This window comes from Rattus rattus, chromosome 14 (genome assembly GCF_011064425.1).
Source record: "Rattus rattus isolate New Zealand chromosome 14, Rrattus_CSIRO_v1, whole genome shotgun sequence".
Taxonomy (NCBI): Eukaryota; Metazoa; Chordata; class Mammalia; order Rodentia; family Muridae; genus Rattus; species Rattus rattus.
The window spans coordinates 46,175,117-46,247,205 of NC_046167.1; the positions used below are offsets into that span (position 1 = coordinate 46,175,117).

The window sequence follows — 72,089 nt, forward strand, 5'->3', positions numbered from 1 at the left end:
ACAGAATTTGGAAATATGTCATCTTTCCAGAATGAAACATAAATATCTGGTCTTGTTCAGATAAACAGTGGTCTTCTTCCTATAAAACAGTGTTTCTCAACCTTAGGGTCATGAGGCCTCTGGGGGACAAATGAAAATTTTACAGGTATCATATAACAGATATCTGCATATCAGATATTTATATTACAATTACAGAAATTTGGAAAATTACAGTTATTAAGCAAAAATGAAAGTAATTTTATAGTTGGGGTTCACCATAGCATGAAGAACTACATTAAAGGGTCACAATAAAAGTAAGTTTCAGAACCACTGAATACATTGTGGGCATCTCCATCCTTTTCAGATGCTTCTCATCTCTTCCCTCCCTGGTGACCCAAATAAAACATAGCTGTTTCTCTTAGGCACTTAGAGGATACCTTTATTGGTTGGATGAAAAGAGCTGTGGTCTTTGATCACAGGAATCTCTTGAGTCTGCATATTAAATCACCATCTGATCCTTATCACATGTGAGATTTTCATACATGGACCTCATCAAGGTTGGGTTTAGTATGATAGTAAGTAGTACATATCAGCTTCTGTGAAATACATATGAAAGGACATGTAATAATTTCCTGAGTGAGTAACTGATATGAGTTCTTCCATTGGCCCAGAATCAAATAGTGATTTTCTACATTTCCTCTGCTTCGGAAAAGGCATACTTCCTCTGTGATTATTTATATATTAGAAAAATGCATTTGAATCTTTTCCACAAATACTAGAAGTGTGACTGTTTGAGAGTCTCTTGGTTTAGATATATGAAAATCCAGAAATTTGATAAAAGCAGCACATTTCTGAATGTATTTCTCTGACTGAGCACAGGAGAAAGGAACACTAACAATATAAGCAACAAGTAACTGATTATCATTTTGATTTTTAGGTCTATCCTACAGCAGAGATGAAGGAAGAATTTCCCAGCTGGGAACATCTTTCATTCTTAAAATCAAGTAACAAAGATTCTAAATTTTTGGCAATGTTTAATCTTTCCAAATGCATATACGATGAAACATACTACATTCTATTTTATCTTAGAACACTGAAGTGTCACATAACTAGAAAAGATTGCTAAGTCTACACTGTCTGCTTTGGAAATGTTGTTGAGTTGACCATTGCTGAGAAGTTTCTTTTAATTGTATATCTTTTGAATCCATGTGTGAGTATAGTGGGTTTCTTTTTAAAAAATAAAAGCATTCTCTTTAGAAATTTCCAAATATTAAAGGCCTCTTCATCTTTTATTCATTGAATAGAATATATATCAAGGAAAGCAGGTTGCCCCAATCAAATATATCACAAACAATAGATGTTAATTTTGCAAATAAAGTTAAAATTTACTTCAATAAAGTCACAATTTATTTCACAGAAAAGTGATGAGTCAAGTTATTAATATCAAAGGGTAAAACTTACTAATTCACATATCTGGATCAGAAATATAATTTTTTATGCTTCACGAAATTGAGAATGTCCTTAGGAAATCATAAAAATGAAAGCATAGCCAATACAATATAATTGAAATCTGATTCCACAGCCTCAAGAGGACTTAGAGGGAAGGACATAAGACTGAACATGATAAAGATACACTGAATTCATTCCTGAAATTTCCAAAGTGCTTATTTTGAAAAAAAAAATGCTTTTAGAATGTAAATATCAGTTAGGTCATTTGATCTTTGACAAAGGAGCAAAAACCATGCAGTGGAAAAAGGATAGTATTTTCAACAAATGATGCTGTTTCAACAGGAGATCAGAATGTTGAAGAATGCAAATCAATCTATCCTTATCTCCCTGTACAAGGTTCAAAACCAAGTAGATCAAGGATCTCCACATAAAACCAAATGCACTCAAACTAATAGGAGAGAAAGTAGGGAAGAGCCTCAAATACATGGGCACTGAGGAAAATTTCATGAATAGAACACCAATGGCTTATGCTCTACGATTAAGATCAAGATTCGACAAATGGAATCTCATAAAATTGCAAAGGTTCTCTAAAACAAAGGACACTGTCATTAGAACAAAACAGCAACCAACAGATGGGAAAAGATCTTTACCAATCCTACAACAGATAGAGGATTAATATCCAAAATATACAAAGAACTCACGAAGTTAGACACGCAGGGAGACAAATAACCCTATTAAAAATGGGCTACAGAGTGAAACAAAGAATTCTAAAATGAGGAATATCAAATGGCTGGGAAGTACCTGAAGAAATGTTCAAATTCTGTAGTATATTTCATCCACATTTTCCTGTTTTGGATAGTATAGACTTTTCTAGTAGGATTTGATGGATTTCTTTTTGTATCTTTTGTAATGTCTTCCTTTTCATTTCTGATTTTGTTAATTTGGATACTCTTTCTGTGCTTTCGGGTTAGGCTGGCTAAGGGTTTATCTATCTTGTCGATTTTCTCAAAGGACCAGCTCCGGGTTTTTGATTCTTTCTATTGTCCTTTTTGTTTCTACTTGGTTGATTTCTGCTATGAGTTTGATTATTTCCTGCCCTCTACTCCTCTTGGGTGTATTTGCTTTGTTTTGTTCTAGAGCTTTGAGGTATGCTCTCAAGCTGCTAGTGTATGACCTTTCCTGTTTCTTTCTGGAGCCACTCAGAGCTGTAAGTTTTCCTTTTAGCACTGCTGTCATTGTGTCCCACAATTTTGGTTATGCTGTGCCTTCATTTTTATTAAATTCTAAAACGTCTTTAATTTCTTGCTTTATTTTCTCCTTGACGAAGTTATCATTGAGTAGAGCATTGTTCTGCTTCCATTTGTATGTGGGCTTTCTGTGGTTTTTGTTGTTATTGAAGACCAGCTTTCAGTCCATGAGGATCTGAAAGAATGCATCAGATTATTTCAATTTTCTTGTGTCTGCAGAGGACTGTTTTATGACTGACTACATGGTTAAATTTGGAGAAGGTACGAGGAGGTGCTGAGAAGAAGGTGTATTTTTTAGTTTTAGGGTAAAATATTCTATAAATATCTCTTAAATCCAGTTGTTTCAAAACTTCGGTAAGTTTCCTGTGTCTCCATTTAGTTTCTGTTTCCATTAACTGTCCATTCAAGAGAGGGACGTGTTGAAGTCTCCCACTATTTTTATATGAGGTGTAATGTGTGCTTTTAGCTTTAGTAAGGATTCCTTTATGAATGTAGATACCCTTGCATACGGAACATAGATATTTAGGATTGATAGTTCATCTTGATGGATTTTTCGTTTGATGAATATGAAGTGTCCTTCCTTATCTTTTTGACAACTTTTGGTTGATAGTCAATTTTATTCAATTTTAGAATGGCTACTCCTACTTGTTTCTTGGGATCATTTGCTTGGAAAATTGTTTTCCAGCCTTTGACTCTGAGGTAGTGTCTGTCTTTTTACAGAGGTGTGTTTCCTGTATGCAGCAAAATGCCAGGTTCTCTTTATGTATCCAATATATTTGTTTATGTCTTTAAATTGGGGAATTGAATCCATTGAAGTTTAGAGATATTAGCGACCAATGGTTGTTGTTTCTTATTTTTTGTTGTTGTTGTCATTAGAGGAACTATGTTTGTGTGGCTATCTTTTTTTGGGTTGGTTGAAATTAGATTACTTTCTTGCTTTTTCTATGGTGTAGTTTCCCTCCTTTTGCTGGAGTATTCCATCAACTATCCGTTGTAGTCTCAAGTTTGTGAAAAGAGTTTGTATAAATTATGTTTTGTCATGGAATATATTGGTTTCTCTATCTATGTTAATTGAGAGTATTGCTGGATATAGAAGCATGGGCTGCCATTTGTCTTGTCTTAGGGTATGTATAACATCTGTACAGGATGTTCTGTCTTTCATAGTCGCTGGTGAGAAGTCTGGTATAATTCTGATAATTCTGCCTTTACATGATACTTGTTCTTTTTCCCTTACTGATTTTAGTATTCTTTTATTGTTTGTGAATTTGTTATTTTGATTATTATGAGAAGTGAGGAATTTTTTTTCTGGTCCAACCCTTTGGAGTTCTGTAGGCTTCTTGTATGTTTATGGGCATCTCTTTCTTTAGGTTAGGGAAGTTTTGTTCTATAATTTTTTATTTTTAATTTTAATTTTATTTTTTACTTATTTGATTTACATTCCACTTACTGTCCCCTCCCAGTCACTCCATGCCACAATCCTTCCCCCATCCCAAAACTTTTAACATTCACAGCTACTACAATAATTTTATAGAGACTAGATTCTAAGTAGTCATGTAACAGGTCAGACAAAAGTCAATTCTGTGCTATGCTGTTTGAAGTTTTATCTGCACTTGTTCTATAATTTTGTTGAAGGTATTTACTCTCACTTTAAGTTGTGAGTCTTCATTGTTTTCTATACCTATTATCCTTAGGTTTGATCTTATCATTGTGTCCTGGACTTCCTGAATTAGGAGCTTCCTGGTTAGGAGCTTTTTGCATTTTCAGTTTCTTTGATAGTTATGACAATGTTTTCTATTGTATCTTCTGCTCCTGAGATTTTCTTTTCTATCTCTTGCATTCTCTTGGTAATGCTTGCATTTGTGATTCCTGATCTTTTGCCTAGGTTTTCTGTTCCCAGGTTGTTTCCCTTTGTCATTTCTTTATTGTTTCTCTTTCCATTTTTAGATCCTACATGGTTTTGTTCAATTCCTTTATCTGTTTAGTTGTATTTTTCTATAATTCTTTTTCTGGGGGGTTTAAATACATTATTCTTTATTTCTCTTATTAGAGAATAGAAGATAAGGAATAGAAATTTCCCCAGGCTTCTATAACTGGTAATGTTCAAATTTTGTGGCTGCTTTGAAATACATGCTCTCTCTCTTTTGTGTCTTTCAGATTCTAAGGAACATAGTCAATAATGGAATATTAACAACAGAAATTCTTTTTTTTCCATTTTTACTAAATTGGAATTGTAGTTATTATTTACATTTCAAATGTTATTTCCTTTCCCGGTTTCCAGGCCAACATGCCCGTAACCCCTGCCCTTCTATACGGGTGTTCCCGTCCCCATCCTCCCCCCATTACCGCCCTCCCCCAAAGAATCACGTTCACTGGGGGTTCAGTCTTGGCAGGACCAAGGGCTTCCACTTCCACTGATGCTCTTACTAGGCTATTCATTGCTACCTATGAGGTTGGAGCCCAGGGTCAGTCCATGTATAGTATTTGGATAGTGGCTTAGTCACTGGAAGCTCTGCTTGGTTGGCATTGTTGTTCATATGGGGTATCAAGCCCCTTCAAGCTCTTTTAGTCCTTTCTAAGATTCCTTCAATGGGGGTCCCATTCACAGTTCAGTGGTTTAATTATGACATTCACTTATGTATTTGCTGTATTCTGGCTTTGTCTCTCAGGAGAGATCTACATATGGTTCCTGTTGGCCTGCACTTCTTTGCTTCATCCATCTTATCTAGTTTGGTGGCTGTTTATAAAAGGATCACATGTGGGGCAGGCTCTGAATGGTTATTACTTCTGCCTCTGTTTTAAACTTTGCCTCCCTATTCCCTTCCAAGGATATACCTGTTCCTCTTTTAAAGAAGGAGTGATGCATTCGCATTTTGGGCATCTTTCTTGAGTTTCATGACTTCTGTGCATCTAGGGTAATTCAAGCATTTGGGCTAATATCCACTTATCAGTGAGTACATACCATGTGTGTTTTTCTGTGATTGGGTTAGCTCACTCAGGAAGATATATTCCAGTTCCATCCATTTGCCTATGAATTTCATGAAATCATTGATTTTGATAGCTGAGTGATAATCCATTGTTTAGATGTACCACATTTTCTGTATCCATTCTTCTATTGAAGGGAATCTGGGTTCTTTCCAGCCTCTGACTATTATAAACAAGGCTGCTATGAGCATAGTGGAGCATGTATCTTTGTTATATGTTGGGGCATCTTTTGGGTATATGCCCAAGAGAGGTATAGTGGGGTTCTCAGGTAGTTCAATATCCTATTCTCTGAGGAACCTCCAGACTGATTTTCTAGAATGGTTGCACCAGCCTGCAATCCCACCAAAAATGGAGGGGTGTTCCTCTTTTTCACATGCTCACCAGCATTTGATGTCACCTGAGTTTTTGATCTTAGCCATTCTCACTGATGTGAGGTGAAATCTCAGGGTTGTTTTGATTTGCATTTCTCTTATGACTAAAGATTTTGAACATTTCTTTAGGTGTTTCTCAGCCATTTGGCATTCCTCAGCTGTGAATTCTTTGTTTAGTTCTGCACTCCATTTTTAATAGGGTTATTTGTCTCCCTGCAGTCTTACTTCTTGAGTTCTTTGTATATTTTGGATATAAGCCCTCTATCTGTTGTAGGATTGGTAAAGATCTTTTCCCAATCTGTTGGTTGCCGTTTTGTCCTAACAACAATGTCCTTTGCCTTACAGAAGCTTTGCAGTTTTGTGAGCTCCCATTTGTCAATTCTTGATCTTAGAGCTTAAGCCATTGGTGTTTTGTTCAGGAACTTTTCTCCAATGCCCATGTGTTCAATATTCTTCCCCACATTTTCTTCTATTAGTTTGAATGCATCTGGTTTGATCCACTTGATCCACTTGGACTTAAGTTTGTACAGGGTTATGAGAATGGATCGATCTGCATTCTTCTACATGATGACCTCTAACTGGCATCATTTGCTGAAAGTGCTATCTTTTTTCCATTGGATGGTTTCAACTCCTTTGTCAAAAATCAAGTGACCATAGGTGTGTGGGTTCATTTCTGGTCTGCAATTCTATTCCATTGATCAATCTTTCTGTCTCTGTTCCAATACCATGCAGTTTTTATCACTATTGCTCTGTAACACTGCTTGAGTTCAGGGATAGTGATTCCCCTGGAAATCCTTTTATTGCTGAGGATAGTTTTAGCTATCCTGGATTTTTTGTTATTTCAGATGAATTTGCAAATTGTTCTGTGTAAATCTCTGAAGAATTGGGTTGGTATTTTGATGGGGATTGCATTGAATCTGTAGATCGCTTTTGGTAAAATGGCCATTTTTACTATATTAATCCTGCCAATCCATGAGCATGGGAGATCTTTCCATCTTCTGAGATCTTCTTCAATGTATTTCTTCAGAGGCTTGAAGTTCTTATCATACAGATATTTCACTTGCTTGGTGAAAGTCACAGCGAGGTATTTTTTTTTATTATTATATGGGACTATTATGAAGGGTGTCTTTCCCTAATATCTTTCTCAGCTTGTTTCTCTTTTGTGTAGAGGAAGGCTACTGATTTATTTGAGTTAATTTTATAGTCAGTCACTTTGCTGAAGATGTTTATCAGGTTTAGTAGTTCTCTGGTGGAACTTTTGGAATCACTTAAATATACTATCATATCATCTGCAAATAGTGATATTTTGACTTCTTTTCCAATCTGTATCCCTTTGATCTCCATTTGTTGTCTTATTGCTCTGGCTAGAACTTCAAGAACTATATTGAATAAGTAGGGAGAGAGTGGGCAGCCTTGTCAAGTCCCTGATTTTAGTGGGATTGCTTCAAGTTTCCCTCCCTCTAGTTTAATGTTAGCTACTCGTTTGCTGTATATGGCTTTTACTATGTTTAGGTATGGGCCTTGAATTCCTATTCTTTCCAGGACTTTTATCATGAAAGGGTGTTGAATTTTGTCAAATGCTTTCTCAGCATCTAATGAAATGTTCATGTGGTTTTATCTTTCTGTTTGTGTATACAGTGGATTACATTGATGGTTTTCCATATATTAAACCATCCCTGCAGTCCTGGGATGAAGCCCACGTGGTCATGATGGATGATTGTATTGATGTGCTCTTGGAATCAGTTTGCCAGAATTTTATTGAATATTTTGGCATCGATATTTTTAAGGAAAATTGGTCTGAAGTACTCTTTCTTTGTTGGGTCTTTGTGTGGTTTAGGTATAAGAGTAATTGTGGCTTCATAGAAGGAATTCGGTAGAGCTCAATCTGTTTCAAATTTGTTGAATAGTTTGGATAGCATTGGTATGAGGTCTTCTATGAAGGTCTGATAGAAGTCTGCATTGAACCCATCTCAACCTGGTCCCTTTTGGTTGGGAGAACTTTAATGGTTGTTTGTATTTCTTTAGGAGTTATGGTGCTGTTTAAATGGTTTATCCATTCCTGATTTAACTTTGGTACCTGGTATCTGTCTAGGAAATTGTCCATTTCGTGCAGATTTTCAAGTTTTGTTGAATATATGCTTTGGTAGTAGGATCTGATGACTTTTTTAATTTCCTCTGGCTCTGTTTTATGTCACCCTTTTCATTTCTGATTTTGCTAACTTGGACACACTCTCTGTGTCCTCTCGTTAATCTGGCTAAGGGTTTATCTATCTTGTTGATTTTTACAAAGAACCAACTTTTCATTCCGTTGTTTCTTTGTATAGTCTTTCTTGTTTCTACTTGGTTGATTTCAGCTCTGCGTTTGATTATTTCCTGCCTTCTACTCCTCCTGGGTGTATTTGTTTCTTTTTGTTCTAGAGCTTTTAGTGTGCTGATATATGCTCTCTCCTATTTCTTTCTGCAGTCACCCAGAGTTACGAGTTTTCCTCTTAGTACAGCTTTCATTGTGTCCCATAAGTTTGGTTATTTTGTACCTTCATTTTCATTAAGTTCTAAGAAGTCTTTAATGTCTTTCTTTATTTCTTCCTTGACCAGGTTATCATTGAGTAGAGCATTGTTCAACTTCCATGTATATGTTGGCGTTTTTCCCTTATTTTTATTGAAGACCAGCTTTAGCCAATGTTCGTCTGATAGGATGCATGGGATTATTTCTACCTTTCTATATCTGTTGAGGCTTGTTTTATGACGAATTATATGGTCAATTTTGGAGAAAGTACCATGAGGTGGTGAGAAGAAGGTATATCCTTTTGTTTTAGCATAGAATGTTTTATAAATATCTGTTATGTCCATTTGGTTCATGACTTCTCTTAGTTTGTCTACGTCTCTGTTTAATTTCTATTTCTATGGTCTGACCATTGATGAGAGAGGAGTGTTGAAATCTCCTACTATTATTGTGTGAGGTGCAATGTGTGCTTTGAGCTTTAGTAAGGTTTCTTTTGTGTATGTAGTTGCCCTTGTATTTGGAGCATAGATATTTAGGATTGAGAGTTCATCTGGTGGATTTTTTTTCTTTGATGAATATGAAGTGTCCTTCCTTATCTTTTTTGATGACTTTTAGTTGAAAATTGATTTTATTCGATATTAGAATGGCTACTCCAGCTTGCTTCTTCAGACCATTTGCTGGGAAAGTTGTTTTCCAGCCTTTCTCTCTGAGTTAGTGTCTGTCTTTGTGTCTGAGGTGTGTTTCCTGTAGGCAGCAGAATGCAGGGTCCTCATTGCATATCCAGTTTGTTAATCTATGTCTTTTTATTGCGGAATTGAGTACATTGATGTTGAGAGAAGTCAAAGAATAGTGATTGTTGCTTCCTGTTATATTCATGTTTGGATGTGAGATTTTGTTTCTGTACTTTTCTTCTCTTTGTTTTGTTGCCGTGATTAGTTTCTTGCTTTTTCTAGGGTGTGGCTTGCCTCCTTATGTTGGGCTTTACAATTTATTATCCTTTGTAGTGCTGAATTTGTAGAAAGATATTGTGTAAATTTGGTTTTGTCATGGAATATCTCGGTTTCTCCATCTATGTTAATTGAAAGTTTTGCTGGATTTGTGTTCTCTTAGGGTCTGTATGACATTTGTCCAAGATCTTCTGGCTTTCATTTTCTCTGGTGAGAAGTCTGGTATGATTCTGGTAGGTCTGCCTTCATATATTACTTGATCATTTACCCTTACTGCTTTTAATATTCTTTCTTTGTTTTGTGCATTTGGTGTTTTGACTATTATGTGACAGGAGTTTCTTTTCTGGTCCAATCTATTTGGAGTTCTGTAGTCTTCTTGTTTGTTTATGGGAATATCTTTCTTTAGGTTAGGGAAGTTTTCTTCTATGATTTTGTTGAAGATATTTACTGGTCCTTTGAGCGGGAAGTCTTGACCTATCCTTAGGTATGATCTTCTCATTGTGTCCTGGATGTCCTGTATGATTTGGAGCAGTAGCTTTTTCTGTTTTACATTATCTTTTTTTTTTTTTTTGGTTCTTTTTTTCGGAGCTGGGGACCAAACCTAGGGCCTTGTGCTTCCTAGGCAAGTACTCTACCACTGAGCTAAATTCCCAACCCCTTACATTATCTTTTACCATTGTGTCGATGATTTCTAGGGAATCTTCTGCTCCTGAGATTCTCTCTTCTATCTCTTGTATTCTGTTGGTGGTGCTTGTATCTATGGCTCCTTGCCTTTCCCTTTGGTTTTCTATATCCAGGGTATTTTCCATGTGTTCTTTCTTGATTTCTTCTATTTCCATTTTTAATTCATTCACCTGTTTGATTATGTTTTCCTGGAATTCTTTCAGGGATTTTTTTGGTTCCTCTCTACAGGCTTCTACTTGTTGGTTTTTTTTTTATTTCCCTGTGTTTCTCTAAGTGAGTTCTTTACGTCTTTCTTGAAGTCCTCCATCATCATGATCAAATGTGATTTAAAATCAAGATCTTGCTTTTCTGGTGTATTTGGATATTCAGTGTTTGCTTTGGTGGGAGAATTAGGCTCTGATGATGCCATGTAGTCTTTGTTTCTCTTGCTTGGTTTCCTAAGCTTTCCTCTTGCCATCAGATTGTCTCTGGTGTTACTTTGTTCTGCTATTTCTGACAGTGGCTAAACCGTCCTATAGGCCTGTGTGTCAGGAGTACTGTAGACCTGTTTTCCTGTTTTCTTTCAGCCAGTTATGGGAACACAGTGTTCTGCTTTCGGGTGCGTAGTCTTTCCTGTCTACTGGTCTTCAGCTGTTCCTGTGGGCATGTGTCCTGAGTCTTCCAGGCAGGTCACTTGGAGCAGAAAAGTTGGTCTTACCTCTGGTCTCATGGCTGAAGTTGCTCCTGGGGGCCTGCTTTTGAGCTCTCTGAGGGCAGCAACAAGAAGGGCCTGCCCAGCCTTTTCCCGGGCACCTGCGCACCGGGGTCCCAGATGGTGTTAGTTGTTTTCCTCTGGAGTCAGGAATGTGGGTAGAGTGTTGTCTCTTCCTCCTTCCCAGGTATGTCTGCCCCTCTGAAGTTTTAGCCCTCCCTCCCATGGTATTTGGGTGCAGGGAGCTGTTGACCGGATCCCTTCAGATCCGGGCGGTTTCTGGACCACAGGGGACCTGCTGCTTGAGTGCCCCTATCTTCCTTTTCCTAGAGGACCTATATATACAGTTTCCTCTTGGGCCCGGGATGTTGGCAGGTGTGGGCAATATTAGTGTTCTCTCTGCTCTGCACTCTCGGGAGTGCCCACTTGTCTGGTTGGTGAGCCCTCTCTCCCAAGGGGTTTGGGAGCAAGGAGCTGTGGGCCAGGATCAGTGAGGTTCCGGCTCCAGCTAAAAACTGGAAGTGTCTGGATCCTGAGGAATTTTGCTTCTGTGTGTCCTGAGCCCACCAGGCTGGTCGCTTGTAGCAGAAAAATTGGTCTTACCTCTAGTCCCTCGGCTGAAGTTGCTCCTGGCGGGGGGTGTTTTTGAGCTCTCCATGAGGGCAGCAACCAGAAAGGCCTGCCCCACATTTTCCCGGGCACCCAGTGCACCAGGGTCCCAGATGGCCTTAGGTGTTTTCCTCTCGAGTCAGAAATGTGGGCAGAGTGTAATCTCTTCTGGCTTCCCAGGCATGTCTGCCCCTCTGAAGGTTTAGCTCTCCCTCCCATGGGATTTGGATGCAGGGAGCTGTTGACCAGATCCTTTCAGGTCCTGGTGTTGTCTGGACCTCAGGGGACCTGCTGCTTGAGTCTTTGTTCCTCTTTTAAAGAAGGAGTGAAGCATCCGCATTTTGGTCATTCTTCAGTTTCATGTGTTCTCTGCATCTAAGTTAATTCGAGCATTTGGGCTAATATCCATTTATTCATGGTATGAGTGCATACCATGTGTGTTTCTCTATGATTCAGTTACCTCACTCAGGATGATATTTTCCAGTTCCATCTATTTACCTATGAATTTCATAGTGTCATTTTTTTGATAGCTGAGTAATACTCCATTTTTATATCCATTCCTCTGTTGAAGGGCATCTTGGTTCTTTCCAGTTTCTGGCTATAATAAATAATGCTGCTATGAATATAGTAGAGCATGTGACTTTGTTATATGTTGGGGCATCTTTTGGGTATATGCCTAAGAGAGATACAGTTGAGTCCTCAGGTAGTGCAATGTCCAGTATTCTGAGGTACCTCCAGACTGATTTCCAGGTTGGTTGTATTGGTCTGGAATCCCACAGACAATGGAGGTGTGTTCCTCTTTATCCACACCCTTGCCAGCATCTGCTGTCGCCGGATTTTTTTATCTCAGCCATTCTGACTAGTATGAGGGGGAATCTTAGAATTGTTTTGATTTGCATTTCCCTTAGGACTAAAGGTGTTGAACAATTCTTTGGTGCTTCTCAGCCATTCAACATTCCTCAGCTCTGAATTATTTGTTTAACTCTGAACCCCATTTTTAATAGGTTTATGTGTCTCCCTGCAGTCTAACTTCATGTGATTTTTGTATATTTTGGATATAAGCCCTCTATCAGTTGTAGAATTGGTAAACATCTTTTCTCAATCTATTGGTTGAGGTTTTATCCTAGCAACAGTGTCCTTTGCCTTACAGAGGCTCTGTAGTTTTATGAGATCCCATTTGTCGATTCCTGATCTTAGAACATAAGCCATTGGTGTTTTGTTCAGGGAATTTTCTCAGGTGCCCATGTCTTCGAGATTCTTCCACTTTTTCTTCTGTTAGGTTGAATGCATGTGGTTTGATGGGGAGGTCCTTGATCCATTTGGACATAAGCTTTGTGCAGGGTGATAAGCATGGATCGATCTGCATTCTTCTACATGTTGACCTCCAGTTGAACCAGCACCATTTACTGAAAATGCTATCTTTTTTCCACTGGATGCTTTTGGCTCCTTTGTCAAATATCAAGTAACCATAGGGGTGTGGGTTCATTTCTGGGTCTTCAATTCTATTCCATTGGTCTATCTGTCTGTCTCTGTGCCAATACCATGCAGTTTTTATCACTATTGCTTTGTAATACTGCTTGAGTTCAGGGATAATGATTCCCCCACAATCCTTTTATTGTTGAGGACAGTTTTAGCTATCTTGGGTTTTTGTTATTCCAGATGAATTTGCCATTCATTTTGTCTAACTCTATGAAAAATTGCATTGGAATTTTGATGGGGATTGCATTGAATCTGTGGATCACTCTTGGTAAAATGGCCATTTTTATTATATTAAATATGCCAATCTGTGAGCATGGGAGATCTTTCCATCTTTGAGGTCTTCAATTTCTTTCTTCAGAGGTTTGAAGTTTTTATCATACAGATCTTTCACTGGCTTGGTTAAAGTCACAGTGAGGCATTTTATATTATTTGGGACTATTATGAAGGGTGACATTTCCCTAATTTCTTTCTCATCTTGTTTCTCTTTTGTGTAGTGGAAGGCTACTGATTTATTTGAGTAAATTTTGTAACCAGTCACTTTGCTGAAGGTGTTTATCAGGTTTAGTAGTTCTCTGGTGAAACTTTTGGGATCACATAAATATAATATCATCTGCAAATAATGATATTTTGACTTCTTCTTTGATCTTTTGTTTTCTGATTGCTGTGGCTAGAACCTCAAGAACTATATTGAATAAGTAGGGAGAGAGTGGTCAGCCTTGTCTAGTCCCTGTTTTTAGTGGGATTGGTTCAATTTCTCTCCATTTAGTTTAATGTTAGTTACTGGTTTGCTGTATATGATTTATACTAAGTTTAGGTATGGACCTTGAATTCCTATTCTTTCCAGGACTTTTATCATGAAGGGGTGTTGAATTTTGTCAAATGTTTCTCAGCATCTGATGAAATGATCATGTGGTTTTTTATCTTTCAGTTTCTTTATATAGTGGATTACGTTGATGGTTTTCCTTATATTAAACCATCTCTGTATACCTGGGATGAATCCTACTTGACCATGATGTATGTTTGTTGCGATGTGTTCTTGGATTCGGTTTGCAAGAATTTTATTGAGTATTTTTGCGTCGATATTCATAACAGAAATTGATCTGAAATTCTCTTTCTTTGTTGGGTCTTTGTGTGGTTTAGGTATAAGAGCAATTGTGGCTTCATAGAAAGAATTCGGTAGCGCTCCGTCTGTTTCATTTTTGTGGAGTAGTTTGGATATTATTGGTATGAAGTCTTCTAGGAAGGTCTGATAGAATTCTGCACTGAACCCATCTGGACCTGGGCTCTTTTTGCTTGGGAGACCTTTAATGACTGCTTCTATTTTTTTCGGACTTATGGGGTTGTTTAAATGGTTTATCTGTTCCTGATTTTACTTCAGTATCTGGTATCTGTCTAGGAAATTGTCCCTTTCCTCCAGATTTTCAAGTTTTGTTCAATATAGGCTTTTATAGTAGGATCTGATTTTTTTTGAATTTCCTCTGATTTTATTATTATGTGTCCCTTTTAATTTCTGGTTTTGTTAATTTAGACACACTCTCTGTGCCCTTGGGTTAGTCTGGCTAAAGGTTTATCTATATTGATTTTCTCAAAAAAAAACAAAACAGTTTTTGGTTCTGTTTATTCTTTGTATAGTCCTCTTTGTTGCTACCTGGTTGATTTCAGCTCTGAGTTTCATTATGTCATGCCTTCTACTCCTCATGGGTGTATTTGCTTCTTTTTCTTCTAGAGGTTTTATTTGTGGTGTCAAGCTGCTGACATATGTTCTCTCCTGTTTCTTTCTGCAAGCACTCAGATCTATGAGTTTTCATCTTAGCACAACTTTCATTGTGTCCCATAAGTTTGTTTATGTTGTATATGTTGTACCTTCATTTTCATTAAAATCTAAGAAGTCTTTCCTTTCTTTCTTTCTTTCTTTCCTTCCTTCTTTCTCTCTCTCTCTCTCTCTCTCTCTCTCTCTCTCTCTCTCTCTTTCTTTCTTTCTTTCTTTCTTCCTGGACCATGTTATCATTGACTGAAGCATTTTCAACTTCCATGTATGTGTGGCTGTTCTTGAAGACAAGCTATAGCCTGTGGTGGTCTGATAGGACGGTGGAATTATTTCTATCTTTCTGTATCTGTCAAGGTCTATTTTGTCCCTGATTATATGGTTAATTTTGGAGAAAGTACAATGAGGTGGTGAGATGAATGTATATCCTTTTGTTTTAGGATAGAATGTTCTATAAATATCTGTTAAGTCCATTTGGTTTATGACTTCTCTTAGTCTGTCTACGTCTCTGTTTAATTTCTGTTTCCATGATCTGTTCATTGATGAGAATGGGATGTTGAAATCTCCTACTATTATTGTGTGATGTGCAATGTGTGCTTTGAGCTTTAGTAAGGTTTCTTTTATCTATGTATGTACCCTTGTATCTGGAGCATAGATATTTAGGATTGAGAATTCATCTTAGTGGATTTTTCCTTTGATGAATATGAAGTGTCCTTCCTTATCTTTTTTGATGACGTTTGGTTGAAAATTGATTTTATTTGATATTAGAATGGCTACTCCAGCTTGCTTCTTCAGACCATTTGCTTTGAAATTAGTTAGTATCTGAGTTAGTATCTGTCTTTGTCTCTGAGTTGTGTTTCCTGTAGGCTGCCTAAAGCTGGGTCCTCATTACAAATCCAGTTTGTTTATCTGTGTCTTTTTAGTGGAGAATTGAGTCCATTGATTCTGAGTAATATTAAGGAATGATTGTTGCTTCCTGTTATCTTCGTATTTGGAGGCAAGATTATGTTTATATGCTTGTCTTCTCTTTGTTTTGTTGCAAAACAATTAGTTTCTTCCTTTTTCTAGGGTGTAGCTTGCCTCCTTGTGTTGGGCTTTACCATTTATTATCCTTACTACGGCTGGATTTATAGAAAGATATTGCGTAAATTTGGTTTTGTCATGGAATATCTTGGATTCTGCATCTATGTTAATTGAGAGTTTTGCTGGATATAGTAACCTGGGCTGTCATTTGTGTTCTCTTAGGGTCTGTATGACATCTCTCCAGGATCTTCTGGCTCTCATAGTCTCTAGTGAGAAGTCTGGTATGATTCTGATAGGTTTGCCTTTATATGTTACCTGATCTTTTTCCCTTACTGCTTTTAATATTCTTTCTTTGTTTTGTGCATTTGGTGTTTTGACTATTATGTGACAGGAGTTTCTTTTCTGGTCCAATCTATTTGGAGTTCTGTAGTCTTCTTGTATGTTTATGGGCATCTCTTTCTTTAGGTTAGGGACGTTTTCTTCTATGATTTTGTTGAAGCTATTTACTGGTCCTTTGAGTGGGAAGTCTTCACTTATCCTTAGGTATGATCTTCTCATTGTCTCCTGGATTTCCTGTATGTTTTGAACCAGTAGCTTTTATTTATTTATTTATTTATTTATTTATTTATTTATTTATTTATTTATTTATTTTGCTTTCAGACATGTAGTCATTCCTGTCCACTGGCTTTCAGCTGTCCCTGTGGGCGGGAACCAGAAGTGTCTGCCCCTACTTCTCCTGGGTCCCTGTGCTCAGTGGGCCCAGATGGTGCTAGGCTTTTTCCTCTAGAGTCAGTAATGTGGGCAGCGAGTAGTCTCTTCTGGTTTCCCACGTGTGTCTGCCCCTCTGAATGTCTAGCTCTACCTCCCATAGGATGTGGGTGCAGGGAAGTGTTTGACCAAGTCCGTTCAGATCTGGGTGCAGTCTGGACCTCAGGGCTCCTGCAGCTTGACTGCTCCTATCTTCCTTTGCCCAGAGGCCTTATACAGTTTCCTCTTGGGCCAGGGATATGGGTAAAGGTGGCCAGAAGTGGCAGTCTCTCCTGCCCTGTAGTCTCAGGATTGCCCACATGTCTGCGTGATCAGCTCTCTTTCCCATCAGGTTTGGAAGCAGCGAGATGTGGGCCAGGATCAGCAAGGTTCAGGTGCCAGCTAAAAACGGGAAGTGTCCAGTCCCAGAGGAATTTTGACTTTCTGTATCCTGAGTCCATCAGGCAGGTCACTTGGAGCAGAAAAGTTTGACTTACCTCCGGTCTCGGGCCTGAAGTCGCTCCACAGGTCTAGGTTTCAGCTCTCCATGAGGGCAGCAACCCGAAGGGCCTGCCCCTCCTTCTCCTGGGTCCCTGTGTTCAGGAGGCCCAGATGGTGCTAGGTGTTTTCCTCTAGCATCTGAAATGTGGGCAGAGAGTAGTCTCCTCTGGATTCCCAGGCATGTCTGCCCCTCTGAAGTTCTAGCTCTCCCTCACACGGGATTTGGGTGTAGGAAGCTTTTTGTCCAGGCTCATTCAGATCTGGGTGCAGTCTGCACCTCAGGGCTCCTGTAGCTTGACTGCCCCTATCTTCCTTTGTCCAGAAGCCCTATACAGTTTCCTCTTGGGCCAGGGATGTGGGCAAGGGTGGGCAGAAATGACCGTCTCTCCTGCCCTGCAGTCTCAGGTTTGCCCACACGTCTGAAGGATCAGCTCTCTCTCCCATGGGGTTTGGGAGCAGGAAGCTGTGGGCCGGGAACAGCGAGGTTTGGGCACCAGCTAGAACCCTCTGTAATGCTTTAAGGGATATTTTTGTTTCCTCTTTACCTGAGTTGTCCCGTATTTCTTTAAGGGAGATATTTATGACTTTCTTAAAGTCCTCTAACACCATCATGCGTTGTGATTTTTTTTTAAATCCAAATCTTGCTTTTCAGGTGTGTTAGGGTATACAGGGATTTCTGTTGTGGAAAAGCTGAGTTCTGTTGATGCCAAGAGGCCTTGGTTTCTGTTTCTGCAATTTTTGCTATTCCCTCTCACTCTCTGCATATCTCTGGGTTTAACTGTTTTTTTTTTTTCTGCATCTGACAGTGGCTTGCCCCTCCTGTAAGCCTGTATGTCAGCACTCCTGGAGACCAGCTTTCTCCCAGTGGGATCTGGATACAGAGAGCTATAATGCCAGGTCATTTCTGAGAACAGGATGAAACCAGAAGGATCCTGTTCCAGACTGCTCCTCTGTTCCTATTTTCAGAGGGCTCTAGGTGGGTTCCTCTTGGGCCAAGAACATCAGGAGAAATGGGGGTCTCGCTTGTGCTCTCAGGATTATCTGCATTTCTGAAAAGCCAGTTCTCTCCCTACAGGATTTGGGTATAGAGACCATTGAGTCTAGCTCAGCTCCACGCACAGCCCTAGATGATTATACTTAACACCATATCTACTCTGAATGACAGCTGACTATAATCTTTCCATCTAATCTAGTGAAATGGCAAGTTCAGTGGCAGAATTCTCTTTCCTTGTGCTCAAAAATGCTCAATAAGCAACCTCTTCATTCTGAAAAAGCATAGCATGGTCTCTGTTCATAAGACAGTACAGGTAGACATAGAAGCACTGCAAACAGTTTTTAAACTCTCAATCATTCCTTCCAATATGTTTTTGTTTATTTTTGAGATTATAATTATATCATTTATCCTTTAAATTCCACACTCTAAATACTTTCATGTATCATTTATTGCTCTTTTTCACATTTATTGTTTATTTTTCATCATTATTATATATACACAAAGAAAATTATTTTTATGAAACACACAAACCTGCTAATAAAATATAATGTTCTTTTTATGTAGGTTTTCAGGGCTTTATATTTGTTATTCGATAAGTAATCTGGGTATCCTTTACTGAGGAGTACTATTTTTCCATGTTCTGCATTTCTTAGTTGTCTGTAGATCTTTCCAAAAAGTGGGCAACTCCTGGTAATTTCTTCAACCCTTTAGCATGTCTACTCTTGTCTTTGTTTATTTCACATGGGGTAGTCTTGTTGGTAAGATCTTTTGCAGGTAGCTTCTGATACTACTAAAAGCACAGTCTCTCAGCAAACTCCCCAAGTCATCCTTTGTCTCTTAATATTGTTACACTTCTTATGCAATGTTCTGTGTGCCTTATGGATGGGATTCATTTAGTATGTGTATGTATTCATTGGGATTGGACCCCACATCTCTACCTATTGGCTGGTTTTAGTTTTCTGTAGTAAATTCAATATATTGCATAAAAATACTTTATTAATAATGAGAAGTACACTTAGCTTAGGTGTAACAACAAATATTTAGACTGTAATTAAAATTATTCTGGTTTATTAAAATGGAGGTGTAAGTCCTCCTATAAAATCCATCATTTCATTAGCCCTGAATAATTTGGACAGGTTTTCAGGACAGGGTACAATTTTTTTCTTATACAATAGTTTTTAAATTCAATTAGTGAACCTTTAGTTACCACCTAAATATGAGTGTCAATAAATGCCTATATACCTGACAGGCCTTGCTTTTCTTTTCTTTTCCTTTTCTTTTCTTCTTTTTTTCTTTCTTTCTTTTTTTTTTTTTGTTGTTGTATTCATAGAAATCTTACCTGGACAGTACTTTTGGTAATTTCTATCCTTTGTAAGATTGATTGGTACATTCTCATACCTTGAAGTCTAGCTCTCAGGAAAGAAAAATTGAGAACAGTTACATCTCAGATGCCAATGGGTATATATATATATATATTTGTGTATGTAAGAGTGTTTGTATGAATTAATACACATATATATTTCATATATATGAAATAACTTTAATATTAAATTGCATGATTAGTCCATTTCTGATGTAAATATAAACTTCAAAATGTAATTTTCTGAAATATATCAGTGTATTATTGAAATATCAGACATGTCAAATCCAAGTATCTGTATGAGATTTAATTTAACTTAAGCTTTTAAAATAAGTATCAGTATTTTTTATTTTATCAAAACAACTCTGAGATTCTACCTCAATTAGTCACAGTGTCTAAGATCCAAAACTCAGATGAGAACACATTCTGGTCCTCACATTCTAGAGAAAGAGGAACACTCTTCAATTGTTGTTGGGATTGCAAGCTGGTACAACCACTCTGGAAATCAGTCTGGTGGTTCATCAGAAAATTCAACATAGTACTGCCTAAGGATCCGGCTGTACCACTCCTGGGCATATACCCAAAAGCTGTGCCTACATAAAACAAGGACAGATGCTCTAGTAGTATTATAAATCAGGCTTATTTATAATAGCCAGAAGCTGGAAAGAATCCAGATTTGTCTCAGCAGAGGAATGGATACTGAAAATGTGGTACATTTGCACAATGGAGAGCTACTCAGCTATTAAATACAATGATTCCATGAAATTCATAAGTAAATGGATAGAATATGAAAACATCCTTCAGTGTGAGGTAACCCAATCACAAAAACAAAAGCAAAAACAAAAACAAAAACAAAAGCATGGTATGCACTCACTGGTAAGTGGATATTAACCCAAAATGTCTGATTGCACCATATAAAATCCACAGACCACATTATGTTCAAGATTAAGAACAATCAAAGTGAGGATGCTTCACTCCTTTTTAGAAGGGGAAACAAAAATGTACATAGGAGGAAATTGGTGACAATATTTGGAGCAGAAAAGGTCACCTAGAGACTGCCCCAAATAGAGATCTTGCCCAGATACACGGAGCCACCAAACCCAGACAATGTTGCTGATTACAGGATGTGCATGCTGTCAGGAGACTGATATAGTTGACTCCTGAGAGATTGTACCAGAGCATGACAAATACATAGGCGAACACTCACAGACAACCATTGAGCATAGAATGGAGTCCCCATTGTAATAGTTAGATAAAAGATTAAAGAACCTAAAGGGATTTGTAACCCTATAAGAACAACAATAACAACAAATCAGAGCTCCCAGGAACTAAATCACCATCCACAAAATACATATGGACAGACCTATAGCTCTAGCCACATATATAGTAATGGATGGCCTTATTTGACATGAATGTGAGGAAAAATCCTTTGTCCTGCCAAGACTTGACCACCTAGTATAGGGAAATGTCAGTATGGGGAGCTGGTAAGAGGTTTGTAAATAGGTGTGGAAGGACCCTCATAGAAGTAGGGAAAGGAAGTACATTCCAGGGGGGTTTACAGACCGGAAAACATGAAAGGGGATGGACAACATTTGAAATGTAAATATAAATGTATCCAATAAAAAAAAAACAGATACACTGATACAAATACAAGAGTAAATGGGGAAGAGCCTGAAACAAAAGGGCACAAGGGAAATTTTCCTGAAAACAACACCAATGACTTATGCTCTAAGATCAAAAAGTGACAAATGAGACCTCATAAAATTGCAAAGATTCTGTAAGGTAATGGACATTGTCATTAGGAAATAATGGCATGCAACAGATTGGGAAAGCTCTTTACCAATCCCACATCTGATAGAGGGCTACCATTCAATATATACAAAGAACTCAAGAAGTTAGTTAGAGCCAAATAACCCTATCACAAATGGGACATGGAGTTAAACAAAGAATTCTCAACCAAGGACTATCAAATGGCCAAGGGCACCTAAAGAAATGTTCATTCCTAGTCATCAGAGAACTTCAAATCCAAACAACTCTGAGATTTCACCTCACCTTAGTCAGAATGGGTAAGATCAAAAACTCAGATGAGAGCAGATGCTGATGAGGATGTGGAGAAAAAAGAACACTCTCCTATTGTTGGCGGAATTGCAAGCTGGAACAACCACTTTGAAAATCAGTCTGGAGTTTCCTCAGAAAATTGGATGAAGTACTCTCTTAGAACCCAGCAATACCACTTCTGGGCATATTCCCAAATGATGCTCCAACATATAATGAAGACACATGCTCCACTATGTTCATATCAGCCTTATTTATAATAGTCAGAAGCTGGGAAAAACCTAATGTCCTTCACCCAAGGAGTGGATACAGAAATTGTGGTACATTTACACAATGTAGCTATTCAGTTATTACACTATTCAGCTATTAAAAACACCGACTTCATGAAATTCTTAGGCAAAAGGATGGGCCTTGAAAATATCATCCTGGAGTTCTCTGTACCCAAATCCTGTGGAAGAGAGAGCTGAAATCCCAGAAGTGAGGACAGTCCCGAGAGCTCAGAGGAGACTGCCATTTCTACTCACATTCCTGACCCAACAGGAACCTGCATATTGGCCTCTGGATACAAAAGAGCAGTCGGCAGCAGGAACCTGCTGGTTTCTACCTGCACCTGGAACTGAACTGAACCAGTCCCCCAGCTCCTTATACTGAAATACCATAAGAGAGAGAGATGTGGACCCTCAGAAGTGTGGAAATTCTGAAAACTCAGAGGAGACAACTACTTTTTGCCCACATTCCAGACCTAAGAGGAATCTGCCTAGTGCCATCTGTGTCCTTTGGGCACAGGGCCCTAGGATCACTCTGGAGCATGACCCTTCGGCTTTCAGCCTACACAAAGAGCTGAAAGCCAGTTGCCAGGAAGAGTTACACACATGAGAGCAAGGTGAGACCAACTCTTCTGCACCAAGCAACTCGTCTGGAGCCTTCAGGTCACACAAACCCAGAAAGAGCCCTCTGTTCCCAGACCTGGCTGAAAGAAAACAGGTCTACATGAGTGCTGACCCACAGGCCTACAGGAGGGTCAAGCCACTGTCAGAGACAGCAAGACAAGCTAACACCAGAAACAACTTGATGTCAAGAGGCAAGGACAGAAACTTTAAGCAACAGAAACCAAGAATAACTGGCACCATCAGAGCCCAGATCTCCCATCAAGGCAAATACTGGATATCCAAACACATCATAAAAGCATGATTTGGCTGATGATGATTGAGGACTTTATGAAGGACATACATTACGCTCTTAAAGAAATACAGGACAACACAAGTAAACAAGTAGAAGCCCTTAAAGAGGAAACACAAAAATCTCTTAAAGAATTACAGGAAGTCACAAAAGGGGGAAGGAATTGAATAAACTCTTCCAGTATTTAAAAATGGAGATAGAAACAATAAAGAACGCAGAAAGGGAGAAAACCCTGGAGATAGAAAACGTAAGGAAGAGATCGGGAATCATAGATGCAAGTATCATTAACAGAATACAAGAGATAGAAGAGAGAATCTCAGATGCAGAAGATACCATAGAAAACATCGAAACAACTGTCAAAGATAATGTAAAACACAAAAAGATCCTAGCCCAAAACATCCAGGATATCCAGGATAGAAGATTGAACCTAAGGATAATAGGTATAGAAGAGAGTGGAGACTCCCAACTTAAAGGTGCAGTTAATATCTTCAACAAAATTATACAAGAAATCTTCCCTGAACTAAAGAAAAATATGCCCATATACATACAAGAAGCCTACAGAAGTCCAAACAGGTAGAAATAGAAAATAAATTAGTCCCTTCATATTATAGTCAAAACACAAAGTGAAGTAAGAATATTTAAAGCAGTAAGGGAAAATGGTCAAGAAACATATAAAGGCAGACCTATCAGAATTACAACAGACTTCTCATCAGAGATTATGAAAGCCAGAAGGTTCTGGGCAGAAGTCATACAGACCTTAAGAGAACACAAATGCCAGCACAGGAAACTGTATCCAGCAAAACTCTCAATTAACATAGATGGAGGAACCAAGATATTCCATGACAAAACCAAATTACACAATATCTTTCTACAAATCCAGCCCTACAAAGGATAATAGATTGAAAACTCCAACACAAGGAGGAAACTACACCACAAAAAAAGCAAGAAAGTAATTTCCTTGCAAGGAAACAAAAAGAACAGAGGCACACAAATATAATTCCACCTCAAGCAGCAAAAATAATAGGAAAGAACAATCACTATTCCTTAATATCTCTTAACATCAATGGACTCAATTCCCCAATAAAAAGACATAGATTAACAAACTGGATACATAACGAGGAATCCGCATTTTGCTGCATACAGGAAACACACCTCAGAGACAAAGACAGACACTACCTCAGAGTGTAAGTCTGAAGAACAAATTTCCAAGCAAATGGTTCAAATAAACAAGCTGGAGTACCCATTCTAATATCAAATAAAATCGACTTTCGACCAAAAGTTATCAGAAAAAGATAAAGAAGGTCACTTCATATTCATCAAAGGAAAACTCCACAGAGATGAATTCTCAATCCTATATATCTATGCACTAAATACAAGGGCACCTACATTCATAAAAGAATGTAGCTCAAAGCACACATTGCACCCCACACAGTAATAGTAGGGGATTTCAGTAGCCCACTCTCATCAATGGACAGATCATGGAAACAGAAAATAAACAGAGACATAGAGAAGTTATGAACCAAATGGATTTAACAGATGTGTATAGAACATTTCATCCTAAAACAAAAGAATATACCTTCTTCTCAGAACCTCATGGTACCTTCTCCAAAAATAAAGCATATAATTAGTCACAAAACAGGCCTCAAAAGATACAAGAAAAATGAAATAATCCCATGAATCCTTTCAGATTACTCCAGACTAAAGCGGGTCTTCAATAACAACAAAAATGTCACAAAACCCACATATACATGGAAGTTGAAGAACGCTCTACTCAATATCTTTGTGCCAGAAAGAAAGAAGGAAATTACAGCCTTTTTAGAATTTCTTGTTTCCAAGAAATTCACAAGCATTAATAAGCAGAAAGGAGAGATCGCAGAAACATCAATAATATAGGTTTTGGCCTTCACTGCTATGCAACCTTAAAATCTGGTGGATGCAGGGAGAGATTCAAATATACTGGATGTGACATGAAATGTTGTCAGAACCACATAAATCTAAACATGTACTCATTGTAAGATGCTCTTAAGGATGATCAAGGTGGCAGATGGGCTGGAGAAATACATATGTGGTGCATTCTTCTTCTCTACTCCATTTTGGAGTGTTTAAATTAATTGTACTTAGGGATAGTTCAATAGTATTGAACTTGTTTGTTAGACTAAAAATGTGCTCACGAAATAAACTACCTCAGATATGTCTATCTCCTTGATACAATACAGCTGATCAATACCAACAATCTCCGTCTACCTCAATATACTGTGACCTAAAATAAGCACATGTGATTGTCAAAATTCAAAATGTTACATGCATATTACTAAAGCGTGGATCCATATGATACTAAAGGGAAACAAGAGATTTTCCTCAATTTTCATATTGAGCCTGGTATTTCTAAATAATTACATTTTATTTTATGAAAAGAATTCATTACAGCTCTGAATGCACTGAGAGGGAAAAAAGCATTACAAAAGTCTGGTTCAACAATGGGAGCAGGACTTCAAAAGGTGGACACTCAACACTCGTTCTTAAAGACAACTCGGCACCTCAAGACTTTGAGATAAGTGTCAATCTTATGGATGTCACTTTTAAAGCAGCGGCACAGGTTATAAATGGCAAAAAGATGAGTGTCTTCATCAGATGACTGCAAGTCTTTGAGTCCAGACCAGGCAGGGTAGTCAAAATTTTCATTTTCTTCAACCTTAGTCTGAGTCTAAACATCAAATGGAAAGGTATTATTGATATTATCCTTCTCTCCCCCCCCTCTCTAAATGATGATGTTTTGTGTCTCTGTACATTATGCCATGTGTTCTAATTTCTTTGATTGCTTGTCCATCTGTGAGAAAACCAATTCTATGGAGCCTAGTATTTGTCCAGAAACATGACTCTCATAACATAGATTCCAACACTGTCAAAAGCTAATGGCTCAAATAAATTCTACTGTAGACAGTCATATATATATATATATATATATATATATATATATATGGAATTAAAAAGCAATGAGAAGGCAATGCCAATCCTTTCCCTTTGAGTAGTTTTGCATGCTCTCAGTACTTTCCCTGATGTGTCCTTTATACCATATTTCCTCTGATAGAGTGCCCTGATGCTTTTCTTCTTTTCAGATATATCTATATTTTGTGTACTATATTGATTCTTTCTACAAGGTGCAAGCAATACAGGAAACGATTGTCATAACATCTTCTGAGTGCCCAAAGTATCCAGGAAAGCTATAGTCATAATTACTCTGAGGCAGAGCAATTTTCTATGGTAATCAATGTTCTGTAGACTTCTTAGTAATTATTCTTTGATGTGGGTATTTTAAAATTCTTTTGCATCACCCAATTTACCAATTGCATATATAGCATCAACAAAGCCTTACCCTGTTGAATATTTTCTGAAGTCCCTCCAGAATGATAAGATTTTTGTCCTTCATATCAACAGCTTTTTTCCCCATACTAACAGAAGCTCCCGGAAGAGCAGTCACTGCAGACACCAAGTGTTTGAGAGGTTCTTTCCAGGAAACTGAAATATTGATGATTGATCTCAGAAGGTCTTCAGTCTGAGAAAATATTATTGGATACCACATTAAACTAAGTGACATAGAGCTGAATAGTTAGCCACTTGTGGTTTCTTCACAAAAGACAAACAACAGTATATTTTTATTAATAATTTATGCTAAAGGTTTCATATTATACAAATATTTTCATTCTCTATAAATGTTGTATAAATGTATATTTTCAGCTCTTGTTTTCTACTTTGCTAAATAAAACTATGTAAGTCAATAATTCTTTCAAAATGTTATTTTGTGTTTCTATACATTTTACCATGTGACCTAATTAAACCTCTCTTTGATTTCTTGCTCTTTGTGAGAAAAATAGTTCTATAGGGCTTAGTAGGTGTCCAGAAACATGACTCTCATAACTTAGATGCCAACACCATCAGAAACTAATGGCTCAAATAATTTCTACACTAGTTAGTAAAATTGATTTCTCATATTCTCGTAACTTCTATATAGAATATTAAAACATGTTCACTGAACATAATTGTTTTTCAAATTTTATTTTTCAGGTATCTGCATGATTTACACCCTTTGGCGCTAGGGAAGGTTTTTTTATTTATTGACATGTGCAGTAGAAAAAGTGTTACAGAACATTACCTTAATTCCAGACATCAGTAGAAATCAGAATGAAATTTTAATTAAATAAGTGTTAGTGAAGCTCCACATTAAAACAAAATAAAACATTTTTATTTGCTATGAGGAATCCTAGAGATTATGAAAATAAAGACCATAGAGAAGTGCAATCAGAATTTCAAAAAAAATGTTTATGGTTAGGAATGAACCAAACAGGCCAGTACTGGTCAACATGATGCTAGGAAAATTAGACAATAATGATTAAGAATGTTTACATGTAATGAAAGAAATTTAGGATAAATTCTTTCTTGACTTGCAAGAGAAAAACGTTGATTGCTCTTTGAAACCACCCTTTCTAGTGTTCTCAAAACAAACAGAAATTGCCTATTATCATTCAATATTTCTATGCTAACAGAATGCTCTATGTATTGTCTAAAAAGTCAGTTTGTACAAATGTTTACTTCCATTTCTATTTCTTCTATTTTTCTTTATATAGCAAATTATTTATGAGAGTATATTGTATACATTACTTGTATTAGTAATACACATATGATTAGAGAATACATTATGTGTGGGAAGCAAATTTACATATTAGTTTTATGAAAATCAATCTCTGATGTTTATGACGGGTAGTCAAAGGTAAGAGATAATAGATTAGATGTTTAGAGCTATGAAGACCTCATCAAAATGGAAGTCATACTGAGGAGCATGAGATATTCTGTAGAGGAGTCTCTTATAAAGTTGATTTTCAGTTAAGATATAGGAGAAGACAGACCAGTCAGTGAAGATTACACAAATAATAAACAAACAGAAGTAGTCCTGCAGAGTTTAGAAACTTAGTGAGAAAGGACACAAGTACTGCCAACAGTAGATCCTTTGGTATCATACCACAAATACAACTGGATTTGTATTTACTCTTATATGTATATAAATATATTTAAGAATGAGCATCCAGTTGAGAGAAGGGCTTCTAAGGGGACAAACAGACAGTTTGCAGGACAGTTAGAACTAGTGATAATGTGAATTGGCAGTCATCTGACTTAGTGCTAAAGTTATCAACTATATGATGTCATTACTTTCTGACATTTTCATCTATTAATGGTGATTATCATACCTCTCATGGGCTTAGTAATCATATATAGCAAAACTAGCAAAACTAGTGCATATGGAACATTATTTGTTTGGCAAAACAGAACAAAAGAGGGAGGAAATCTACTTTAATTTCATGAACTTCCTCTCGATTCTCTGGAACATGGATGGAAGCAGTGTGACACAGGGGAAGTATCCTGTCTTTTATCCAACTTCTCTTGGCAAAATTTATATCCTGAAAGAATTAAAAGTTTTGATTCATTTGAGGTTTCAGAATTGAATGGAAACATACATGACCATAAGATCATTGCATTTGATAAACAACACATTTTTATATATTAAAAAACTATGCATTATTTGACACAATGGATTGATGGAAACATAATCTCCCCACTTTTTCTTTGTCATACATATGAAAACTAATCTACTGTCCTCCCAATCTCTTCCCCCTTAACTGTTCTTTTACATTGTCCTTGATAATATTATGATTTGTAAAGAAAAAAACATAATACCCCAAAACTCTTAACTACTACATCGTTAAGTATCAGATTTCCTTGGACTTTGGCTAAATGTTGTAAAATTAATATTATTTTCCAGTTTCATAAATATCTCATTTTTATTGGAAGAAATATGATGTGCTTTTCAAAGCAGGTATTGTGCCTCTATAACTTTTATATTAATGTTACCAATGGTGTTCACACAATGTTTGTGATAAATATGCATTTCATTATTGTTGATACAGTCAACAAATTAACCATTAAATTCTAGGCATATTTTAAGGAAATATTCAGCTGTGAGTAAAGTAAGAATTCACAAAAAAATATTGATATCACTATTGAATATTGATATTTTATATTAATTATATGAAAAATGTACTTGTATAAGATATTTATTAGGAAAATATAAAATTACTTAAACTTAAGTATCAGACAACTTACAAAAATTAAGGAATTCTTAGAAATGTTATACTGCTGAAAGATTAGGAGACAAGAATAAAGAGTTTTGAAAAAACAAGTGAAGGAAACTAAAAATGGGAATGTATATTCCCTATAAATATAAGGATATATAATGGGGGTTGGGGATTTAGCTCAGCGGTGGAGCGCTTGCCTAGCAAGCGTGAGGCCCTGGGTTCGGTCCCCAGCTCCGAAAAAAATAAGGATATATAATCCATATACTCATTTTTCAATGGAAATTTCTCTGTTGTTTCCTCACTGCCAGACCCTGAACCAATGAGTTATATCTACAAGGAAGCGGTAATGTATTTTTGTCTAAATCAGCTCTTCAATTGCACTAAGACTCTTTCCTGAAAATGATAAAGCACGATTTTTAGAATTCATGAACTTAAAAAGAGAGCTATTGTATTTTATCTTTCTTTTTCACTATTTGCATGGGTTCAATTTTTTTTATTCTTTTCATTTAAGTACCGCATGGTTTTGACTTTTTCTAAATTTATTCTTTTGACATAACTATCTTCAATAAAATTCTCCTTCAATACATAAGGAATGAACATGAAAATAGAACCTAGGGATAGATTACCAAGAAATCACAGTTCCTGTGACAAAGTTAAAAACAAGCTGTTATTTTTAAAGATATAGAGAACTTCATTTAATTCTTTACAATACTTTTTGAGATTTGAATGAATCTTCACATTCTGCCCATTCTACTTTTGGTATATGATTCTTTCTATTACCTATAATGGTGAAAAGTTTGTAATTGTGTACATGATACATTCCAATTTTATTAGTGTTTGGCTATTTGAAAGACCTTTAAGATAAGAATCCAGAAGCAAGGGCATTACTTACAAATTCACGGTATACATCTGCAGCCATGATAAATGTATTATGAGACTGTTCAACCAAACGATGATATAGGTCATCAGTGGACATAATGGCAGTTGGTTTGGAGGCCACTTTTTCCCAAAGGAGCAAGCTTGACACCAGCAGCAACAGTTGCATACCTGCTGTCAGGGAGACAAACTGAAATGATCTATGCATATTGAAGACAACAATAAAAAAATGTCTTTTCTGAGGGCTATCGGCCATGTGGTTTGATTTGCTATTGTTTAATAGGTTATTTATTTTCATAACTTGGAAAATACAAAAATTAATGACATTTCTCCATTACAGAACTGGAAATGGAGGAGACCTCTCAGAGTTTGCATTTGTTGGAGCATAGCTTTTCAAGTAGTTTGTAAACACATGGAACTTTGACTAACCATGAACCAGAGACCTCAAGGCATTGTCTGAACATAGCTGATGATCTCAAGAATTTATGTTTGTTTTTCATTTTATTAAATACATTATTATTGTAATTAATTCACTTCCCTTATACATAAAATTGCTTAAGATTTGGGAATTTGATAGTTAATAGTTAATTCAGATTGATTAAGATAAAGCAAATATTTTGTTTGGTACACAAATGGATAGTAACTTCCTGTTTGTGAACTTGAAGAAACTGGAGTATTTAATCATTTAATTCATTTAATATTTGAATTATCAATGAGCCTTAATATTTTCAATAATGCAAAATGAGTTATAAATTTTGTTGTTCTGGAAGGTGTGCTTTATAGTAGAAGGTGTCAATTGCTAGTGCTCTATAGATATCAGGAACACTATCCCCCTTTGTTCTACTGTTAATAAGGACAATGTATAATAACTGAGAATTTTCTTGTTTCTACAAAACAAAGAGAAATCCCACTTGAAAGCCACTGCTCTCACAAATTATTAAGCAAGTAGAATACAGAAAGTCCTTTCATCCCTCTGTTGCTTCTTCTATAGAGGAAGTGGGATCAAATATCGGTTCTCCAATGATGCAGAGTAGATGCAAACACATGGAGCTTTGACTAACCATGAGCTCGAGAACACAAGTCATTATTTGTACATATTTGAAGCTCGAGACTATTTTACTAAACTCAAATCTCCTCCCTTAACCAGAAACATGGTAAAGTGTTTCTTTCAATAGATGAGGTAATAGTTACTGTAATCAACAGGTCTAAATCGAAATGTTTTGGAGGCACTTTGACAAACACATCACATCCTAAAGCAAATATACACTCCAAGCACATCGTGAACATGTATGCACTGTTAATGTTTACTAAGAGGTACATGGATGAATGGTAACTTACTGGAGCCTGAAAGAGTCAAAGTCAGCTGCATCTCTAAGTAGATCCAGGACAGTGTAGGTTTCCAGTCAGGAATTCTGCTTCACCTGAGCTTTGTTTTCATTCAAATTTCTGCCTCCTATATATACTACAAGACCATAACCAAGCACAAGCAGAGCTTGGGACCAGTCAATGTCTACTGATCAGCAACATACTTCCCTCATGGTTATTAGCATCCTCTTTACATTTAGCACAGTTTTACCTGAATATTTGTCACACTGAATTTCCCCCATGTGATCTGGAAAGTTCAAGTCATTCTCTCATCAGCAGGTTTATCTGGGATGATTCATTACTCATTTTCAGGTCAGCAGGGCTTTTCCCCTATACTTCACCTTAGTCCAAAACCTTATGTCTATCATGTCTTCTGCAAAATTCCTTAGTGTTTCTTGTTATAATAAATGCTTTTCAATAATTATATGAAGGTTTGTTCTCTCTATATCTACATTAGACATTTTTTCTAGACTGTTATACTGAACTCAAATCTCTCCCAATAACCACAAACACTGTAAAATGTTTCTCTCCAGAAATCAAACAGACATAAAGAGAAACTAATAGAAGTTAAGAACCAAATGGATTTAACAGATATTTATAGAACATTAAATCCTAAAACAAAAAGATATATCTTATTCTCATTACCTCATGGTACCTTCTCCAAAATTGACCATATACTCGGTCACAAAACAGGCCTCAGCTGATGCAGAAAGATAGACATAATCCCATGCATCCTATCAGATCACCACAAATTAAGGCTGGTCATCAAGAACAACAATAACGACAAAAAAGCCCACATGTATATGAAAATTGTACAATGCTCTACTCAATGACAACTTGTTCAAGTAAGAAATAAAGAAAGAAATAAAAGACTTCTTAGAATTTAATGAAAATGAAGATAAAACATACCCAAACTAATGGGACAGAATGAAAGTGGTACTAAGAGGAAAACTCATAGCTCTGAGTGTCTGCAAAAAAAAAAAAAAAAAACAGGAGAGTTGGCACCACACCTAAAAGTTCTAGTACAAAAAGAAAAAAAATAAACCCAAGAAGAGTAGAAGGTATGAAATAATCAAACACAGGGCTGAAATCAAACAAGTAGAAACAAAAGGAACTATACAGAGAATAATTTAAAAAAAACAAACAACAACAACAAAAACAAAACAAAACACAACAACAAAAACAAAGCAAAACAGGAGCTAGTTCTTTGAGAATCAACAAGATAGACAAACCTTTAGCCTGACTAACCAGAGGTCACAGAGAGTATATCCAAATTAACAAAATCAGAAATGAAAAGGGAGACATAATAACAGAATCTAAGGAAATTAAAAAAATCATCAGATCCTCCTACAAAAGCCTATATCCAACAAAGTGGATAGCATGGAGTAAATAACTATTTTCTGGACAAATACCAGGTACCAAAGTTAAATCAGGATCAGATAAACCATCTGAACAATCCCATAACTCTTAAAGACATCAACAGATTGGGAATATATCCTATATCTGATAGAGGGCTATTATCCAAAATATACAACGAACTCAAGAAGTTAGAATCCATAGAGCCAAATAACTTTGTTAGAAACAGGGTATAGTGCTTAACAAAGAATTCTCAGCTGAGAAATATCAAATGGCTGAGAAGTACATAAAGAAATGTTCAACATCCTTAGTAGTCAGAGAAATACAAATCAAAACAACCCTGAGATTCTACCTCACACCAATCAGAATGTCTAATACAAAAATTCAGGTGAGAGCAGATACTGGTCAGGATGTTTAGAAAGAGGAATACTCCTCCATTATTAGTGGGAAAGGAAGCTGGTACAACCACTCTAGAAATCTGGATTTTTTCACAGAAAATTGGATGTATTGCTACCTGAGGACCCAGCTACACCACTCCTGGGCATATACCCAAATGAAGCTCCAACATATAACAAGGATACATGCTCCACTATGTTCATAGCAGCTTTACTTATAATAGTTCAATGCTGGAAAGAACACAGATGCTCTTCAACAGAGAAATGGATACAGAAAATATGATACATCTACACAATGTTTTACTACTCAGATATCAAAAACAATGACTTCATGAAATTCATAGGCAAATGGATCAAACTAGAAAATATCATCCTGTGTGAGGTAACACAATCAAAGAAAGATACACAAGGTATGCATTCATTCATAAATGGATATTAGCCCAAAAGCTCGAATTACTCAAGATACAATCCACAGACCACATGAAGCTGAAGAAGAAGGATGACCAAAGTGGGTATGCTCCACTCCTTTTTAAAAGAGGGAATAAATATATTCATAGGAGTGGATATGGAGGTAAAGTTTGGAACAGAGTCTGAAGGAATGGCCATTCAGACCCTGCCCCACCTGGCTATACAGCCCATAGTATATAGCCACCAAAACTAGATAAGATTGATGAAGCTAAGAAGGGCATGCTGACAGGAGCCTGATACATCTGTATACTGAGAGGCACAGCCTGAGCATGTCAAATACAAAGGCAAGTATTAGCAGCAAACCATTGAACTGAAAATGAGATCCCTGGTGGAGGAAATAGAGAAATGATTGAAAGAGCTGAAGGGGCTTGAAACTCCATAAAAACAACAATGCCACCTAACCTCAGTTCCCAGGGACTAAATCACTACCCAAAGACTATACATGGGCTGACCCATGGCTCCCCTGGCACATGTAGCAAAGGGTGGACTTGTCAGGCACCAATGGAAGGAAGAGCCCTTGATCATGTCAAGGCTGGAGGCCCCTGTTAGAGGAATACTGGAAGGTGGGATGGGAGTGGTCAGGGAGGGAAATACCCTTATAGAAGATGGGAGGGAGATGGGATCGGGGCTTACGGCCAGGGAACCAGGAAAGGAAACATTATTTGAAATCTAAATATAAAAATATCCAATAAAAAGAAAACAATTAGTCACTGCAAAAATAAATAAATAAAATAATCCTTAAAACGGTAAATAAATAAATAAATAAATAAATAAATAAATATAAATTAATCATCATGACAGAGTTACCTCAATTACAAAAGAACACACATGGTATGCACTCAATGATAAGTGGATATTAGCCCCAAAGCTTGGAATACCCAAGATAAAATTCACAGACTATATGAAGCTCCACAGGATGACCAAAGTGTGGAATCTGCAGACCTTCTTAGAGGAAGATCAAAAACACTCATAGGAGGAAATAGAGAGGCAAAGTGCAGAGCAGAGACTGAACATCCTGAGACTGCCCAACATGGGAATCTCATATACAGCCGTCAAACAGAGACAATATTGTGGATGCCAAGAAATGGATGCTGACTGGAGTCTGATATAGATCTCTGATGAGAGGCTCTGTCAGAGCCTTACAAACCCAAAGGTCGATGCTCACAGCCAACCATTGAACTGAGAACAGGATCCCCAATGCAAGTGTTAGAGAAAGGACTGAAGTAGCTGAAAGGGTTTGCAACCTCATAAGGAGAACACAGTATTAACCAACCAGAACCAACCAGAGTTCCCAGGGACTAAACCACCATCCCAAGAGAACACAGGGATAGACCAATCGTTTCATCCTCACATGTAGCAGAGGATTGCCTAGTAGGGCATCAATGGGAGGAGAGGCCCTTGGCCTTGTCAAGGCTTGAAGCCCCAGTGTAGGGGAATATCAGTGCAGGGAGGTGGGAGGGAGTTGGTGGGTGGGTGAGGGAGCACCCTCATAGAAGCAGGAGGTTGGATGGGGTAGCTGGTTTCTGAAGGGAACACTGGGGAATGGGATAACATTTAAAATGTAAATAAAAAATGTACAATTAAAAATAAGAAAAAAAGGAAAAGGAACAAAATAAAACAAATAAAAACAAAAAAAAAATCAAAGACAAAAAAACCCAAAAGCCATTGTGTCATTATTTTTAAATGCTGGATAATATTCCATTATGTAGGTATACCATGTTTTCTTTATTCATTCTTCTGTTGCAGGACATCTAGGATGTTTCCCATTTCCTGCCATTATCAGTAGAACAGCAATGAATATTATTATTCAAGTGTCTTCGTGAAAGAATGAAGTAGAATACTTTCGGAATATGAGAAAGAGTGGTGTGGTGCCTTAGATAAATAGCCCACCATGTGTGCATTATTTGGAACTGTAGCTCCTTGCAGTAGGCCTGGCCTTGTTGGAGAAAGGGTCACTTTGAGTTGGGATTTAAGGATTCATTTGGTCTTTCTAGGTCCTTCGGCTCACTGTTTTTTTCTGCTGCTTGAGGATCCAGATGTAATTTCCTTACTTACCTCTTCAGCACTATGTCTGCCTGCATGCTGACATGCATCAAGGCATGATGATACTAGACTAAACCTTGGGACTGTAAGGAGGACCCTTTCCACCTCCTGTATGCAGTAGAACTCAGTGGCTTCCATAATTCATCTCTGACTTTTGATTCAGCAGTACAAGGAGTTACTCGGGCAATTGATGCTGGTTAACTAGAGCTAAGAAATTCACAGTGATTAAGAAGAGACCAGCATCACTAAGATGAAGTCTTCTGGTAATTGTTTTCTGAGAGCACAAGTAAGCTATCTTCAAGATATAGCCAAGGTTGTATCTCATTCTGTAGCTGGACTTGGAAATGTGTAAGATTCACCCAGATAGTATGACCTTTGTAAAACCAGGGAAGGTGATTGGAGAAGGTGAAGCTTCAGCTGCAACTAGTAGCCCAGGATTGAAGGGGTCATGCAAAGAAGTTGAGACTTGGCATCATTTAAAGAGCCTATGAGAGGTTATTGGTGAAGTCTTGTTGCAAGAAAACTCCAGCGAATTAAAAATGTCAGTAACGTTGCATGATCGTGAAGAACAACAGAAGCAGAAGTGAAGTGGAGTCAACCAAAGACCATAGTTCTAAAGAGAACAAACCAGGAGATGTGACCCAAGCAGTTTGAACAAAACCAGAAGATCTTGTGTGGATCCCTGACATTGGACAAGAAGTTGTAATTTTGGAGTTGCATTGAAACCCCAAGATGTTTTAGATGCTTCAGCCATGGCATACTTGCTGAGGAAAGTATCTAACATGGACTGGAACCAGCCAAAGAGAATGAGCTGGTCTGCAATAAAAAAACCAGAAAATAATTGGAGATCTGAAGAATGTTTTGGCAACAGACATAAAGATACAGTATTTAGAGTTTACCCAGCTGACTTTTGGTCTTAATTTGAGCCAGTATTTCCTGACTATGTCAATTTGAAATGGCAATTATAACCTGAAATGTTGGAGGTATGTGATCTGCTTTATGATTTTGATTTTAAAGGGTATTACAGTTAAGTTGAACATCAGAAAAAAATGAGCTTCAGACTTTTAACATTGTCATAGACAATGGAGACTTTTGAAGGTAAACTAAATCATTGAGCATTATGCCATGGCTAGTTATGGTCCATTCAGGCTCATGTGTCTGAACAGAGCAATAGTGATAAAAAGTGCAAGGTATTGGTACAGAGACAGGTGGATCAATGAAATAGATTTGAAGACCCAGAAATGAACCTACACAACTATGAACACTTGATCTTTGACAAAGGACCTAAAACCATCCAGTTAAAAAATAAGATGTCACTTTTAACATATGGTACTGTTTCACTTGGAGCTCCATGTAGAAGAATGCAAATTGATCCATTCTTATTATCTTGTAAAAATCTCAAATCAAAGTTAATCAAGGACCTCCACTTAAAAACCAGATACACTGAAACCAATAGAAGAGAAAGTGGAGAAGGGACTCAAACACACAGGCACAGGCAAAAATTTTCTGAACAGAACACCAATGGCTTATGCTCTAAGATCAAGAATCAAGAAAGGGGACCTTGTAAAATTTCAAAGATTTTGTAAGGCAAAGGACTGTGTCAGTAGGACAAAACAGCAACCAACACATTTGGAAAAGATCTTTCCCAATCCTACATCGGATAGAGGGCTAATAATTTGTATATATCCAATGTATACAAATAACTCAAGAAAGTAGACTCCAGAGAGTCAAATAACCCTATTAAAAATGGGATATAGAGCTAAACAAAGAATTCTTTACTGAGGAATGACTGAAAAGTACCTAAAGAAATGTTCAACATCCTTAGTAATCAATGAAAAGCAAATCAAAATATTCTTGTGATTCCATCTCACTCAAGTCAGAATAAGTAAGATCAAAAACTTGGGTGACAGCAGATTCTAACTAGGATGTGGAGAAAGAGTAATACTCTTCCATTGTTGATATGATTACAAGCTGGTACAACCACTCTGGTAATCAGTCTGGCAGTTCCTCAGAAAATTGAATATATAACTACCTGAAGACTCAGCAAACTATACAACTCTTGGACATGTATCTGAAATATATTCCAACATATTAAAAGAATACATGCTTCACTATGTTCATTGGAGCCTTATTTATAATAGTCAGAATCTGGAAGGAATCCAAATGTCATTCAACAGAGGAATGGATACAGAAGATGTGGTGCATTTGCTCAATGGAGTACTACTCAGCTATTGAATGAGTATTCAATGACTTCATCAAATATTTAGGCAAATGGATGGGACTACAAAATATCATTCTGAGTGAGGTAACTCAGTCACAAAAGAACACACATGGTATGTACTCTCTATAAGTAGATATTAGCCCAATAGCCCAGAATACCCAAGGTACAATATGCAGACTATATTAACCTGAAGAACAAGGAATACCAAAGTGTGCATGCCTCAGTCCTTCTTAGAAGGGGGAAGAAAATACTCACAGGAGATATGGAGAGAAAATGATAAGCATACACTGAAGGAAAGACCATCCAGTGACTGCCCCACCTGGAGATCCATCCCACATATAGTCACCATACCCTGACACTGTTGCTGATGCCGAGAAAGTGCATGCTGACAGGAGCCTGATATATCTGTCACCTGGAACGCTCTGCCAGAGCCTGAAAAATAGAGGTGGATACTCACAACCAACCATTGGACTGAGAATGGGGTTCTCAATAGGGGAGTTAGAGAAAGGACTGAAGGATCTGTTGGGGTTTGCAACCCCATAGAAAAGACATCAATATCAACCACACAGAACCCCAGAGGACTCAGGGACCAATTCACCAACAAATGATTGAACATGGAACAACCTATGGTTGCATCTGCATATGTAGCAGAGGATGACCTTGTTGGGCATCAATGGGAGGAGGTCCTTGGTCCTGTGAAGGCTATATGCCTGAGTGTAGGTGAATTCCAGGGTGGGGTGGAGGGAGGGGAGCTTTGGTCGGGCAGGGTAGCACCGTCATAGAAGCATGGGGAGGGAAATGGTCTATGGTGTTGCTGGAGGCAAACCTGGAAAGGGGATAATATTTGAAATGTAAATAAAGAAAATATTCAATAGAAGAATAAAAGACAAAAAAAAACTGCCTGCCTTCAGCAATCACACAAATAAAGGTTAGAGATTTTAAATCTTCAGTTATTTTTTTAATGAATTTTTTACTGGGTATTTTATTAATTTAAATTTCAAATGATATTCCACTTCCCAATTTTCCCTCCAAAACTCCTGTATCTGTCCCATGACTGCTTCTATGAGAGTGCTCCCACACCACCCCAACTCCTGCCTCAACACCCTACCATTTCCCTATGATGGGTCAATTCAAAAAATGGGGTACAGAATAAAGCAAAGACGCATCTCAATGTTTTTAACCCAGAAATGTTACTGTCCAAAGGAAGAACAATGACGAAAAATGGAACAGAGACTGAAGGAAGGGACAACAAGAGACTGCCCTATATGGGGATCCATCATGTCTGTAGCCACCAAACCCAACATTGTTGCCACAGTCAAGAAGTCATTTTCTGACAGAAACCTCGTGTGGTGGTTCCTGAGGAATTCCAGCCAGCAAGTGACCAATGCTAATGTGGAGGCTGGAACTCACCATCAGATAGAGCTCAGGGAACCTGGTGGGAGAGTTGGCAGAAGAACTGGAAGAAAGGAGGGGATTGTAACCCCATTAGAAGAACACAGGCTGGCCTGACCTCTCAGTTCTCCAAGAGACTAGACCGCCAACCAAGGAGTGTACGTGAAGGGATCCATGGCTCCAGATAAAAATTTAGCAGAGGATTCTCTCGAACAGAAGGGGGCCTTTGGTCCTAGGAAGTTTTGATACCCCAGCTTAAGGGGGTACTGGAGCAGTGAGGTGGGATAGTATGGGTGATTGGGGGCACACTCTCACACAGGCAAATGAGGGTGGATGTGGGCTGGGGGCTGGTGGAAGGGTAACCAGGAAGTGGGATATTGTGGAATGAGGGATTGGTGGAGGGAGTAACCTGGAAGTGGGATATTGTTTAAGATATAAATGAATGGAATAATTAATTAATAACAAAAGTAAATAATAAAAATATATCTCAATTGAGAAATCTCAAATGGCTGAGACATGCTTAAAGAAATGTTCAACATCCTTATCCTTAGTCATAAGGAAAATACAAATCAAAATGACCCTGACATTCTACCTCACACAAATCAGAATGGCTAACATCGAAAACATAGATGACATCAGATGCTGACAAAGATGTGTAGAAAGAAGAACACTCCTCCATTGCTGGTGGGACTGAAAGCTGGTACCACTCGGGAAATCATTCTGGTGGTTCCTCTGAAAACTGGAACGAGTTCTACACAGTTATATCACTCCTGGGCATATACCCAAAAGATGCACCAACATATAAGAAGGATACATGCTCCACTATGCTCATAGCAGCCTTATTTATAACAAATTTAATTGTTTTTAATGATAAAAGGGAATATATAGATTTTGCCTGAGACACTTAGGGATTTCTTCCCATGTTTTAAACCTGATACCAAGAGCTCAAGCTGAGAAGTTTGGAGACGCTGTCTTACAAAGAAGCAGCCAGCTTCCAGGAGGAAGACATTGAAAGGCAGAGAGCTTGATGGTTATTGCAGCAGATATTAAGCTCCACAGTAGAAAGAATTTAGAAAAAATGAATTAACAAATGTTTTAAAGGTATGTAAAACCCTTGGTAGGACAAATTCTCAGGATCTTTCAATATGGTCTACATGGAATTTCTGGGATTGGCTGTCTTGTATGTCAAAAATTAGAGCCGAGCCTGTGAGAGTCTTACACAGTAAATAGAATGGAATTTAATTAAAGTTAAATACAGAGATGTATTAAGATTGAGGCATTTGATCTTAAGGAATTCCATCAAAAAGAGTGGGTAGGATGCCTAACCTAAGAGTAGAAGCTTAGGCCTTGAGAATTAAAAAACGATAAAGGATCATACTACAATATGTACTCATAGAGATATTAATCTACAGTGGTAAGGAGGGTTTAAGTGTATATAGATGTATAAAATATTGAGACTTTTGATATTAAGTTAGAGGTGAAAGAGGAGGTGATGAAGAAGCACTATCTCAATGTTAATATTTATTTAGATTACTTCAATTGCTTTAAATTATTTTAATTATCAAAATGTGTGTGGTTATAAGCTTCGTGATTATATTAAAATTCCTCTGAAAGAGGTCGAGCTATACCTTTAGTGGTTTACTATATACTGGACAAAGAATATGATATTTTGGGAGAGAGACTCTGTACTTGTGTTGACAGGAAAAGAGAAAAAGCTGTGGACCCCTTACAGAGTGGCATGGTTCTGATATGATGAGGGAAGATATCCTGAGTCTTGAAAAATTCAAGAAAACCAAACAAGAGTGTTGAATCTTTGACAGTGGAACAGTCCAGTAACTGACTTAGACAAATTTTATCTCTATCAAAAACTTCAGCTAAAATGAGACAATAAATCTAGTTTGTTATGGAATCCCTGAGATTCTTGTGTCCTACTTCATATGACATGAATGAAGATTTATTAGAATTGATTATTGATAATATTAACTCATAAAACTAGTTATCTTTCACCTGCTCAAACAAGGAGCAAATTTTCATCTTTAACTGATCTGTGCACCCTGCATAATCCATACAAATATCTTAATCATACTAAAATTTTGGTTCTGAGTTTAATATGCTTACACATTATAGATTTGACATGATTCATCCTCAGAGATGCAGAACTAACCTGCTGTTCCATCCTGTCTGCTTCCTGATGCTGTTCAGAGACTTGCTGCCAGAATAGCTTCAGGAATTCCTAATGATTCTACATGATCTTGCCTTATCCAAACTTTCAGAATGAGCCAGTCAGATTTTAAGTCAAGGTCTGAGTCTTCTAAGCATACAGAGACTGGGTAACATGATAAAGCTAGATTTCTTAAGTCTAATTAATCTTCTAATTATCCTAGTTCTCCCACATCTTTAAAGAATTTCTCAATACCACTGTTTAACAGGAAGAAGCCATGAAGTGTTGTCAGCCCGATATTTTGGGTTTGGAAGTCTGGTTATGGTTATCTTACAGATTATATATATATATATATATATATATATATATGGTTATAATTTTCAACAGGGAGGCAACGGATGGGACAGATTACTGAATTTATTCTTGAACAAATCATTGTATAGCCATAATCTTAATTAGTAGAAATCTTTGCAACTGATTTAAAATTGAAGTTATAATTTATTACATTGGGACATAATTTATATATTATTACAGAATTAAGGTTTCATTAGTATAAATCTGTATATTGATAAAAATTTGAAATTAATATTGTTATTCTTTGATAGGCAGTGTGCCTATGCAACTTATTTAAGAACATAAGGCTTTGATTCAGTCATGTTATAGCTCCTATTATAAATCTTTTAGAACTGTTAAGCAACAAAAGTTAAGGTCAAGAACAGGAAAAGAGGAAAAAATCAAGCTTCCTGAGTAGGTTTATGTAGGTTGATGTAATTATGCAGCTGAATGAAGATACAGGATAAAATGAGGCCTGTCATTGGATGAGAAGGAAGGATGGGTAGAAGAAAGTTTTAGAGAGGAGACTGGAGCAAGGAGGGGCAGGGGGTGTAGATGAGAGAAAAATGAGGTGGATGTTAAGATTTCTCTCTGCGCATTTACAGGTTATTATGACTATTCTTAAAGGACGGATGAGTACAGGATTTTGTGTGTCTAGATGAGCAAACTATATCTTATTTAAGTTGGTAGTTTATATTCTTATCAATGAGCTGTAAGTTAATTTTGTGGATGTATTGTACACTGAGTAATTAGCATACAAATCAGGTTGTTAGGTTACAGTTTGTTGAGTCATGACTTCTCTAGGTTGTTGGGAGTGAGAGCAGAGTCCATGATAGGAAACTGTGCTAGGGCATAGAGTGCTTTGGCTAGCTCGGTATGGGGCCATGCTAGCACAGCCCTGCTGAACGTGATGTGTGTGTCAGGCATGGTAACAACCTGCCAAGGGGACAATGTGTGAAAGCAGCTGACAGAGAAACACCTAGGGCATGTGTGGATCCCTGAGGATCCCTGGGAACTCTTGGGAACCAGTCATTCGCATCATTATTATACTATATATTATATTATATTACATATATTTATATTATATTATTATACTGCAACATCTATTATTAGTAATTCTAGGCAAATTTGATTCTTTGCAAATAATGGCAACACGTTCTGCAAACAGTGATCATTGAGACTATAAAAATGATATTCTATCAGCTACAAAGAGAATGCCCACAGGCGTGTAGGATGTGAAGATTTGGGGTGTCTATTCTACTGTGTGGGCATTTAGCATTCCCCACTGTGTATTAGTAGGACTTCAGTCATAATACCTCTTTCATCAGGACAATTTGAAGACATTTACAAAGGCATAATCTATGTTATGGGTTACTGTCAAACTCAATTTTGAAGAAATATAACCCAAAGCTTGATGAAATGACAAATACATAGAATTTTTATCTTTATGTAGAAAGTTCAGCCTATGGGATCATTTTAATGATAGAGTCTCTTCTTTTTTGATGTGTGTGTGTGTGTGTGTGTATGTGTGTGTGTGTGTGTGTGTCATTTTATTTATTTATTTATTTTATTTTTACACTCCATATTTTCTTCCCCTCCCTGTCCACCCTTTGACTGTTCCACATCCCATACCTCCTATCCGCACCCCTCAAACCCCTGTCACCACGAGGATGTCCCCATCCCATGACATCTCTAAACTTCCTCAGGTCCCAGGCTCTGGAAAGTTAGGTGTATTTTCTTTGTCTGACTGGTAGTCCTCTGTTGCACATGTGTTGGGGGCCTCATTTCAGTTGGTGTATGCTGATCTAGTGTCTGAGAGATCTCAGAGGTCTAGGTTAATTGAGACTGGTGGTCCTCCTACAGGGTTTCCCTCCTCCTCAGCTTACTCCAGCTTTTCCCTAATTCAAACAGAGGGGTCAGTAGCTTCTGTTCATTTCTTGGGTGCACATATCTGCATCTGATTCTTATAGCTGCTTGCTGGGTCTTTTGGATGGCAGTCATGATAGGGCCATTTTTGTGAGCACCTCATAGCCTTAGTAATGATGTCACGTCTTAAGTCTCCCCTTGAGCTGGATATCACTTTAGGCCTGTCACTAGACCTTCTTTTCCTCAGACTCTTCTCCACTTCCATTCCTGCATTTCTGTCAGACAGGAAGAATTAGGGGTAAGAGATTGCCTGTGGAATAGCAACCCCATCCCTCAATTGATGCCCTATCTTTCTGGTGGAGGTTGGCTCAACAGGTTCCCTCTCCCCACCATAGGGCATTTCATTTGCTCTCTCCTCTTTGAGACCTGATTATCTCACACGTCCTAGATCTCTGGTATATTCTGGAGAGTCCTCGCAACTTCATTCCTCTTGAGGTTGCATGTTTCCATTTTTCCTTCTGACCCTCAGGAATTCAGTACCTCCCAATACCAGATCAAGTTCCCCTCTTCCCCTACCCTTATCTCCCTTTCCTCCCTTGTCCTCCCTCCCTCCGCCCTCGTGGTTACTTTCTTTTTCAGATGGTAGACTCTTCATACTGAGTGTTAGTAATCAAGACTGAGATACCCCTCATGTCAAGCATAGACATAAAGCAAAGAGAGAAACTGTGTTGTTTTTGTCACATCTGTGTTCCAACTGAAACTAGGAGATACTCAGCTAAATCATTATAAAGCCTCGAAGCACCTGGGAATGGAAGAATCATTATAAATGCTCAAGTCATGAAACCATCTGCAGAGTACTCAGAATTAACCTAAGATCTAAGTGTATGTAATAGCCCACAGACACTGAGGGAATAACAAAAAAATGAGGGGATTTGCCTAGTTCTGTCACCACAGCGCAAGGCCAATATAATTATTTATCCAAATTTTACCCTATGGAAATTTTCTTCATCACATTAGCTTAACTGGAATAATTCATATTCCAAGAACACATTGCTACTCTCCTCCCTCCAGGTGATGAGTATTGAAATCTCAGATAAATGAATCATCCCTTTGTAGTGACTTCTGTTTTTACTTATTAGGTTTTGCTGTTCCTGGTGATAAGCTTGAGGTTATGGAAGAATATTGCCTCTATTCTGAGTGTTACATTGAAGATGGCTACTGGAAGGTTTCCATGATCTATTTGACCATGCTGTTATTCTGTTTGAATATATCCTCATTAACTTGCTTCAAAATGTATAGCAATTTGTAAGCACCTTCCCTACACTGACATTCTAAAAGGAGAAATGTCAGAACTACATTAGACAGAGATTATTCTGTAGTAGGTTTGCTTTAGATAGAAATATTTACAATTCTCTTTATGGCTATATATGGTTATCTGGTCATAGACATCATCAAGAAGAGAAAAAGGAGGCAATTTCAGTATAACATGTGCATCTTAAGAATGTGTCTCTATTTGCAATAGTATTAGCTCATTTTTGTACTTTTATTCATGAGCTTTCTTATACATTTCCAAGGTCTTGCCACATTTAATATGTGAATTATCTTAACAAATGTACCACAATTTACTAGGTACCTCACAACATACTAGCTTCTTTAAAGGGGAGACTTCATGTCAATCATGGTACAGCACTACAGTGTAGTTCAGAAAACACCGTAGTGTAGAATATACTCACAGTTGGTCCATTCATTTCCCATTCTTCTTTTGCAGTCTTTAAAATTTCTAACTGTCCTAATGTTCCATTAAACCATCAAAAACTTACTGATTGCTATAAGTCTTTCATTTTCATTTCAATTTCTAATTTTCAGTAATGGATATCTAAAATAGCATATTGAAGTGGATATAATTTAAAATAATTATATATTTATTAATATGAAAATGTTTATTAATACCTTATTTTTTGATTCTTAGTTCCATAATGCTTACTTTAAAAGACCAATTCTTAGATTGTAGAGCCACCCTTATCTTTTAATAATAGTTATATTGAGAATTATATATGTATTAATATGAATGTATTGCATACATATGTATGCAATGTATTAATAGTTGCATATGTATTAATAGTTTTTCATAGAATATCCTATTAAGGTAGAAATATGTCTATAATTTTTGTTATACATGATACAACAGAAGATTAAAGATCCTCAGTGTCACAACTTGAAAAATAATCATGAGAAACATGGTGCGATCACACCAGCTGATGATCATCAATTTTTAAACTGAATACCTATCTTTCTACTATACTTTGTTCCGCACACGAATATACTGCAATTTCTAATAATCCATCTTTAGTGGAAGTTCAAAATAGCTCCCAGATTTGACATATATCTGCTCATCTCTCACAATGATGTACAGCTCAGGGTCATTTTGTGTTCATTGTTAGAATCTTTAAAGTTACTTCTCATGAAACACAATTGTATTATCACAATTTAACACTTTAAAATATATACCTGATAAACAATTGTCAAGATTTCACCTATGGCAGATTCTTGCTGCAATTTTAAAAAGCAGAGTATATTATAAATACATTGTACTCTCAATTTTCAAATTATTTTATCATTAATTTTACTAATTTTTGAGAATTTTATAAAATGTACTTGATACACCTCTGACATCTTTTAGATCAGTCTCATCCTTTTTACCAGCCTTACATTGCGTTCTCTTTTTCAATGCATATAAGGTTCAATATTTGCAGCTCATATATTGTTTGATGTGCAGCCTTCCACTGAATTATGATTGATTTACCAAAGAAAACACTATTTACCAAGGAATGGGGGAAGAATCTCCATACACATAAAAATCCTTTGCCAATAACTCCTTATGTAAGTTTGATAATTTATATTTAACTCCCCACTTCATGTTGGGATTTGGTCTGGTCTTCACTTGTGCAGGCCTCACACATTTTATCACATTCATTACAAACTCATGCACAGTAGTCAGGCTATGTTGACAGGACAACTTTATTATTTATTTATTTATTTATTTATTTATTTATTTATTTATTTATTTATTTCATACATGAACTCTGGCTATCATAGTTCATTTGGCTCCCAGTGATCTTCAGGCCTTGAGAAGACAAAATGTTATTTATTCATGAGAATTCTGCAATTTCTTACTCTTTCTACCTTAGTCAGATATATGTCTATTTGTTAATTATGACATCTTGCATATGGAAGTATTCTCAATTTGAGTTCAGAGATGACATTATTTGTAGGTAGAAAGATAAGTGAGTAAGATTTTGTTTTAAATTATTATTTAACAAAATAATACTAGTAGGTTCTTCCCCAGGGTCTATGACCAATCTAGCTACCAGATTTTTGGCAGCAAAATTATACAAGGTATGGGTTTCATCATGTAGAGTTATACTTGAACCTAATCAAATATTGGTTGATGACCAACATGATGTTTGTGCCACTATTGCATCAGAGAGTCTATCTGGCTAGGGTAGGCATTATTGGAACTTGCAATGTTCCCAGCTTGACAAGACTATCATTCCTTTTATACTCTGGTAGAGTTCACAGCATTTGCCAGGTCTATGAACTTGACAGCCAATCAGTACCAGGTTGATATCTTTATGCTGTGTTATATAATTTCTTTCATAATGAAATCTTACCATCAAATTGTAGAGAATTGCAATACCATTGTCAATAGCCTGCAATATTTTTGGCTCTTTGGTAATTTATTTGACAAAAAAATCCAAAATGTTAACCCTTTCACAGTATTGGACTTTTTATTTGTCAACTTCTGGTGCTTTGTATTGTTGCTGCTTTCATATCATATGTTACTTCCATTTTAATCACATGCATACTTTTCTACAACCCCCCCCCAAACACACACACACACACACACATGTGCTCTCCTGAGAGACAAAGAGAGAGAGAGAGAGAGAGAGAGAAAGAGAGAGAGAGAGAGAGAAACAGAGAGGATGTTAAAATCATTTTATGTTTATATTTTCTCTACATGTACATAGGTGTGTACCATGTCCATAAAGCATAGTCAGAGTCCAGCAGAGGGCATTGAATATCTTGAAACTTGAATTATAAAAATTATCAACTATCTTGCATATATAGGGACCCATAGCTAAAGGGAGAAGTTAGTCCTCATTATCATTCTGACATATCACTAATTTCCCAATATTTTTAGAAATTCATACATATATTAGGCTATGAGCACATTTCTTAAATGCCTATCCTCTTTAAATTTCTCCTTAACTCTCCTAACATCCATAAGTTCTAATTTCCTGTTTGCTTGTTTTTCAGTAACGCATCATGTACCCTTAAGTGCTGCCCAAATGTTCCCCTTTCTGTGGTGCCATCCACTACAGCACTGAAAATGCATCAGTTGTCATTTAAAAAAATGATTTCCCCCTTACCATTTACTCTCAGTTGCCAACAATACCTTAATGAGTGCTGTGATACAGAGATCACCTACCCTCTTTATAATTATATTTTGTCTGACTTGGTCTTGTACACCTTAATGGGTTACCACAGCTCTTGTGATAAAATATCCAGTTCACTTGTAATGAATTTGGTACTATTTGGTATAGCTCTATAGTTCTGATGAACCTAGCACAGATGGTATAGATATTATGTGACAATCAAGAGAAGAAGATATTATTGTATCATAAGCAGTAAGACACATACCAGTTTGGACCACCAACAAGTAAGATATTAATAAATGCAGATATGTATTGTATTGGACTCAGTGAAAACTGATGGTAAATAAGTGTTTAGCTTTTCTTTCAAACAGCAAAATTTATGATGGGTGAAGACCTTAGTAAAGAAGGGGATTGGTTAGAAAATCAGATGAAACATAAAATATGATCATAAATGTAGCAAGGAAAAAGTAAAAGGGCTACATTTCTAATTTTAAAATTAGAGTTTATATGCAGTATAAATTAAAAATACCACATCTAACCAAGTATATTAATATTCTGGTCATAGATTCATTTATTCAGTTCCTGAGCCCAAAGTAACTGAACTTTGCCATCATTTTCAGCCTACAGACTAAAGGGGACTGTCATACTTCATCCTCTGCTATTCCATACTAAAATAGGAGGACAAATTATTGTAAATGAATTATCATCTCATGTTCCTACAAATTTTTTGATGAGTGGCCTTGTTGTACTCTAGGATATTTAGGAACTAAAATAGGTCATTTAATCACTCATCATGAAGGAAACTTGAGGTGAACTACACACATTTATACATAATTTTTAATACTTTTGTTTTATGTATATGAATATTCTGCCTACATTGCATGCTTGTCAATTGAATATGTACCTGATCCCTGTGAAGGGCTGAAAGTAGAAAAAAGAATGTTCATGAAATAACAGGTGTGTGGTAAGAACCAAATGTATACCTGGTGAAATCATCAAGTGCTCCTCATAAATGGACTATTGCTCGAGGACTCACCTACATTTATTATATATTAAAAATTGCCTCTGTGTTGGAAGCTTTCAATATTATTGACCTCCACATGAAACATTCTTGACATTTGAGATTCTCTATTTTATATCTTTTCTTATGTATTCCATCCCTCTGCCTTAACTGAAAATACTGAAACAAATCATTCTTGCAAAATATTATGTCATATTTCTCAGGATGTAAGTGGGACCTCCATCATAAAATGATCATTTATATATCATGTAAGCTTAATGTATATTTGGTATCATGTCTTCTTTGTTATTCCTGCCATAGCATACCATGATTTATGTTACCCAGCTTTTGATGACAATAGTGAATATGAGGACAAAGAGAGAAAGATTCTTTTTTTCTCTCCATCTTTATTAAATTGGGTATTTCTTATTTACATTTTTTTTTTTTTTTTTTTGCACTTTTTTCCTCCATCTTTATGGGTATGTCTTATTTACATTTCAACTGTTATTCCCCTTCCCGGTTTCCAGGCCAACATCCCCCTAACCCCTCCCCCTACCCTTCTCTATGGGTGTTCCCCTCCTCATTCTCCCCCCATTGCCGCCCTACCCAAACACTCCTTTTCACTGGGGTTTGTCTTGGCAGGACTAAGGGCTTCCCCTTCCAGTGGTGCCCTTACTAGGCTATTCATTGCTACCTATGTAGTTCGATCCCAGGGTCAGTGGTCAGTCCATGTATAGTCTTTGGGTAGTGGCTTAGTCCTGAAACCTCTGGTTGGTTGGTATTGTTGTTCATATGGGGTCTCAAACCCCTTCAAGCTCTTTCATCCTTTCTCTGAATTCTTCAACGGGGGTTCCATTCTCAGTTTGATGGTTTGCTGCTGGCATTCGCCTATGTATTTGCCGTATTATGGCTATGTCTCTCAGAAGAGATCTACATCCGGTTCCTGTCAGCCTGCACTTCTTTGCTTCATCCATCTTATCTAGTTTGGTGGCTGTATATGCATGGGCCACATGTGGCGCAGGCTCTGAATGGGCCTTCCTTCAGTCTCTGTTCTAAACTTTGCTTCCCTATCCCCTCCCAAGTGTATTCTGGTGTTTCTTGATGGATACTACAGTGGTAAATACTGTTCTGGCACCACTTCATTTGATTCTTATAAATGCTGGCTTAGAGAAGAAAACTAGGGCTTTGAAAGGATACAACATTTTTGTACACCTGACATGATCTGTTTGAAAGGCACTGTAGGATCACTCTTAATCATATGCCTCAAGCTCCCAATAATATATAAAAATAATCACCCTTTAACATGTTCCTGTTTCAGCATCCTCCATGCATTTTTGCTTTGTAAGGCTTATTCAGATCCTTTCTTACTTTTTTGATCATTATCATAAGATAACAGGCATCAACTTATGAATTATAATAGATTAGAGAAGGGATTCACATGTGATCCACTTAGCAAACATACAATGGAGGATGAAAACACTATGGTAAGTCCCACTGATGTGTTATTTTTAAATAATTTTATTTTTCTTGGATGTATTTACATTTCAAATGATATTCCCTTTCCCCCCTCTCCCATATCCCCATCTCCATCCCCTGCTTCTATGAGGATGCTCCCATTCCTACACACCCACCACAATCTCAACCAGATGGCATTAGCCTACACTGGAGATACAAGTCTTCATAGGACCAAGGTCTTTTCTTTTCATGAATTCTGGACAATAGCATCCTCTGCCACATATGTGGCTGGTGTCTTGGGTCTTTCTATGTGTACTCCTTAGTTGGTGGTTTATTCCCTGGGAGCTCTAGTGGGGTTTGGTTGGTTGATATTTTAATTCTTCCTCTAGAGTTGCAAACCTCTTCTGCCCCTACAGTCTTTTCTCTAACTCCTTCATTGAGGTCCTCATGTTCTGTCCAATGGTTAGCTGCAACCATCCTCATCTATGTCAGTAGGGCTTTGGGAGAGCCTCTCAGGAGACATTCATATCTGGCTCCTTTAATCAAGCACTTTTTGGCCTCAGCAATAGTGACTGTGTTTGGTTGCTACACATGGGATGGATGACCAGGAGGAGCAGTCTCTGGATGACCTTTACTTCAGTCCCTGCTCCACTCTTTGTCCCTGTATTTCCTTCCAAGAATATTTTGCTCTCCCTTCTAAGAAGGAATGAAACATCCAAATTTTGGTTTTCCTTCTTCTTGGGCTTCATATTCACCTATGTTAATGGTGATTTTTGCTGGATATAGTAGCCTGGACTGTCATTTGTGCTGTTTTAGGGTCTGTATGACATCTTCCCAGGATTTTCTGACTTTCATCATCTCTTTTTGAGAAGTCTTGTGTGATTCTGTTAGGATCTGACATTTTTCATTTACTGCTTTTAATACCGTTTCTTTGTTTTGTACATTTGGTGTTTTGAATATTATGTGGAGGGAGGACTTTCTTTTTTTGGTTCAAACTATTTTGAGTTTAGTAGGCTTCTTGTATGTTTATGGGAATATCTTTCTTTAGGTTAGGGAAGTTTTCTTCTATAATTTTGTTGAAGGTATGTACTGGACTTTAAGTTGGAAATCTTCACTCTCTTCTATGACTATCATTCTTAGGTTTGCTCTTCTCATTGTGCTCTGGATATCCTGTATGTTTTGGACTAGGAGCTTTTGTGTTTTACACTTCTTTGATGGTTGTGTCAATGTTTTCTATGGTATCTTCTGCCCCTGAAATTCTCTCTTCTATTTCTTGTATTTTGTTGGTGATGCTTGCATCTATGACTCCTGATCTCTTTCCTAGGTTTTCTATCTCCAGGGATGTCTCTTTTTGATTTCTTTATAATTGTTTCTATTTCCATATGTAGATCCTGGATGGTTTCATGAAATTCCTTCCCCTGTTTGTGTTTTTCTGTAATTGTTTAAGAGTTTTTTGAGTTCCCTCTTTCAGGGCTTCTACTTGTTTACCTCTGTCATCTTGTATTTATTTAAGGGGATTATTTTATTTCCTTCCTAAGTACTATATCTTCATCATGAGAAATGATTTTACAATCAAATCTTGATTTTCAGGTGTTTTGGGATATCCAGTATTTGCTGTGTTGGGACAACTGGGTTCTGATCATTCCTAGTAGTCTTGGCTTCTGTTGCTTAGGTCCCTGTGCTTGCCTCTTACCATCTGGTTATGTCTAATGTTTGTTGGTCTCACTGTCTCTCACTTGAGCTTGTCTCTCTTTTGGGCCAAGGAATCTATGAGCATATGAGCCTGTGAGCCTGTGGGCCTGTGTTATTTGGGTTGAGTGTTCCTGACAGATCAACTCTCTCCCGGCACCTTTGGGGTCTAAGAGTTGTGGGACAGTCCGTGATCTGGAAGAAGTTGGTGACTGGAAGCATCCTGTTCTAGGCTGTCCTGCAGTTCCCACTCACTGTGTAATACTGGAGTGTCTCTCTTTTGACAGTCAGTGGAGAGAAAGTGGAGTCTCTCCTGTGGGCTGTGGGCTTAAGAGGAGAGTGCTCCTGGCACACCAGCTCTTTGAGGGCAGCTTTTATGCTGATATTGGTATTATAGGGAAGACCATGTCAATGTTTTTCAGATGCATATTCAAGAAAAGTGCATCTATGGTAAAGGCTAGGGGCAAAAGATCATGTTGAATTCAGGAAATGACATTAATAAATGCTTTTCTTCCATTGTAATTTTTAAATTTTTTACCTTTGTTAACTTCAGTATTTATTTACATTTCAATTGTTATTCGACTTCCTGGTTTCTGGGACAACATGCACCTAACTCCTCCCCCTCCCCTTCATATGGGTGTTCCCCTCCCCATCCTCCCCCCATTACCATCCTCCCCCCAACAATCACATTAACTAGGTGTTCAGTCTTGGCAGGGCCAAGGGCTTCCCCTTCCACAGGTACTCTTACTAGGCTATTCATTGCTACCTATGAGGTTGGAGCCCAGGGTGAGTACATGGATAGTCTTTGGGTAGTGGCTTAGTCCCTGGAAGCTCTGGTTGGTTGGCATTGTTGTTCATATGGGGTCTCAAGCCCCTTCAAGCTCTTCCAGTCCTTTCTCTGATTCGTTCAATGGGGATCCCGTTCTTAGTTCAATGGTTTGCTGCTGGCATTCACCTATGTATTTGCTGTATTCTGGCTGTGTCTCTCAGGAGAGATCTACATCTGGTCCTATCAGCCTGCACTTCTTTGCTTCATCCATCCTGTGTAATTGGGTGGATATATATGTATGGGCGACATGTGGGGCAGGCTCTGAATGGGTGTTCCTTCTGCCTCTGTTTTAATCTTTGCCTCCCTATTCCCTGCCAAGGGTATTCTTGTACCCCTTTTAAAGAAGGAGTGAGGCATTCGCATTTGGGTCGTCCTTTTTGAGTTTCATGTGTTCTGTGCATCTAGGGTAATTCAAGCATTTGGGCTAATAGCCACTTATCAATGAGGGCATACCATGTGTGTTTTTCTGTGATTGGGTTACCTCACTCAGGGTGATATCTGCCAGTTCCACCCATTTTCCTATGAATTTCATAAAGTCATTGTTTTGATAGCTGACTAATATTCCATTTTGTAGATATACAACATTTTCTGTATCCATTCCTCTGCTGAAGGGCATCTGGGTTCTTTCCAGCTTCTGGCTATTATAAATAAGGCTGCTATGAACATAGTGGAGCATGTGTCTTTGTTACATGTTGGGGCATCTTTTGGGTATATACCCAAAAGAGGTATAGCTGGGTCCTCAGGTAGTTCAATGTCCAATTTTCTGAGGAACCTACAGACTGATTTCCAGAATGTTTGTACCAGTCTGCAATCCCACCAATAATGGAGGAGTGTTCCTCTTTCTCCACATCCTCGCCAGCATTTGCTGTCACCTGAGTTTTTGATCTTAGCAGTTCTCACTGGTGTGAGGTAAAATCTCAGGGTTGTTTTGATTTGCATTTCCCTTATGACTAAAGATGTTGAACATTTCTTTATGTGCTTCTCAGCCATTCGGCATTCCTCAACTGTGAATTCTTTGTTTAGCTCTGAATTCCATGTTTTAATAGGGTTATTTGTCTCCCTGTGGTCTAACTTCTTGAGTTCTTTGTATATTTTAGATATAAGCCCTCTGTCTGTTGTAGAATTGATAAAGATCTTTTCCCAATCTGTTGGTTGCTGTTTTGTCCTAACAACAGTGTCCTTTTCTTTACAGAAGCTTTTCAGTTTTATGAGATCCCATTTGTCGATTCTTGATCTTAGAGCATAAGCCATTGGTGTTTTGTTCAGGAAATTTTCTCAAATGCCCATGTGTTTGAGAGGCTTCCCCAATTTTTCTTCTGTTAGTTTGAGTGTATATGGTTTTATGTGTAGGTCCTTGATCCACATGGACTTAAGCTTTGTCCATTGTGATTAGCATGGACCAATCTGAATTCTTCTACATATTGACCTCCAGTTGAACCAGGACCATTTCCTGAAAATGCTATCTTTTTCCCATTGGATGGTTTTGGCTCCTTTGTCAAAAACAAGTGCCCATAGGTGTGTGGGTTCATTTCTGGGTCTTCAATTCTATTCCACTGGTCTATCTGCCTGTCTCTGTACCAATACCATGCAGTTTTTATCACTATTGCTCTGTAATACTGCTTGGGTTCAGGAATAGTGATTCCCCCAGAAGTTTTTTTATTGTTGAGGATAATTTTAGCTATCCTGGGTTTTTTGTTATTCCAGATGAACTTGCAAATTGTTCTGTCTAACTCTCTGAAGAATTGAATTGGTATTTTGATGGGGATTGCACTGAATCTGTAGATTTCTTTTGGTAAAATGGCCATTTTTACTATATTAATCCTGCCAGCCCATGAGCATGGGAGATCTTTCCGTCTTCTGAGGTCTTCTTCAAATTCTTTCTTCAGAGTCTTGAAGTTCTTATTGTACAGATCTTTTCCTTGCTTGGTTGAAGTCACACCGAAGTATTTTATATTATTTGGGACTATTTTAATGGGTGTCGTTTCCCTAATATCTTTCTCAGCTTGTTTCTGTTTTGTGTAGAGGAAGGGTACTGATATATTTGAGTTAAATTAATACACAGCCACTTTGCTAAAGTTGTTTATCTGCTTTATTAGTTCTCTGTTGGAACCTCTGGGATCAGTAAAATGTACTGTCATATAATCTGAAAATAGTAATATTTTGACTTCTTCGTTTCCAATCTGTATCCCCTTGATCTCCATTTGTTGTCTGATTGCTCTGGCTATAACTTTAAGAATTATATTGAATAAGTAGGGAGAGAGTGGGCAGCCTTGTCTAGTCCCTGATTTTAGTGGGATTGCTTCAAGTTTCTCTACATTTAGTTTAATGTTAGCCACTGGTTTGCTGTATATGGCTTTTACTATGCTTAGGTATGGGCCTTGAATTCCTATTCTTTCCAGGATTTTTATCATGAAGGGGTGTTGAATTTTGTCAAATGCTTTCTCAGCATCTAATGAAATGATCATGTGGTTTTGTTCTTTCAGTTTGTTTATATAATGGATCACGTTGATGGTTTTCCATATATTAAACCATCCCTGCATGCCTGGGATGAAGCCTATTTGATCATGGTGGATGATTGTTTGGATATGCTCTTGGATTCCGTTTGCCAGAATTTTATTGAATATGTTTGCATCGATATTCTTAAGGGAAATTGGTCTGAAGTTCTCTTTCTTTGTTGGGTCTTTGTGTGGTTTAGGTATAAGAGTAATTGAGGCTTCATAGAAGGAATTCGGTAGTGCTCCATCTGTTTCAATTTTGTGGAATATGTTTTGGTATGAGGTCTTCTATGAAGGTCTGATAGAATTCTGCACTAAACTCGTCTGGACCTGGACTCTTCTTGGTTGAGAGAACTTTAATGACTGCTTCTCTTTCTTTAGGATTTATGGGGTTGTCTAAGTGGTTTATCTGTTCCTAATTTAACTTTGGTACCTGGTATCTGTCTAGGAAATTGTCCATTTCCTGCAGATTTTCAAGTTTTGTTGAATATGGGCTTTTGTAGTAGGATCTGATAATTTCTTGAATTTCCTCTGATTCTGTGGTTATGTCTCCTTTTCATTTCTGATTTTGATAAATTTGAACACACTCTCTGTGTCCTCTCGTTAGTCTGGCTAAGGGTTTATTTATCTTCTTGATTTAATAAAAGAGCCAGATTTTGCTACTGTTGATTCTTTGTATGGTCTTTTTGTTTCTACTTGGTTGATTTCAGCACTGAGTTTGAGTATTTCCTGCCTTCTACTCCTCCTGGGTGTATTTGCTTTTTTTTTGTTCTAGGGCTTTTAGGTGTGCTGTTAAGCTGCTCTCTCCTGTTTCTTTCTTTCTTCAGGCACTCAGAGCTATGAGTTTTCCTCTTAGCACAGTTTTCATTGTGTCCCATAAATTTGGGTATGTTGTACCTTCATTTTCATTAAATTCTAAGAAGTCTTTAATTTCTTTCTTTATTTCTTCCTTGACCAGGTTATCATTGAGTAGAGCATTGTTCAACTTCCATGTATATGTGGGCGTTCTTCCCTTATTGTTATTGAAGACCACCTTTAGTCCATGGTGGTCTGATAGGACCCATGGGATTATTTCTATCTTTCTGTATCTGTTGAGGCCTGTTTTATGACCAATTATATGGTCAATTTTGGAGAAAGTACCATGAGGTGGTGAGAAGAATGTATATCCTTTTGCTTTAGGATAGAATGTTCTATAATTATCTGTTAAGTCCAGTTGGTCCATGACTCTCTTAGTCTGTCTATGTCTCTGTTTAATTTCTGATTCCATGATCTGTCCATTGATGAAAGTGGGGTGTTGAAGTATCCTACTATTATTGTGTGAGGTGCAAGGTATGCTTTGAGCTTTAGGAAGGTTTCTTTCATGTATGTAGGTGCCCTTGTATTTGGAACATAGATATTGTGTTCCAAATTACACAAAGATATTGTGTAAATTTAGTTTTGTCTTGGAATATCTTGGTTTCTCCATCTATGTTAATTGAGAGTTTTGTAGGATACAGTAAGCTGGGCTGGCATTTGTGTTCTCTTAGGGTCTGTATGACATCTGTCCAGGATCTTCTGGCTTTCATAGTCTCTGTTAAGAAGTCTGGTGTGGTAGTGATAGGTCTGCTTTTATATGTTACTTGACCTTTTCCCTTACTGCTTTTAATATTCTTTCTTTATTTTGTGCATTTGGTATTTTGACTATTATGTGACAGGAGGAGTTTCTTTTCTGGTCCAATCTATTTGGAGTTCTGTAGGCTTCTTGTATGTTTATGGGCATCTCTTTCTTCAGGTTGGGAAGTTTTCTTCTATGATTTTGTTGAAGATATTTACTGGTCCTTTGAGCTGGGAGTCTTCACTCTCTTCTACACCTATTACCCTTAGGTTTGATCTTCTCATTGAGTCCTGGATTTTCTGTATGTTTTGGACCAGTACCTTTTTCCTTTTTACATTATCTTTGACGGTTGTGTTGATGATTTCTATGGAATCTTCTGGTCCTGAGATTCTTTCTTCTATCTCTTGTATTCTTTTGGTGATCTTGTCTCTATGGCTGTTTGACTCTTCCTTTGGTTTTTTATATCCAGGGCTGTTTCTCTCTGTCCTTTCTTTATTGCTTCTATTTCCATTTTTAATTCCTTCTACTGTTTGATTGTGTTTTCCTGGAATTCTTTCAGGGATTTTTGTGATTCCTCTCTATAGACTTCTACTTGTTTACTTATGTTTTCCTGCATTTCTCTAAGGGAGTTTTTCATGTCTTTCTTGAAATTCTCCAGCATCATGATCAAATATGATTTTAAATCTAGATCTTGTTTTCTGGTGTGTTTGGATATTCAGTGTTTGCTTTGGTGGGAGAATTGGGCTCCGATGATGCCATGAAGTCTTGGTTTTTGTTCCTTGGTTTCCTGGGCTTGCCTCTTGCCATCACATTGTCTCTGGTGTTACCTTGTTCTACTATTTCTGACAGTGGCTAGACTGTCCTATAGTCCTGTGTGTCAGGAGTGCTGTAGAGCTGTTTTCCTGTTTTCTTTCAGCCAGTTATGGGAACAGAGTGTTCTGCTTTAGGGCGTGTAGTCTTTTCTGTCTACTGGTCTTAAGTTGTTCCTGTGGGGCTGTGTCCTGAGTCCACCAGGCAGGTCTCTTGGAGCAGAAGAGTTGGTCTTACCTGTACTCCAGAGGGTCAAGTTGTTCGGGGAGGGGGGGCTGCTTTTGAGCTCTCTGTGAGGGCAGCAACCGGGAGGGCCTGCTCCGCCTTTTCCGGGTGCACCTGTGCACCATGGTCTCAGGTGGTGTTATGTGTTTTCCTCTGGAGTCAGAAATGTGGGCAGAATGCAGTCTCTTCTGGCTTCCCAGGTATGTCAGCCCCTCTGAAGGTTTAGCTTTACCTCCCAAGGGATATGGGTTCAGAGAAGTGTTGACTGTGTCCCTTCAGGTCTGGGCAGTGTCTGGACTGCGGGGTACCTGCCGCTCCAGTGCCCCTATCTTCCGGTTCCCAGATGCCATATAAAGTTTCCTCTTGGGCCAGGGATGTGGGCAGGGGTGGACAGTATTGGTGGTCTCTCTCACTCTGCAGTCTCAGGAGTGCCCACCTGTCTGGGTGGTGAGCTCTCTCTCCCAAGGTGTTTGGGAGCAGTGAGCTGTGAGACGGGATCAACAAAGTTGGGGCTCCAGCTAAAAATCGGAAGTGTCTGGTCCTAGAGGAATTTTGCCTTTCTGTGTCCTGAGACCACCATGCAGGTCGCTTGGAGCAGAAAAGTCGGTCTTACCTGTGGTCCCTCGGCTCAAGTTTGCTCATGGTTTGCTGCTTTTGAGCTCTCCCTGAGGGCGGCAACCAGGAGGGCTTGTGCTTCCTTTTCCGGGAGCCCCTATGCACCAGGGTCCCAGATGGCTTTAGGCGTTTTCCTCTGGAGTCAGAAATGTGGGCATTTTTAAATATTCTAAAATTATATAAAAAATCAAAGCAAATATATTAGTGAATAACTTGAATTATTTGTACATTTGTATCAGTGAGTGAAAATGATTTATGTCATTTGCAACTACCAATATTATTATGCACTTTAAATGGGTCAGGTTCCCTGAGTACCTACTGAAAGAAAATAGAAATTCCTATGAAAAACGCAAACGATTCTACAAAAAGTTATCACTTGGAATGCAGGTGACAGAACTTACAAGGGAAAGGAATTGTGATCAACTGCCCCTATGACTAGAAAAATCAGTTTAAAAAAATGTGTACTTTTCATTTCAGCAAACTATAGATTAATCACTTACATTTCCATTTTAAAATGTATATCATCCACTTAAATGTGTTATGCTGCCTCAGAAAAACACAGTAGCTATTTAGGTTCAGCCTCTTTTAGTAAAGATCACATATAGCTCACAGTGTAATGTTACTATGTAATTTAACAATTTGTGTTATTTTAATGTTAGGGAATTTTGTATTCCTATGTGTGAGAGGGAGAGACAGTGACAGAGAAAGAGCAGTGGTAGAAGAAAATACGTTTATAACAGCTACATTATACAGTTTACAAATTCTACAGTAAAAATACACAGCAGAAAAATTAGTACACAAATTTAGAAAAAGAGATAATCATACAAACACACAGGATGATTTTAGAAGACAAAAATGTTAAAAGAGGATCCAATTTTTAACAAAGCAGTATGTATAGTTATGTAATTTTGATGAAAGAATTATCATTTTGCCTAAGTTAAAAGTTAAATAGAAGCCACCTATTTAGGTATGTCAAGTATAAGCCCTTAGACTTTTATCAGGTAGTTTTAGATCTCAACTCCTGCATTTCTGAAAAATACATTCACTTTTTTAGAAGAGATTACAACTGGTCTTAAAATCTTTTAATACACAGGTTGTATATTATCTTCTTGGAAGTCACAATTCAGCATAAAATTGCACTTGAAGTAGAAGGGACTCTGTATAAAAGAAGTGACTGGAACGTGATTTAAATATCCCATGAAAAGTGCTAATACAATAACACAAACACATATACACACACATGCATGCACACACACATACACAAAAGAAAACCTACGAAAACTGGACTCATGGGAAGACAAATGTGGCAAGATTTTCACTGTGACCAATCTAGAATTTCCAACAGAAATTTTGACCAGATCAAAGGTGTGATATTTAGGAGCAGCAGAAAGGCTGTAATTGAATAATAGTTCTCCATGGAATAGAAGATAAGACAGGACTTTCCATTTATTTCCCTGCTGGAGGAGAGTGATGACTTAAATGGACAGTACATCTTTTCAAATAAACAGATTTTGACTAATATTGCCTTTCTGCCTGGACATTGCAAAGGACTCAAGGACATCTTAAAGGAATCTTTAAGAAACTGTCTACATCAGTTTTTCAAGTAGACTAGAATTCACGGCTATCTAAAACCACCAGGGAAAAAATTCAAGAGTGCAAAAATGAGGAGATCAAGAACCATAAATATGATGCAGCTAGGAGTGCCCTAGCAATAGGCACATAACTCCCCTTCATAGAGAATTCTGTATATAATTCTCTGATGTAGAACAGAACCTTGGGGGTGGATGTGCAGATGGGGTGAAATCTGCATATCTAAGTTGCAGTGTTCTGTTTGCGGTTATGGAAATTATGATAAGCTTGCATTGTTGAGAATAGGGGAGTTTTTGGGGAGGAAACTACTAGTCCAAACCAGAGTGCTTTCTTAAAACAATGTTGACAGATAAAGAACTAGAGAGCATAAGACCAAGCAAGAGGCTATTGAAAGTTGGAAGACTTGTGAACAGACAACATATTTGGCAGAACTGAATGGGCCTTGCTCCTTCTTGGCCCATAGCAGGATGCTACCTCTTACTGATTATATGTCAGTTTAAAGAGGAGCAACCTAAACAGTACAGAAGGATGTCTTTAGATTACGAACTTGAAAAAAAAGGAATGATCCCGTACGTGCTACTTAACACAGTCTGTGCTTTGGAAGAAACAACTCATATATCCTTGAGGCTTGTTCATGCTGTCTAACACCTTTGCTAATCTATGACTAATATTCATGTGAATGCAGTATCACCTTGGTGCCTTGAAGCAGGTAGCAGTAGGTCTACAGAAGTGCTGAACTTCTGTTAAGCTTCCATTTCATGAATCCAACCTCTACACATTTACTCATTTGCTGGAAAAATCTAAAATGATACTAAATTCAGGTCAAAGAATCTATGAGAGTCTAGACTATATGTGATGATATTGTCTGTGTCTTCAGATGCACCAGAAGAGAGCTTCGCATTCCATTACAGATGGTTGTAAGTGACCATGTGCTTGCTAGGAATTGAGCTCACAACTTCTGGAATAGCAGCCAGTACACTTAACCACTGCAAGGTAAACCAGACCCCAAAAGTCATGCAAATATATGCTCACTGATAAAAGCATATTCACCAAAAGAACAGAATACCCATGATACAACACATAGTCCATATGAACCTTAAAAAGAAATAAGGCCCAAGTGTGGATACTTCGACCTCACTTTGGAGGAGGACCAAAATAATTACAAGAGACAGAAGGAGGAAGGCACCTCTGTAGGAGAGGATAAAAGGATGGGGGGAAGGCAGGAATAAACATAGGAAGAGACAGGTGAGATCCCCAGAAGGATAGTAGAATGAATAGAGATATGCAGCAATAGGGAGTGGGGGGGGGAGCAGTGTGAACTTCTAGAGTGTCCCAATGACCTGGAATGTGAGAGACTCCCAGGAATCAATAGGAGTGACCTTAGGTAAAATGCACAACAATAGGGAAATGGAACCTAAAGAAACCACCTCCAGTAGAAAGACATGGCACATAGTTGAGGCATGGAGAAACCCACTCTTCTTCAAAATATTTGACAAAGAATTGTTCCAGTCTAAGGGAAATGCTGGAAAAAGAATGGAGTGGAGACTAAAGGAAAGGACATCAAATGACTTGCCCAACTTGGGATCAATCCTATGCACGAGCATCAAACCTGACACTGTTGCTGATGCCATATTGTGCTTGCATAATATATTGATGTCCTCTGAAAGTCTCTAGCAGCATCTGAATGAGACAGATGCAGACATTTATATCCAACTATTGGACTGAGGTCATAGACCCATTTTGAAGAGTTAATGGGAGGATTGAAGATACAGAAGTGTACAGCAACTCCAAAGGAAGAATGACTTTATCAACTAACTTGAAACCCTATAACCTCCCAGAGTCTAAGCAAACAACTAATGAGCATATGTGGTAGTCCATGGCCCATGGCACATATGTAGCAGAGGAAGACCATATTTGGACTGAGTGGGAGAGGATGTGCCTAAACCTATAGACACTTGATGCTCCAAAGTAGTGTGATGATAGCCGTGATGAGGTAGGGAGGTAGGTGTGTGGGAAAGCACACCCTCAGAAGCAAAGGGAAAGGGGGATGGAATGATAAACTCTGGGACAGGTATATGGGAATGTGTGTAACTTTTGGAATGTAAATAAATAAAATAATTTAACAAAAGGAGAAATGAAAAAGATTCTGTTAGATTATACACACATAACGGCGGCGCAGATCTTCCTGGTTGCTGCCGCCGCAGAGAGCTCGTGGGCAGCACCCCGCGAGCAAACTTGAGCCTTGGACCACAGGTAAGACCAACTTTTCTGCTGCAAGAGACCTGCCTGGTGAACTCGGGACACACGGGGCAGAATTCCTCTAGGACCGGGCACTTCCTGTGTTTACCAGGAGTACCAAACCCGCGGATCCCGGCCCGCACAGCTCTCTGCTCCCAGACCCCGTGGGAGAGAGACCTCACTGCCTGGTCAGGTGGGCACTCCTGAGGCTGCAGACGGAAGAGACCACCAACACTGCCCACCCCTGCCCACATCCCTGGCCCAAGAGGAAACTGTATAAGGCTTCTGGGTTCCCCTGGAGGAGGGCCCAAGAGCAGCAGGACCACTGCATCTGAGACACCGCCAGAACCTGAAGGGATCTACCGGATAAACAGTTCTCTGCACCCAAATCCCATGGGAGGGAGAGCTAAACCTTCAGAGAGGCAGACACGCCTGGGAAACCAGAAGAGACTGCACTCTGCACACATCTCTGACGCCAGAGGAAAACAGCAAATGCCATCTGGAACCCTGGTGCACGGAAGCTCCCGGAAAGGGCGGCGCAGGTCTTCCTGGTTGCTGCTGCCCCAGAGAGCTCATGGGCAGCACCCTGCGAGCGAACTTGAGCCTCAGGACCACAGGTAAGACCAACTGTTCTGCTGCAAGTGACCTGCCTGGTGAACTCAAGACACAGGCCCACAGGAACAGCTGAAGACCTGTAGAGAGGAAAAACTACACGCCTGAAAGCAGAACACTCTGTCCCCATAAATGGCTGAAAGAAAACAGGAAAACAGGTCTACAGCACTCCTGACACACAGGTTTATAGGACAGTCTAGCCACTGTCAGAAATAGCAGAACAAAGTAACACTAGAGATAATCTGATGGCGAGAGGCAAGCGCAGGAACCCAAACAACAGAAACCAAGACTACATGGCATCATCAGAGCCCAATTCTCCCATCAAAACAAACATGGAATATCCAAATACACCAGAAAAGCAAGAACTAGTTTCAAAATCATATTTGAACATGATGCTGGAGGACTTCAAGAAAGACGTGAAGAACTCCCTTAGAGAAACACAGGAAAACATTAAGAAACAAGTAGAAGCCTACAGAGAGGAATCGCAAAAATCCCTGAAAGAATTCCAGGAAAACACAATCAAACAGTTGAAGGAATTAAAAATGGAAATAGAAGCAATCAAGAAAGAACACATGGAAACAACCCTGGATATAGAATACCAAAAGAAGAGACAAGGAGCTGTAGATACAAGCTTCACCAACAGAATACAAGAGATGGAAGAGAGAATCTCAGGACCAGAAGATTCCATAGAAATCATTGACTCAACTATCAAAGATAATGTAAAGCAGAAAAAGCTACTGGTCCAAAACATACAGGAAATCCAGGACTCAATGAGAAGATCAAACCTAAGGATGATAGGTATAGAAGAGAGTGAAGACTCCCAGCTCAAAGGACCAGCAAATATCTTCAACAAAATCATAGAAGAAAACTTCCCTAACCTAAATAAAGAGATACCCATAGGCATACAAGAAGCCTACAGAACTCCAAATAGATTGAACCAGAAAAGAAACTCCTCCTGTCACATAATAGTCAAAACACCAAATGCACAAAATAAAGAATATTAAAAGCAGTAAGGGAAAAAGGTCAAGTAACATATAAAAGGCAGACCTATCAGAATCACACCAGACTTTTCGCCAGAAACTATGAAGGCCAGAAGATCCTGGACTGATGTCATACAGACCCTAAGAGAACACAAATGCCAGCCTAGGTTACTGTATCCTGCAAAACTCTCAATTAACATAGATGGAGAAACTAAGACATTCCATGACAAAACCAAATTTACACAATATCTTTCTACAAATCCAGCACTACAAAGGATAATAAATGGTAAAGCTGAACATAAGGAGGCAAGCTATACACTAGAAGAAGCAAGAAACTAATCATCTTGTCAACAAAACAAAGAGAAGAAAAACACAAACATAACCTCACATCCAAATATGAATGTAACAGGAAGCAATAATCACTATTCCTTAATATATCTCAACATCAATGGCCTCAACTCCCCAATAAAAAGACATAGATTAACAAACTGGATACGCAACAAGGACCCTGTATTCTGCTGCCTACAGGAAACACACCTCAGAGACAGAGACAGACACTACCTCAGAGTGAAAAGCTGGAAAACAACTTTCCAAGCAAATGGTCAGAAGAAGCAAGCTGGAGTAGCCATTCTAATATCAAATAAAATCAATTCTCAACTAAAAGTCATCAAAAAAGATAAGGAAGGACACTTCATATTCATCAAATGAAAAATCCACCAAGATGAACTCTCAATCCTAAATATCTATGCCCCAAATACAAGGGCACCTACATACATAAAAGAAACCTTACTAAAGCTCAAAACACACAATGTACCTCACACAATAATAGTAGGAGTTTTCAACACCCCACTCTCATCAATGGACAGATCATGGAAACAGAAATTAAACAGAGATGTAGACAGACTAAGAGAAGTCATGAGCCAAATGGACTTAACAGATATTTATAGAATATTCTATCCTAAAGCAAAAGGATATACCTTCTTCTCTGCTACTCATGGTACTTTCTCCAAAATTGACCACATAATTGGTCAAAAAACGGGCCTCGACAGGTACAGAAAGATAGAAATAATCCCATGCGTGCTATCAGACCACCACGGCCTAAAACTGGTCTTCAATAACAATAAGGGAAGAATGCCCACATATACGTGGAAATTGAACAATGCTCTACTCAATGATAACCTGGTCAAGGAAGAAATAAAGAAAGAAATTAAAAACTTTATAGAATTTAATGAACATGAAGGTACAACATACCCAAACTTATGGGACACAATGAAAGCTGTGCTAAGAGGAAAACTCATGGCGCTGAGTGCCTGCAGAAAGAAACAGGAAAGAGCATATGTCAGCAGCTTGACAGCACACCTAAAAGCTCTAGAACAAAAAGAAGCAAATACACCCAGGAGGAGTAGAAGGCAGGAAATAATCAAACTCAGAGCTGAAATCAACCAAGTAGAAACAAAAAGGACCATAGAAAGAATCAACAGAACCAAAGTTGGTTCTTTGAGAAAATCAACAAGATAGATAAACCCTTAGCCAGACTAACGAGAGGACACAGAAGTGTGTCCAAATTAACAAAATCAGAAATGAAAAGGAGACATAACTACAGAATCACAGGAAATTCAAAAAATCATCAGATCTTACTATAAAAGCCTATATTCAACAAAACTTGAAAATCTGCAGGAAATGTTCAATTTCCTAGACAGATACCAGGTACCGAAGTTAAATCAGGAACAGATAAACCAGTTAAACCACCCCATAACTCCTAAGGAAATAGAAGCAGTCATTAAAGGTCTCCCAACCAAAAAGAGCCCACGTCCAGACGGGTTTAGTGCAGAATTCTATCAGACCTTCATAGAAGACCTCATACCAATATTATCCAAATGATTCCACAAAATTGAAACGGATGGAGCACTGCCGAATTCCTTCTATGAAGCCACAATTACTCTTATACCTAAACCAAACAAAGACCCAACAAAGAACGAGAACTTCAGACCAATTTCCCTTATGAATATCGACGCAAATATACTCAATAAAATTCTGGCAAACCAAATCCAAGAGCACATCAAAACAATCATCCACTGTGATCAAGTAAGAAGCTTCATCCCAGGCATGCAGGAATGGTTTAATATACGGAAAACCATCAACGTGATCCATTATATAAACAAACTGAAATAACAAAACCACATGATCATTTCATTAGATGCTGAGAAATCATTTGACAAAATTCAACACCCCTTCATGATAAAAGTCCTAGAAAGAATAGGAATTCAAGGCCCATACCTAAACATAGTAAAAGCCATATACAGCAAATCAGTTGCTAACATTAAACTAAATGGAGAGAAACTTGAAGCAATCCCACTAAAATCAGGGACTAGACAAGGCTGCCCACTCTCTCCCTACTTATTCAATATAGTTCTTGAAGTTCTAGCCAGAGCAATCAGACAACAAAAAGGAGGTCAAGGGGATACAGATCGGAAAGAAGAAGTCAAAATATCACTATTTGCAGATGATATGATAGTATATTTAAGTGATCCCAAAAGTTCCACCAGAGAACTACTAAAGCTGATAAACAACTTCAGCAAAGTGGCTGGGTATAAAATTAACTCAAATAAATCAGTAGCCTTCCTCTACAAAAGAGAAATAAGCCGAGAAAGAAATTAGGAAATGACACCCTTCATAATAGACCTAAGTAATATAAAAGTACCTCGGTGTGACTTTAACCAAGCAAGTAAAAGATCTGTACAATAAGAACTTCAAGACACTGAAGAAAGAAATTGAAAAGACCTCAGAAGATGGAAAGATCTCCCATGCTCATGGATTGGCAGGATTAATATAGTAAAATGGCCATTTTACAAAAAGCAATCTACAGATTCAATGCAATCCCCATCAAAATACCAATCCAGTTCTTCAAAGAGTTAGACAGAACAATTTGCAAATTCATCTGGAATAATAAAAAACCCAGGATAGTTAAAACTATCATCAACAATAAAAGGACTTCAGGGGAATCACTATCCCTGAACTCAAGCAGTATTACAGAGCAATAGTGATAAATACTGCATGGTATTGGTACAGAGACAGACAGATAGACCAATGGAATAGAATTTTAGACCCAGAAATGAACCCACACACCTATGGTCACTTGGTTTTTGACAAAGGAGCCAAAACCATCCAATGGAAAAAAGATAGCATTTTCAGCAAATGGTGCTGGTTCAACTGGAGGTCAACATGTAGAAGAATGCAGATCGATCCATGCTTATCACCCTGTACAAAGCTTAAGTCCAAGATCAAGGATATCCACATCAAACCAGACAGACTCAAACTAATAGAAGAAAAACTAAGGAAGCATCTGGAGCACATGGGCACTGGAAAAAATTTCCTGAACAAAACACCAATGGCTTATGCTCTAAGGTCAAGAATCGACAAATGGGATCTCATAAAACTGCAAAGCTTCTGTAAGGCAAAGGACACTGTGGTTAGGACAAAATGGCAACCAACAGATTGGGAAAAGATCTTTACCAATCCTACAACAGATAGAGTCCTTATATCCAAAATATACAAAGAACTCAAGAAGTTAGACTTCAGGGAGACAAATAACCCTATTAAAAATGGGGTTCAGAGTAAACAAAGAATTCACAGCTGAGGAATTCCAAATGCCTGAGAAACACCTAAAGAAATGTTCAACATCTTTAGTCATAAGGGAAATGCAAATCAAAACAACCCTGAGATTTCACCTCACACCAGTGAGAATGGCTAAGATCAAAAATTCAGGTGACAGCAGATGCTGGCGAGGATGCGGAGAAAGAGGAACACTCCTCCATTGTTGGTGGGATTGCAGACTGGTACAACCATTCTGGAAATCAGTCAGGAGGTTCCTCAGAAAATTGGACATTGAACTGCCTGAGGAACCAGCTATACCTCTCTTGGGCATTTACCCAAAAGATGCCCCAACATATAAAAAAAGACACGTGCTCCACTATGTTCATCGCAACCTTATTTATAATAGCCAGAAGCTGGAAAGAACCCAGATGCCCTTCAACAGAGGAATGGATACAGAAAATGTGGTACATCTACACAATGGAATATTACTCAGCTATCAAAAACAATGACTTTATGAAATTCGTAGGCAAATGGTTGGAACTGGAAAATATCATCCTGAGTTAGCTAACCCAATCACAGAAAGACACACATGGTATGCACTCATTGATAAGTGGCTATTAGCCCAAATGCTTGAATTACCCTAGATGCCTAGGACACCTGAAACTCAAGACGGATGATCAAAATGTTAATGCTTCACTCCTTCTTTAAAAGGGGAACAAGAATACCCTTGGCAGGGAAGAGAGAGGCAAAGATTAAAACAGAGACTGAAGGGACACCAATTCAGAGCCTGCCCCACACGTGGCCCATATATATACAGCCACCCAATTAGACAAGTTGGATGAAGCAAAGAAGTGCAGACCAACAGGAGCCGGATATAGATCGCTCCTGAGAGACACAGCCAGAATACAGCAAATACAGAGGCGAATGCCAGCAGCAAAACACTGAACTGAGAATAGGACCCCTGTTGAAGGAATCAGAGAAAGAACTGGAAGAGCTTGAAGGGGCTCGAGACCCCATATGTACAACAATGCCAAGCAACCAGAGCTTCCAGGGACTAAGCCACTACCTAAAGACTATACATGGACTGACCCTGGACTCTGACCTCATAGGTAGCAATGAATATCCTAGTAAGAGCACCAGTGGAAGGGGAAGCCCTGGGTCCTGCTAAGACTGAACCCCCAGTGAACTAGACTGTTGGGGGGAGGGCGGCAATGGGGGGAGGTGGGTGGGGAACACCCATAAGGAAGGGGAGGAGAGGGATGTTTGCCCGGAAACCGGAAAGGAATAACCTCGAAATGTATATAAGAAATACTCAAGTTAATAAAAAAAAAAAAAAAAGAAAGATTATACAAACATATAGGAAAACTGTTTCCTGGGTACAATTTGATTATTGAATTAAATCACTGAGATTTTTACCTGTATATAAGAATTATCTTCCCAAGGGATATGGTGTAGTAAGCTTTTGAAATCCCTCAGGACATTCTTATAGCTGTATTTCCTTTTGTTTCAATATTAGACTGAACTGGTTTGCCTACATTTTTAAGCAGCAAGCACACCATTTCAACAATATGGTGGTATTCTGGTGGCATTGAGTTAGAACCTCCCTCAATTTTGACTAGATGCCAAATTCTGGAAGCCACCATGTCACTGGCTTTTGAAGAATATTCACCAGTGGTACTATAGCAAAAGTGCTGATATTAACAGTAAGTGTATTAAAATATACTCATTAGGAAAATCATGGTGCAATTGTTACTGGTACAAGTTAAAAACTTCTGACATGATTAAGAGCAATTGCAAGAAAACAACATATATTTGTTATTTTAAACCAATGTCCAGTAATTTTTGAGAGGTTATATTGACTAGAGAGAAGTTAATTGAGTTTTATATTTTATATATTATATATCTCATTTATTTTAGACTGATTTCAAAATACCTAAGTTAAGCATGCAGATTATTACAATTGTCTAGTTAGTACACAGAGAAACACTCCACAGAAGCCAGTACTATGGATATTTTACTAATACTGTGGTATGGTGGTCAAATGTTCAATGAAGAGTACTTCTCTGTGAGCAAAAAATTAGGAAAAAGGATGGAGCAAAGAATGCAAGATTTTAAGGAAGTCATCATGAACAATGATTTCCTCATGATCTGGCATGATCATCTTTAATCAGGCACCTGAGATGGCTTCAGAGATTCCAGAAGTAATTTGCACAAGGTCCACATGTAGGAACAAGCAAAGAGAAACCATCAAAACACATGTTGAGTATGATGTAATGTAACAGTTAGTATTCTTTGAAAAAAGAAAGACATGATTGATGAATGAATGTTTCTATACGTGACTTCATGCTGTTGCATGGTTGTGCATGCCCTTGGGGTTATGCACTGGAATATATAGGAATAGGAAACTAACTAAATGTAGGATGCATATGAAGAATATCTCCAGAGACAAAATACATCCTGCTTAGGAACACCTCAGTGATGGAGCTGCCAATGAGTTAACCTCACTTCCATAAGTAAACCCCTATCCCCCACTGCTGTGCATCTCTTAGTAAAAGTATTCAGTTCAATGGTTCTGTGAATTCATCTTAATGGAATTATTTTTTGAAATCTTTGATGTTTTATCTGTTATGAAAGATATTAACAGGAGTAAAATTCTGCATAGATATTATATTATCTTTTATTATTTTTCTTGAAAGAAACTATACAAGGATTCAGGAGACAATTGTATTGTTTCCATAATCCTTAACTTGATACATGTTGCAGTGTTCAGTGAGAGTCTGTGTTATCTCATCTTCTCTCTTGAGGAAAGGGAATGTTCCTGGTATCAAATGAGTAGAAGTGATGGGAATCATAATCCAGGTTCCAATGCATAGGATCCCTTATACAGCAACGAATACATTTCAAATGGACAATGTTTTAGAAATTGGAAAGTATGGAATGTGTAAAATCTGTGGATCTGGTTAATCTTATTTCAAGGCAGAAGAAACATGATTGTGATTGTGAATAAAGAGTTCTGATAGTTTTTCTAACTTCTATGTTACCCAATAATAAGACATTAGAGGTAAACTGTATTTGTCAAAAGTTTGCTAACAAAAAATGAACTTCAATTCCAAAGACCTTAAGCCATCTAATAAGTGACTTAAAACACATCTACAGAACTACTGTTAATTTCACACATTTTTAATATTCAGAAACACTTTTGAAAAAACACAAAAATATGCAATCACCTATACCACAAACTATTATTCAGAAAATTACAATTATTTACCAAAATATTTAGAGTGGCTTTATGTGCCATTTCTGATAGGCCGTCCTGTAGTCCTGAAGATAGAAAATTAAAAAAAATCCCACCACCACCACCACCACAAACAACAACAGCAGCAGCAACAACAACAACAAAAGCAAGAGAGCCAAAAAACCAAAAAATACTCAAAATTTTGGCCAAATACAACTTTCCTGGACCTAGGAGAACTTAGATTAACACACATCCCTAAATGAGTTTTATTTCTATGTAACAGGCCCACTCTTGATGCTGGTAATGTCAAGCTTACTCATGTGGGAGAAAGCTGCATCAATTCCTGCATGCCTTGTGGAAGAGGACAGCTGCGGGAACCCACTCCTGAAACATTTAATAGTGCCATCCAGAGAGCTGAAACCCTCCATAATATTGCTGACCAATTATATGTAAAGCTTTTATGTACCTCAAACTTCATACTAATACATAAACTGAACTAGAAACTCACACACAAAACATCATGATTCAAATATCAGAAAATACAGTTTCATAGGTAAAAGATGCCCCAACTACTGAAAAAATATCAGGGCCAATAGCACTGTGTCATGAAATTTCATAGAATCCAATGATACTGACATATTCTGTTACTTTATTAAAAAATAATAATAACTATGATGTAAACTCTTAAAATGTGCTTGGGGAAGAATTTCATTTCCTGTTTTTGAATTTAGGATCATGTAATTCTATAGCCATATTCATTTAGTACACTTTGGTAAACACAGTAAAGGATGTGCATTGCAGTGAACTATCTATTTGTCACAGGGATGAAGTAAAACATGTGAAGAGGCAGGAAGGAAGGAACAGAAGAAAGGAATGAAGGAAAGAGGGCAGAGAGAGAGAGGGAAAGAAGGAAAAAGGAAAAAAGGAAAGAAAGGAAGAAAGGAAGAAGAAAGCAAGAAAAAAGAAAGAAAGTAAGTAAGAAAGAAAGAAGTAGTGAGAGGGAGAAATGAAAAATATCTAGTCTTTCAAGAAAATGAAAAAATACTAGGAATAGTGGTTTAAAGATTTGTAGTGATAAAAGCTTGTCCCATATCAGGGCAGGAATAAAAGTGTATTCATTCCCCTTTTGGTGACTGTCATTTCTCAATGTCAAAAACAAGAAACTATAGAAAGAGACAAACCTCCAAAATGATGGACTTCAAAAGAATATATCTTTGTTTAAAATAAACACATCATAACATTTTTAATGATCAGATTTTCTTTTTCTCCCCTTAACATGACTCATAACCACAACCAATTCTCATCTGAACAATTTGCAACTCTTGTAAGTACCTTACTGTCTTCCAGCTGCTTTCCAATAAGAAAAATGATTGTACTCACGTCAATGATTGTGCTTTAGAAGAAAAAGCAGTATACAGTATTTGTATTTCCTATTCTTAATTGACACTTAACCTTCACAGTTATTTATTAACTTTTCATGAGCTAGTTGATTATTTGAAATAAAAAAGATATTCTAAAGCATATAT

The 72,089-nt window shown here is 37.8% G+C and overlaps 2 protein-coding genes and 1 pseudogene across 3 annotated transcripts in view; 2 read left to right on the forward strand and 1 right to left on the reverse strand.

The window, feature by feature from the left end:
• The window catches only part of LOC116883622 (prolactin-8A9), a 5,717-nt gene extending 4,463 nt beyond the window's left edge, over positions 1-1,254 (forward strand). Inside the window, exon 6 of the mRNA XM_032884812.1 lies at positions 917-1,254. Coding sequence (XP_032740703.1) covers positions 917-1,105 — 189 coding nt within the window. The 3' untranslated portion in view covers positions 1,106-1,254. The remainder of the gene's footprint in view (positions 1-916) is intronic.
• Positions 1,255-24,933: 23,679 nt separating this feature from the next.
• On the reverse strand, positions 24,934-31,071 carry LOC116883490 (prolactin-3D4). 2 transcript variants are annotated; one of them, XM_032884648.1, is made up of 5 exons: positions 30,905-31,071; positions 29,583-29,737; positions 27,908-28,015; positions 25,939-26,118; positions 24,934-25,269 (listed from the first exon to the last, which is right to left on the reverse strand). In XM_032884648.1, exons 1-5 carry the CDS (start codon positions 30,933-30,935, stop codon positions 25,072-25,074), a joined length of 672 nt encoding a protein of 223 aa, XP_032740539.1. In that variant the 5' UTR covers positions 30,936-31,071; the 3' UTR covers positions 24,934-25,071. The 2 variants fall into 2 exon arrangements, with proteins under 2 accessions (XP_032740539.1, XP_032740538.1); XM_032884647.1 differs by having other exon boundaries at positions 29,583-29,740; positions 30,905-30,976.
• Positions 31,072-70,193: 39,122 nt separating this feature from the next.
• The window catches only part of LOC116883714, a 4,953-nt pseudogene continuing 3,057 nt past the window's right edge, over positions 70,194-72,089 (forward strand).

Bases quoted from the DNA above. Each gene is read 5' to 3' on its own strand.
- LOC116883490 (XM_032884647.1), bottom strand. From the start codon at position 30,935: ATGCAGCTGACTTTGACTCTTTCAGGCTCCA. The intron at 26,119-27,907 runs GTAGATTTCCTC...ATATTTTCTCAG, and splicing joins AGGAAGTTCATGAAATTAAA to ACTGAAGACCTTCTGAGATC. The intron at 25,270-25,938 runs GTAAGGCTTTGT...TTTGATGTTTAG, and splicing joins TTCAGAAAATATTCAACAGG to ACTCAGACTAAGGTTGAAGA.